The 72,089-nt window shown below is 32.1% G+C and overlaps 4 protein-coding genes and 1 long non-coding RNA gene across 6 annotated transcripts in view; 4 read left to right on the top strand and 1 right to left on the bottom strand.

Moving 5' to 3' along the window:
* The window catches only part of LOC136272113 (uncharacterized), an 8,673-nt gene extending 5,971 nt beyond the window's left edge, over positions 1 to 2,702 (top strand). For both annotated transcript variants that reach the window (XM_066073104.1, XM_066073105.1), the window contains exon 6: positions 1 to 2,702. This exon is cut by the window's left edge and continues 2,311 nt beyond it. The gene's annotated coding sequence lies outside the window, so the exon portion shown is untranslated.
* Positions 2,703 to 7,085: 4,383 nt separating this feature from the next.
* Positions 7,086 to 11,254, top strand: LOC105348625 (uncharacterized). Its single transcript, XM_066073613.1, has 6 exons — positions 7,086 to 7,109; positions 9,106 to 9,272; positions 9,478 to 9,510; positions 9,878 to 9,989; positions 10,520 to 10,789; positions 11,010 to 11,254. The coding sequence occupies exons 2-6, from the start codon at positions 9,138 to 9,140 to the stop codon at positions 11,252 to 11,254; spliced, it is 795 nt and encodes a 264-aa protein (XP_065929685.1). The 5' UTR covers positions 7,086 to 7,109; positions 9,106 to 9,137.
* An 8,079-nt stretch (positions 11,255 to 19,333) lies between these two features.
* On the top strand, positions 19,334 to 24,126 carry LOC117683961 (uncharacterized). Its single transcript, XM_066073238.1, has 6 exons — positions 19,334 to 19,455; positions 20,992 to 21,158; positions 21,368 to 21,400; positions 21,751 to 21,862; positions 22,396 to 22,530; positions 22,861 to 24,126. The coding sequence occupies exons 2-6, from the start codon at positions 21,024 to 21,026 to the stop codon at positions 23,142 to 23,144; spliced, it is 699 nt and encodes a 232-aa protein (XP_065929310.1). The 5' UTR covers positions 19,334 to 19,455; positions 20,992 to 21,023; the 3' UTR covers positions 23,145 to 24,126.
* Positions 24,127 to 34,903: 10,777 nt separating this feature from the next.
* On the top strand, positions 34,904 to 48,085 carry LOC136272383 (uncharacterized). Its single transcript, XR_010710377.1, has 5 exons — positions 34,904 to 35,025; positions 36,067 to 36,198; positions 46,716 to 46,827; positions 47,129 to 47,263; positions 47,644 to 48,085. It is a non-coding gene; the product is annotated as an uncharacterized lncRNA (long non-coding RNA).
* Positions 48,086 to 57,834: 9,749 nt separating this feature from the next.
* On the bottom strand, positions 57,835 to 58,641 carry LOC117683754 (protein IMPACT homolog). The gene has a single exon (XM_066073612.1). The coding sequence runs from the start codon at positions 58,639 to 58,641 to the stop codon at positions 57,835 to 57,837; it is 807 nt and encodes a 268-aa protein (XP_065929684.1).
* Between the last annotated feature and the right edge of the window lie 13,448 nt (positions 58,642 to 72,089).

Here is a 72,089-nt window from a genome sequence, read left to right as displayed (position 1 = left end):
ACATCAGGTAAACAATTATTCAATTAAGTTTTTTTACTGTAGCCTTAGCAACTTTTGCCACAGAGTTCAAACACTGCGTACTGCCTTCCAGACTAGCTGGCGATTCTCTGTCCGTCAATCTTTGTTAACTTTCACATATGAGATATCAGCTGTGAAAATGAAATGTATCTCATCTGCAGTATATATTCATAGAGCTTGGCATCTTAAATAAACACACTAAAAATATTCACTTAGATGTGGAAAAAGAAAATTACACTAATTTAAGTTCGATATTTTTTTTCATAAATACCAATATACCAAGCAAGAAATATTGCAGGTAAATGGTAACTACCTTTTCCAGTATTTTCATCAAATGAAACAAATATGCATTGCATGGCCTCGAAGACAACATTTTAATGAAATAAAATGTTGGCATCCTTTAATTGTGTAGATTCAAAATGTTCAAATTATGATTACACACAATAAGGTAGACCCACAATGGGTGCTGATTTTTTAACTGATATACGTCTTAGGAAATGTATGATTTTTTTTTTTATCTTAAATGAGCTAATACTGTTCACATATGTGCAAAAACTGTAGGAAATAATATACCGGTGTTATATATAATTAATATATCACAATATATTTTCACCCCTACCCCTTTATAAAATATTGAGTTTTAGGTAAAAAAAATTATCATGGTACTTAACTTTGCTATATTTAAGGACACACGAGACGTTCCTCAATTTTATATAATTTTCCTTGATAAAATTATTCCTTATTATGCCCCCCTTCGAAGAAGGGAGGGCATATTGCTTTGCTGCTTTTTGTCGGTCGGTCCGTCGGTCTGTCGGTCGGTCCACCAACAGTTTCCGTTCATTTTCTTCGCAGGGGATGAACATATTGAAATGAAATTTAATATACAGGTTTATCATGATAATATCTAGGTCAAGTTCGATATTGGGTACGATCGAGCAATTTTTTTACAGAGTTATGGCCCTTTGACGTAGAAAAATTCTAGTTTTTCTGAGTTTCCGCTCATTTTCTTCGCAGAGGATGAACATATTGAAATGAAATTTAATATACAGGTTTATCATGATAATATCTAGGTCAAGTTCGATATTGGGTACGATTGAGCAATTTTCGACAGAGTTATGGCCCTTGGACTTAGAAAAATTCTAGTTTTTCTGAGTTTCCGCTCATTTTCTTCGCAGAGGATGAACATATTGAAATGAAATTTAATATACAGGTTTATCATGATAATATCTAGGTCAAGTTCGATATTGGGTAAGATCGAGCAATTTTTGACAGTTATGGCCCTTGGACTTAGAAAAAATCCAGGTATTTAAGTTTACGTTCATTTTCATGTGGATGTTTCCAAGGGAGGGGGCATATGTGTTTCACAAACATCTCTTGTTTATTAACATTTAAACCTGTTAATTCCCAAAAATTCAAGGTTTATTACCAGGCTATTTTTAGAGCTATATATTTAGAATTTTTCTTAAAATAGCATGTAAAATGCATTTGAATGCTTATAAATAAAGTCATAGACATATATTTTCAAATGAACACGTTATATCTAAATAAAAAAAGTATCATAATGATATAACAGGAAAATATAATTATGGAATTACCTGGTGGAAATCTTCACATTTTGGAGATAGGAAAAAATAGAAAATAATGGAAGATAGGTTGCGTCTGATCGTAAAGTGTTACGTCAATGTAGTTCGCCATTGTTGCTCAGGTGAGCGATGTGGCCCATGGGCCTCTTGTTCTAGACGGTGGTCTATCTATAAATAGAATTAGGTCTACTTTTACTCTTTTTTTCTCTTTTCTCCAAGTGACACCTTTTGCTATTATAATACACGTATATACATGTAGGTGACCTTGTATCTTATAATCTAGAGTTCTCAACATGACATAGTGCCATTTATATCTAATCATTTTTATGCTCTTTTTTCCACAAACGGTTATGTACCCATCTAAAGAGCTATTAGGTCTGCTCTTTTTTCAAAACATGAAACGTTTGTATGTACATGTAATTATATGCATGATTTTAAGCAAAGGATTGCAAACTTTTAACAGATATTTGTACAAAAAATATCAAGCTTTCGACGATTATCTCACTTTTTAAGAGAAAACTTTTAACAGTGCATTTTCACAGGCATCCCCCTTCTTCGTATTTTGAAATTTATATTGTCTCCTTTCTTGTAAGTGAGTTAAGGAGTGCCATACAGGTGCCTAACCACCAAATGAAAGTAGAATTATTACGTGAAGTGTTTCACGTTGATCATGTTCCATCTTATATCATAATGCAATCATTCAGGTTCGTTTTCTTTTCAAAATTGTCCAAAATTGTACAAATTGTAAAAGTGTGAAGACATCAATAACGCAGTGATGAGTTCTCTTTACAAACACCCCTCCCTCGTATTTCGAAATGATTGAATATTGCCTCCTGTTTCGTAGGTGAGTTATAGGGGTGCCATACAAGTGCTTGATCACAATATGGATTAAGACGTTCACATTCGTCGACTTCAATCTAATTTCATAAATATTTTCAATCCTTTTAATTTTGTTTTTTGTTTGTTTGTATTTTGTTGTTTAATTTTAAAACTACAAACTGTCCAAATCGTACAGTAAAAGTGTCAAGACGTCAATTAATGATGAAAACAGTGCATTTAGTAATGAATTTACATTTAACAGAAAAACAACCTTTTTAAAAATCCCCAAATCAAATGTCTTCTATCCACAAGGCTCTTTTTATATTCATTCTCATTTTAACTCTGACATATGCAAATGCGTATTTTGAATTGTAATTCACCATATATTAATATATCGTCTAATTTTTGGAAAAAAAATGAGATAATTCATGGTGTTATTTTTGTAAATATTTTTGAATACATGTTATATATGATAACCTGAATATTCTTATGTTGTCAATCAAACAACATGATACTGACCTTGTTCATAGTTACAATGAACAGTGCATGAGACATTTAATTCTAAATCCTAAAAGGAAAACTCTTCAAATCAATGATGAAAAGTTTTAAAATATATGAAGATTGCGAGTTTCAATAATAATAAAAATCCAATCAGCTTGACACATGTAGATGCCGTCATTTGATCGTAAACATACACTAGTTTGATACACTTACGTATACAGGTGCAAGACTAGTACTTTCAACCGTATTTGTATTTGACAATGGCGACCCTCTTCCTTACCTAGGCCCAGAGTGACAACTCTACCTACGGCATTAGCATTCGTAATTGATTCAAATGGATATACTGGCGGAACATCAGGCATAGATCAACACTTTTTTATTTGTGAAATTTGATTTTCTAAACAATTAAGAGAAATTCAATGAATTGTTGCGTTGGTTTTGATGTAGGTTACTTTGTACAGTACACGTCCTCTACCTAAATTGTAAAATTCATGGCCCCTGGGTCATGGGTTCAGGCTGTGGGGGTGGGGGTATGGCCATATAGTGTTAATGCATATTATGTTTTAAAATCTTCTTCTCTTCTCACACACAACTGTAAGAAAGACTGGCTTCATAATTATGTTTAAAAAGGAAGTCCTGCATATATAGTGTTAATGCATATAATGTTTAAAAATTAACTTCAATACTCCCACACACCTGTAGGGAAAACTTAATTCATAAACTTGTAGACCAGGAAGTCCTCTACCACTTTTTTTTTTAATTTTAAGTCCCCCTCCCCCTCCCCCCCCCCCCCCCCCCCAAGGTAGGGGTTCTGAATCTAGGACGGGGCCAAAACACTCATATAGTGTATATGGTTGGGATTCTTAATGCAGGGTGTGGCTAAAAACATGGTCATTAACACGGAATAAAAGCTGACTGCATATTTAGAAAGAAAAACATTAAGCTGTCATCTTTTAAAATATTTCATGCCACATACATGTAAGGCAAGTGTCATGGCTGGGAGAGGGGGGAGGGTATACTTGTCTTGTGATTTTATTCTGCTTAGGTATTTCAATGAAAGAAATGAGATACCCTGGTAATTCACTTACATGCATATTTAGAAAAGAGATAGAATGAAGCTGTGTATCAAAGTTAAGATATTGTGAAAGCTAATTGAGTTATTTTCCCTTGCTTCTTCATAATGGAGTTAGTTTCCCTTGCTTCTTAATTCATAATGGAGTTATTAATCATTAAATATAATGTAATTTAGAAGTTGTATGATCAAACAAAATTATGCAAGTATTTTTTTTATTGAAACAAAAACAGTTTTTGAAGTCTTTATTTAAATAAATAGACTAATTGATTGGCTAATCAAAATCACTGAAAAACAGTACAAGTAAAATAATTCTGGTATAAATACCAGATGGTGGCCAAATACTCTGGATGAATATTCAGAAATCGAAACAGAAGTGAAGAGAAATTTTAAGCTGTTATACAGTTGTTCAATTTTATTTTTTCTCTTGAAATGCCCACAAGGAGAGTTTCTGTCTGCCCCTGGGGGTGGGGAATGGAAAGTTGTTTTGATAAAACATGTCTACTAGGCACCTTGGTTTAGTGTATCTATGAAAGCATATATACACATAAAGCCTATCTTGAAAGTTGACAGATATGGGAAAATTATTTTCATCTATTTTCTTGTACCTTTTCAATATCAGGCCATGCACTCTATCATTATATTTATAAGGTTTTTTTGGTAATATAACAGGTTTCATAGTCCTTTTTCAAAGATTTCTGGCAGGAAGGTGGTAGTCATTACAATATTATATTTTTTTTTACTCCAGAATGAAACTTATTTAATGGCATATATGAGACTCCTCGACAAGTTTTTTTGTATGGGCTATGGTACTCAGGTGACCGTTAAGGCCTATTGGCGTCTTGTTTTTATGGAAATCTGTTTGATTTTCATTTGACCTTGATTTAAACATGACAAACATATGAAGCACATATTCACTCTAAAAAAGAAAAGGTATGAAAATGATTTCAGATTTAAAAAATGCCACATACGCCAGTTTAAATCAGTATTTCAAAGTATTGAGCCTATGTAAGGTTTACAAAAAGGTTTACAAAAATATACATTGTTTTAAATATATTTTTTCTAAATGAACAGGTTTATTGATATTTAAATTTTCAGTGTCTTATCCGTCCCAATATATATATATACTTGGCATTCCACCAGCCTTATTTACCGTTTTTCTCTTTATGTTTAGATGGCAGTTAACTTGGTGTACATCTACCCTCCTAATATTTACTGTAAACAGAGAAAAATTCGCCCACGTTTTTACATCCACCCCCTTCTTCTCCCCTTAAATGTGATATATTCTATAAATCATATTGGAGATGGAAATGTTTAAGGCATGCGCAAATCTAAAATAAAAGGGTGAGGAGTAGGATCTTACCCATCCTCCTCAGTTTGTAGAGATACATGTATACTATATTTTATGGTGGCATATTTCTGCCATCCACATAATTTTTGGTCAACATAGCATATCACGTAAAGTCAAGATAACTATCTCATCAAGTCGAAACCGACTTTTTGTTGGGATAGCTATCTCGATAATTTTCCTTGTATCTTGACTAAAATTCCTGGACTTTGCAAATACTGCCATTCACAACACAAGATAAGTTATGAATAGATATTTGATATTTACATATTTGGAACTCATTACCAAGTACTCCTTAAATCAGCATCGAGGATTATTAATGAAAATAATAAGGCTGTCTTCAAAATATATAATTATGCTGATATGTACTTTCCCTATTATTACACATTGTACGTCATTTCATCATATTTATAAAGTTGAACTGTCTTTAATTCTTAAAGCTACATGAAATTGACAGAGCTGTGCTAAAAATTAAAAAAAAAACAAAAAAAAACCATGTTTTTACCTTCCGTATGGCTCTACATGTATTGTGGGAATTTTTACTTTATCTTAATATATTTGTTTTGTTTTCCTTACTAACTAAAACATACTAAATAGTTTTCTGGTAATGTTTTTTAAAGTATTATAATCTTAAATCGTATGAGTTAACTTAATTCACATGTAATTCAATATCAACCTTGCATCATCAGTCTTTTATTTAAGGTGCCTAACGCTCTATTAGTCAGCATATTTATATATTCATGTTAATGACAGATTCAGATATGAATTTTGAACTGAAGATCAACTAAAAGATAATTAACCAGACACTAATTGACGGGCAATGCGGTATATTTCATTTTGACTATGCACAAATGCCTTTCTATAAACGTAAGGGAATATTGAATAATGAGTTCCTAAGTACGTTTATACAATTGTTATACACGTATTATCTCGTATTGTGGATGGCAGCATTTGCAAATCTAAAAAAATTAGTCAAGATACAAGATAAATTATCTCATTTTGTGGAGATATTTTGTAACCTCTCACCCATAAGATGGGGTACTGACTTCTACAAGTTCATTCTGTATGCTAGACCGCCTCACGAATGCTACCATACAAACTGAAACAACCAAGCCGGAAACACTTTACACGATAGTTATCAGATTTTGGAGGTTTATCAGGTATTAGATCAATTGTAACACGTAAAATAATAAAAACAGGTTATTGCAAAACTGTATCATTTCATCTCTTGAAAACAAATAACAACAGGGGAATTCCACGTAGAAAAATCCCCGGACAGTCCCCAAACCTGGCAAATGTATGGTGGCAACATTCTGCTTAAATATCATTATTCCATACCAATTAAATTTTACTTGTAATTCTTTTTATCTGTGTAAATTAATAAACTTTTGTGAATAAGATTAACTTGTTAGAGAAATGAAAATAAAGAACTAGACCAGATGTTTGAAACTGATTTGATGTTATGGCATGTCGTATTGATTTGCCCCCAACCCTTCCCTAAAAGTTGCTAATTTGTGAACATGTACGGTTTTGTAAAACCCTTTTTTAAGTGGAGCAGGTCCAGGTGAGGACTTTATTTGTTTGGAGATATTCTACTACTTTTTTTTCGGTTACTTCTATTAATATATGAATTAATAAGTCTTTCAATAACATATATAAAATAAATTATACCATATAAAAATACATTTTCTAGGGAAGGGCTGTCTATGTGTACGTGTCTGAATCCTTGTCAGCAGACGTGTGTAGAGTTTCTAAAACAAAACTGCAGGTTTGTTGGTTTTATTCTGTATAACAGATATTTGATTTAAAAAACAAAACAAAACAAAATAATAAGATCGAAAGCGATAAAGGATCGGTACCATTACTGAACTACTTTCACCCTTTGGAACAAATGGCGAAATATGTTGAAAACGTGTCTCCGTAATACAAGCCGTTCTGATTTTGAGATAGTTGAATGAAGACAAGTTATGCACCTTGTATAATTATATTTTACACGGCACAAGACGCAATACTGTGGAATCATTAAAATTCGTGGGGGCCAATTTTCGTGGATTGCTTATATTTTACAGGTTCGTGGGGACATTATTTCGTGTATTTTCATATACCTACAAAAGGAAATATGACTATTACCCTAATTTATTAATTCGTGGGGGATGTTTATTCGTGGATGTGAGGTACCCACGAATTCCACGAAAATTGAGCCACCACGAAATCTAATGATTCCACAGTAGTTAAACTTTTGACTTTGAAAGGTATGCACATTTGTTTTTAATTATTAAATTCTGTTTTGTTTACTTATACAATTTAATACTCATGAAGGTACATATTAGTTATTAAACTGTATATATATACTTTTTCTAAATTGTGTAAAGTTACAATTATTTTCACAACTTTTTATTTTTGTATTTTGTTTAAAAAAAAAAGACCTGGTTATGTCGCCATATTTCGTTAAACATGAGAGTTCGTTGTTTCGATGAAATATTTTGTTTTATTCTTAATTCAATTGTGACACTTGTGATTGCAATGTTTGTATTTTAACCATTGTAATTGTTGATTTCATTGACAAGTAGAATACAGCTAAGTGGTCACATCCAATGTTTTCAAATCAACTTAAATGAAGTGGGTTTAATTTTTTAAAGTTTTTTTTTTACACGCGCTTGCATGTATTGATATTTAAAGGGCAAAAAAAACCCATTGTCAAACATTGTTATCGTTTACTACAATTAATAAATCCAATTTGACGTGTGTGTTACTGGAGTATATCGATTTTCTGGATTTACCAAGATAAAAAAAAAACCCAAGCAGACGACCTAAAAACTGAATTTCTCAAGTCATTATGTTTTGACAGTGCTTTTACATTTCTTGCGGAAGTACTGTATTCCCATCTTCGCTAGCCAAGGGTGTCGCCGCTCCTCAACTCTGTAGCGGATCGTCACCCTTGGCTAGCCTCTTTACATTCTTAAATGTTATCAAATGTTTGGCATTATTTGAATGTAAATTAAACATAGTTAACTGAGAAAGCCTACCCGAAAATATTTCACAAGACTTCGTGTTCGTCATATTGACATATGATAATGATTATACATAATTATGTGAATATGCCGTGGTCCTGAGTTACCAAAAAATGCATGTGATATGCTTATCAAAATGTTCATTTTAAAATGCAGCTTATGTGAAGCCAATCAAATTGGCGATGAATTTCATTATGTTTTAGAATGTAGTGCACTGTCTCATATAAGGAAAAAATTGTTTAGTAATAATTATCTTAAAAACTCAAACATCTTAAAATTTAGAACACTTAGGTCATCTTCAAATCATGTAATACTTATGAAAATGTGTACGTTAATTAGAAAAATATTTGATTTGGTCGGTCATCCTACCTAACAACTATAACAAATTCATTGTTTACTTTATTCTGTTTCTTTTTTGTAAATCCTGCTTTTCTTATACTTTTGTATATAATTCTTCTGCACCTCATGTAACATTATATGTTATGAGTGAAATAAATGAACTTGAACTTGAAAAAAATACAGCAGATGACAAGCTAGACTAAAAGGCATTTAAATGGTAAAAAAAGGCATTTAAATATTCTTATCTTCTTAGTAGCAGCATTGATTTTACGCGCGGATCAAGGTAAATTGGGGAAGGGGGGGGGGGTCCAAGAGATACCAGTGATTGTCTAATGCAAAAGCTCAATGAAATTGATAAAAAAACAAAAAATGAAATTCATCCTTTTTATCAGTAATAACTTTAAATTGCTGTAGAGTAAAGACACAGTTGTAGAAGGACAACGGCAATGGAGAAACAATTTGGATCAATCGTCACCTCCGTGTTACTGGCACTGACCTTCGGATGTTGGCTTACTGCCCTGGTCGCACCTGGATGGTTTTTGATAGAAATCAAGACATCGTCATCTTCATCTTCCCTGACCGTAAGTTCTATATCCCCCACCACTTTTCAGAAATTAAAAAAAAAAAACAAAAAAAAAAAAACAAGCTTTACAAAGCCAATCAAAAGATTATTATTTTATGAATGAAGTAAGTGAATTTAAATTGGGAGAGCGCTATTTTTTTTATACATGTACATGTACCTTGTTCAAAAGTAGATTTTAAGCTTTGGCCTAACTTTCTTTACAGAGTTCTCCTTTTGGAGAATCGCCTAAAAAGAAGGTAACTACATATACATGTACCTAATTATGTTTAGCATTTTTTAAAAACATATAGATAATTTAAGTTGCCGTTGACACAGTTTTCTTTATTTAAGCATTTATTCACCAATGTGAAAAGTATACACTTGTAAAACTAATAATACATCAGAAATGTCACATACTTCTATTTCTTTTTTTTGTCCTCTCTCTCTCTCTCTCTCTCTCTCTCTCTCTCTCTGGCAAAGACATTTGCATTGCAGAAAAATACCAGGTGTGTTATCATTGCAAAATTGTTTACGTGTTATTTATAACAACACAAGAACAGAACTACCATTCACAATTATGATATCTCAGAATCCCCTGATAAATCTTTGTTTTTATTTTGCAAGATTACAACGGAAGTTGACATGGGTCTATTTTTCATCAACGTTTGCGTCAATGAAAAATGCGAACAGATCGACTACGAGAAGATGAAAACAATGAAAAATTTCCACGCAATGCGTAATATATTTTAGCAAACAACCCCAAGATATAGTTATCGTTCCTAACGATAACCATGTAAATTAATGTGGTATGGGACATTTAAGTTATTGTTACGTAATGTTCACCGAAATAAACAATATAATCAAGTGTAATTCTGTAAACAGTTTCTTTATCGAAATAGAACACTAATATTTTTAGCGCAATGGATTTCTGTAATAGATGGTTTGTTTCGAATCTGAGTTTGAATCCCGCTTGTGTTTAAAACTTCTACCTTTTCAAAAATATTTAAAACTCTTTTTTTGGGTTAAATATTGTAACATTTGAAATTTGTGAAAGTATTTTAATTTATATTAATATCGATAGATGTCGATGTCCCATACCAATTTAAAACCAGAAGCAATTACCACTTTATTTAACAGTAAATTTATTATTTTTCTAGTTAAAATGTATTTCAAATTATGCATTTTTGATCATTTGGATATTCATCTCTTGTTACGAATAATTATGAAATTAAAGTAAAACGGCAATTACCGTTTTTTTCTGTATAGCGGAGTTGTTAGAACTTCAAGCGGAAGGTGTTCTCGCCATGGCTCTGTGTACAATAAGTGCTCTGTTGGTGATGATTCCAGCTCGGTCCAAGTCAACCAGATATCTTATTGCTTTGATTCTCATGTCTATTGCAGGTAATATAGGTTTATATGTATTTTACAGATTTAAGAAGTTGAAGAATACAAAAATCAGTATCATCTTTATGTTTAGAATTTTACAATTCTCTCTCTCTCTCTCTCTCTCTCTCTCTCTCTCTCATGACAGATATTGTTTTTTCTGTGATATATTAATCCTTTATAGTTTGCAATATACATGGCATATTTTGTTAAAAAAAAAATATCTCAGAAATAACACTTATCAATCCATGCATGTAGCTCTTGAAATGCACCTCTCTTTTAGAATTTGACTTAAACACAATTTTTAAATTACCAAATTACGTTATTTGTTGTAGTAATTTTGAATCCATTTTGATCTATCGAATGGCATCAGCGAATACGGAGATGGATAAAATCAAGAAAATAGAACGCACTCTGCTCACTGGCATTTCAATGGAGGTGAAGCTTCCATATTCCATACTGATAGCTGGGATTGGAGCTCTGTTCGGAATTCTGGGATGTATTTCAAGCGCAGGCATGTACAGGAAGTCACGTGATTGTGCGCAGCCAGGCCAAGTTCTGAATGTGTTCCACGCAGCTCCAGCCACTGGCTTCACAATTCTGCAAGAAACATATTAACTCTCTCGTAACTTGACGAAGATGAAGAAATCAAGACTTGTTTGCTCTAATAGAATATTGTACTCCTAACATAACATAAAAAGTGTCTTGTATGATAACCAATGCTTTTTTTTCTAGACGGTGGTCTATCTATAAATAGAACTAGGTCTACTTTTACTCTTTTTTTCTCTTTTCTCCAAGTGACACCTTTTGCTATTACAATACACGTATATACATGTAGGTGACCTTGTATCTTATAATCTAGAGTTCTCAACATGACATAGTGCCATTTATATGTAATCATTTTTATGCCTCTTTTTTCCACAAACGATTATGTACCCATCTAAAGAGCTATTAGGTCTCCTCTTCTTTCAAAACATAAAACGTTTGTATGTACATGTAGTTATATGCATGATTTTAAGCAAAAGATTTCAAACTTTTAACAGATATTTGTACAAAAAATATTAAGCTTTCGACAATTATCTCCCTTTTAAGAGAAAACTTTTAATAGTGCATTTTCACAGGCACCCCCCTTCTTCGTATTTTGAAATTTACATTGTCTCATATTTTGTAGGTGAGTTAAGAAGTACCATACAGGTTCCTAACCACCAAATGAAAGTAGAATTATTACGTGAAGTGTTTCACGTTGGTCATGTTTCAACCTTTATCATAATGCTATCATTCAGGTTCGTTTTCTTTACAAAATTACAATTGTCCAAAATTGTACAATTTGTAAAAGTATGAAGACGTCGATAACGCAGTGATGAGTTCTCTTTACAAACACCCCCTCCCTCGTATTTCGAAATGATTGAATATTGCCTCCTGTTTCGTAAGTGAGTTATAGGGGTGGCATACAAGTGCTTGATCTTCATATGGATTAAGACGTTCACATTCGTCGACTTCAATCTCATTTCATAAATATTTTCATTCCTGTTCAATTTTGTTTTTGTTTGTTTGTATTTTGTTGTTTAATTTTTAAAACTACAAACTGTCCAAATCGTTCAGTAAAAGTGTCAAGACGTCAATTAGTGATGAAAATAGTGCATTTAGTAATGAATTTACATTTAACAGAAAAACAACCTTTTTAAAAATCCCCAAATCAAATGTCTTCTATCCATAAGGCTGTTTTTATTTTCATTCTCATTTTAACTCAGACATATGCAAAATGTGCGTATTTTGAATTGTAAATCACCATATATTAATATATCGTCTAATTTAAAAAAATGAGATAATTCATGGTGTTATTTTTGTAAGTATTTTTGAATACATGTTATATATGATAACATGAATATTCTTATGTTGTCAATCAAACAACATGATACTGACCTTGTTCATAGTTACAATGAACAGTGCATGAGACATTTGATTCTAAATCCTAAAAGGAAAACTCTTCAAATCAATGATGAAAAGTTTTAAAATATATGAAGATTGCGAGTTTCAATAATAATAAAAATCCAATCAGCTTGACACATGTAGATGCTGTCATTTGATCGTAAACATACACTAGTTTGATACACCTACGTATACAGGTGCAAGACTAGTACTGTCAACCGTATTTGTATTTGACAATGGCGACCCTCTTCCTTACCTAGGCCCAGAGTGACAACTCTACCTACGGCATTAGCATTCGTAATTGATTCAAATGGATATACTGGCGGAACATCAGGCATAGATCAACACTTTTTTATTTGTGAAATTTGATTTTCTAAACAATAAAGAGAAATTTAATGAATCGTTGCGTTGGTTTTGATGATAGGATACTTTGTACAGTACACGTCCTCTACTTAAATTGTAAAATTCATGGCCCCTGGGTCAGGGGTTCAGGCTGTGGGGGTGAAGGTATGGCCATATAGTGTTAATGCATATTATGTTTTAAAATCTTCTTCTCTTCTCACACACAACTGTAAGAAAGACTGACTTCATAATTATGTTAACCAGGAAGTCCTGCATATATAGTGTTAATGCATATAATGTTTAAAAATCATCTTCAATACTCCCACACACCTGTAGGGAAAACTGAATTCATAAACTTGTAGACCAGGAAGTCTTCTACCAATTTTTTTTTAATTTCAAGTCCCCCCCCCTCCCCCCCCACCCCAAGGTAGGGGTTCCGAATCTAGGACGGAGCCAAAACACTCATATAGTGTATATGGTTGGGATTCTTAATGCAGGGTGTGGCTAAAAACATGGTCAAGTGTTATGGCTGGGAGAGGGGGGAGGGTATACTTGTCTTGTTATTTTATTCGGCTTAGGTCTTTCAATGAAAGAAAGGAGATACCCTGGTATTTCACTAACATGCATATTTAGAAAAAAGATAGAATGAAGCTGTGTATCAAAGTTAAGATATTGTGAAAGTTAATTGAGTTATTTTCCCTTGCTTCTTCATAATAGAGTTAGTTTCCCTTGCTTCTTAATTCATAATGGAGTTATTAATCATTAAATATAATGTAATTTAGAAGTTGTATGATCAAAAAATTATGCAAGTATTTTTTTTTTTTGAAGTTTTTGAAGTCTTTATTTAAATAAATGGACTCATTAATAGTAAAATATTAATTGGCTAATCAAAATCACTGATAAACAGTACAAGTAAAATAATTCTGGTATAAATACCAGATGGTGTCCAAATACTCTGGATGAATATTCAGAAATCGAAACAGAAGTGAAGAGAAATTTTAAGCTGTTATACAGTTGTTCACTTTTATGTTTTTTTCTTGAAATGCCAACAATGAGAGTTTCTGTCTGCCCCTGGGGGTGGGGAATGGGAGGTTGTTTTGATAAAACATGTCTACTAGGCACCTTGGTTTAGTGTATCTATGAAAGCATATACACATAAAGCCTATCTTGAAAGTTGACAGATATGGGAAAATTATTTTCATCTATTTTCTTGTACCTTTTCAATATCAGGCCATGCACTCTATTATTATATTTATAAGTTTTTTGGGGTAATATAACAGGCTTCATAGTCCTTTTTGAAAGATTTTTGGCAGGAAGGTGGTAGTCATTACAATATTATAATTTTTTTTACTCCAGAATGAAACTTATTTAAAATTAATGCATAAATGAGACTCCTCGACAAGTTTTTTGTATGGGCTATGGTACTCAGGTGACCGTTAAGGCCTATTGGCCTATTGTTTTTATGGAAATCTGTTTGATTTCCATTTGACCTTGATTTAGACATGACAAAAATATGAAGCACATATTCACTCTAAAAAAGAAAAGGTATGAAAATTATTTCAGATTTTAAAAAATGCCACATACGTTAGTTTAAATCAGTATTTCAAAGTATTGAGCCTTTGTAAGGTTTACAAAATGGTTTACAAAAATATATATTGTTTTAAGTATATTTTTTCTAAATGAACAGGTTTATTGATATTTTAATTTTCAGTGTCTTATCCGTCCTAATATATATATATATATATATATATATATATATATATATATATATATATATATATATATATATATATATATATATATATATATATATATATATATATATATATATACTTGGCATTTAACCAGCCTTATTTACCGATTTTCTCTTTATGTTTAGATGGCAGTTAACTTGGTGAACATCTACCCTCCTAATATTTACTGTACACAGGGAAAAATTCGCCCACGTTTATACATCCACCCCCTTCTTCTCCCCTTAAATGAGATATATTCCATATATCATATTGAAGATGGAAATGTTTAAGGCATGGGCAAATCTAAAATAAAAGGGTGAGGGGTAGGATCTTACCCATACTCCTCAGTTTGTAGAGTTACATGTATACTGTGGTTTATTCGTTGAACACCAATTTTCGAGGATTTCGTTTTTTGATTGATCAATGAATTCAAGTGTTCATCGAAGTTTCGTGCTTTTTTCTATATGAAAACCCATCTCCGGTAAACGTAATAAATCCGAATTACTGTAGCGTATATTGTTATAAAACACTTTTGATAATCGTCTCAATCAGTTATATAAACATAAAATAAATTGGAACAGTATAAATGTAAATTATTGATATTTATTTTCATTTGACATATTATATACATATAAATTGAACAGGTCCAAATAGTATATGCATAAGTCCCTCGGTAGTAAAGTGAATCATTACCATGAAGACGTGATAAACACACTAGTAGATAATAGTAAGCTACCGTTTAATCGTTTATCATACAAAGAGACAAAAAAGAAATTCAATTAATAGTAGTTAAACAAGTCCTGCTTTTTCGAATCACTTTCTAATTAGCACCTCTTTTTCTTCCATCGCTTCATGGGTGCTAATTACCCAACGCGCATGAATTGGTTTGACCACTGAAGTGCGGAGATCAACTATGGTAGACTCAGTATCGTCACAAACTTTCTCTGTGTACCAATCGTGAAAATGCCCCTTTAAAATTTCTTTGTACTCTTGATTAACGGCTAAGTCTAGTGGCTGAAGTTTATCAGTACAGCACGCTGGAACGAATAGTGGAATGATTTTATTTTGTTTTAGCAATTCTAACAGTTTTGGGCTTTGATGAGCTTTGTACACGTCGAAAATGGTCACGGCCTCTTGGTTACATTTTGACAACGGCAGGGACTCGCGGATTCCATTAACATATGGAATGATAATGTTTTCGACGAATCTAACCACAGATTCTTCGTTACTCCAATGAGATTCTGTGTATGTTATATCCCATGACGATGGAAAATCAACGCCCTTAGGCAAGCACCTATTAGACTTTCCCGCATAGATAAGTTGGGGAGATAATAATGAACCCGACTTGGTGATTGCCAAAAGGAGCGTTATTTGACGTTTGTCATCCAATCCAGTTATGCTCACTTGTTGCGCCACTCTCTGATCCATTGTCCAGTCTCCTCCGGGTATAAGCTGGCATCCTGTTTGGTCCCAATTAATGATTAATAAATCGGGTATTTGAAATTTCGTCACGACATTGGAAACCTTTTCGACATATTTTTTTTTAATTTCATCAAAGTTGGTTGGTAGCTGCTTCACACTTTTAGTCCCCTTTCTTTTCACAAAGCCCATGCGTCTAAGAAGAGACACGGCAAAGTATTTTGTTTTGTTGATGTGACCACCGTATTTTGCCAATTTGTACCGCGCGTTTTTTTTTGGACAATTGCCTCGGCACCTGCCATAACAATCCTTGCGTTGATAACACCCCCGTTAACCCTGATTTTCTTCACCCAGTGTTGTACCTCGTTGTCCAGTGTTTCTCCTAGGAGTAATGGATTACCCCTGGGCGATTTTGGTAAACGTGGAGAACTTGTGTCGACTTTACCTGAAAGAAGAACATAACAGTTTTACTTATACAGTTCTCGTCTTTTAGTTTGTAAAGTTTCGTGATCCGCCACACATTACATGAACAAAGGGGGAAAACTCTTATAAAATTTTATAAACGATAGTCAATAAATCAATGATAAAAAATAAATGGGTAAAGAAAACAGTCATATCAAATATACGAACCTTCTTTCTTTTGTTTAATGTAGATATCTCTCATGCTTCGGACCGTTGACTCGGCGACTTTATGTTCTAGATGTCCCGAAAATTTCCTGGCGGCTCTAGCGACTCCATTGTCGACGGCATATCTTGCGATTTTTGCTCTCGTTTCATCATCGTACGCAGAGTATTCCCCTCTTTTTCTTTTTTCGGTGTTTTTAATAAAATGGCATCGACATCATCATTGCAGCTTGACCAGAATTAGCTTCCACCTCAGATTTATCTTCATTAGGATCAGGGAGACCCGGGCCCGACGGAAACCTTTTCTTTATTTTACCAGTTTTCAGCCACGAAGTCAGGTCCATTGTTATGAAACTTCTTATAATAAACAAGATATCTCGATTTTAAGAACTGATGGTTTATGGGGCTTACTGTCGGTAGTTATATATATAAGTGATGAATTATACCCACGGCCCCAGGCAGATCTTTAGTACAAATCAAATAAAACTCAACTGAACGTTTGTTTGAAATATTAGAATAAACTACATTTAATGTCAAAACCACATTTTTCTTTTTAAAGCTTAATAAACAACTCCCTGCCATTATACTAATTAAAAAAAAAAAGAATTTTTGATTTCATGAGCGAAATACGTCTTTTATTCAATCGGACTCGATGTTCATATCTAAGAAATTGAACATTGACATTTAAGTACATGTATCTATATAATACGTTCCGAAAAAAACAACATGATTATTATTTTTTTAAGGATGGTTACCCACGAATTTACGTATCCTCGAAACAGTGGATTGTACAAAATCCTCCAAAATTGATGCCCTCGAAAATTAATGAAACCACAGTACTATATTTTATGGTGGCATATTTCTGCCATCCACATAATTTTTGGTCAACATAGCATCTCACGTAAAGTCAAGATAACTATCTCATCAAGTCGAAACCGACTTTTTGTTGGGATAGCTATCTCGATAATTTTGCTTGTATCTTGACTAAAATTCCTGGACTTTGCAAATACTGCCATTCACAACACAAGAAAAGTTATGAATAGATATTTGATATTTACATATTTGGAACTCATTACCAAGGACTCCTTAAATCAGCATCGAGGATTATTAATGAAAATAATAAGGCTGTCTTCAAAATATATAATTATGCTGATATGTACTTTCCCTATTATTACACATTGTACGTCATTTCATCATATTTATAAAGTTGAACTGCCTTTAATTCTTAAAACTACATGAAATTGAAAGAGCTGTGCTAAAAATTAAAATAAACATGTCTTTACCTTCGGTATGGTTCTACATGTATTGTGGGAATTTTTACTTTATCTGAATATATTTGTTTTGTTTTCCTTACTAATTTAAACATACTAAATAGTTTTCTGGTAATGTTTTTTAAAGTTGTATAAGCTTAAATCGTATGAGTTAACTTAATTAACATGTAATTCAATATCAACCTTGCATCATCAGTCTTTTATTTAAGGTGCCTTACGCTCTAATAGTCAGCATATTTATATATTCATGTTAATGACAGATTCAGATATGAATTTGCAACTGAAGATCAACTAAAAGATAATTAACCAGACACTTATTGACGGGCAATGCGGTAAATTTCATTTTGACTATGCACAAATGCCTTTCTATAAACGTAAGGGAATATTGAATAATGAGTTCCTAAATACGTTTATACAATTGTTATACACGTATTATCTCGTATTGTGGATGGAGCATTTGCAAATCTAACAAATTGTAGTCAAGATACAAGATAAATTATCTCATTTTGTCGAGATATTTTGTAACCTCTCACCCATAAGATGGGGTCCTGGCTTCTACAAGTTCATTCTGTATGCTAGACTGTCCCACGAATGCTACCATACAAACTGCAACAACCAAGCCGGAAACACTTTTCACGATAATTATCAGATTTTGGAGGTTTATCAGGTATAAGATAGATTGTAACACATAAAATGATAAAAACAGGTTATTGCAAAAGTGTATCATTTCATTTTTTGAAAACAAATAACAACAGGGGAATTCCACGTAGAAAAATGTATGGTGGCAACATTCTGCTAAAATATCATTATTCCATACCAATTAAAATTCATTTGTAATTTTTTTTATCTGTATATTAATTAATACATTTTGTTAATAAGATTAACTTGTTAGAAAATGAGAATAAAGAACTAGACCAGATGTTTGAAACTGATTTGATGTTAAGGCATGTTGTCTTGATTTGCCACCAACCCTTACCTTTTCTAAATAAAGGTAAAAGTTGCTAATGTGTGAACATGTACGGTTTTGTAAAACCTTTTTTTAAGAGGAGAGGGTCCAGGTGAGGACTTCATTTGTTTGGGGATATTCTACTACCTACTTCTCTTAATATATGAATTAATAAGTCTTTCAATAAGATATATAAAATAAATTATACAATATAAAAATACATTTTCTAGGGAAGGGCTGTCTATGTGTACGTGTCTGAATCCTTGTCAGCAGACGTGTGTACAGTTTTTAAAACATAACTGCAGGTTTGTTGGTTTTATTCTATATAACAGATATTTGATTTAAAAAAACAAAACAAAATAATAAGATCGAAAGCGATAAAGGATCGGTTACCATTACTGGACTACTTTCACCTTTTGGAATAAATGGCGAAATATGTTGAAAACGTGTCTCCGTATTGATTTTGAGATAGTTGAATGAAGACAAGTTATGCACCTTGTATAATTCTATTTTACACGGCACAAGACGCAATAGTTAAACTTTTGACTTTGAAAGGTATGCACATTTGTTTTTAATTATTAAATTCTGTTTTGTTCACCTATACATTTTGATAATCATGACGGTACATATTAGTTATTATACTGTATATATATACTTTTTCTAAATTGTGTAAAGTTACAATTATTTCCACAACTTTTTATTTTTGTATTTTGTTTAAAGAAAAAAAAAAAGATCTGGTTATGTAGCCATATTTTGTTATACTTGAGAGTTCGTTGTTTCGACGAAATATTTATTTTTTATTCTTAATTCAATAGTGACACTTGTGATAAAAATGTTTGTATTTTAACCATTGTAATTGTTGATTTCATTGCCAAATAGAATACAGCTAAGTGGTCACATCCAAAGTTTTCAAATCAACTTAAATGAAGTGGGTTTAATTTTTTAAAGTCTTTTTTTTTTACACCAGCTTGCATGTATTGATATATAAAGGACAAAAAACCATTGTCAAACATTGTTATCGTTTACTACAACTAATAAATCCAATTTGTCGTGTGGGTTACTGGAGTATATCGATTTTCTGGATTTACCAAGATAATAAAAAAAACCCAAGCAGACGACCTAAAAACTGAATTTCTCAAGTCATTATGTTTTGACAGTGCTTTTACATTTCTTGCGGAAGTATTGTATTCCCATCTTCGCTAGCCAAGGGTGTCGCCGCTCCTCAACTCTGTAGCGGATCGTCACCCTTGGCTAGCCTCTTTACATTCTTAAATGTTATCAAATGTTTGGCATTATGTGAATGTAAATTAAACATAGTTAACTGAGAAAGCCTACCCGAAAATATTTCACAAGACTTCGTGTTCGTCATATTGACATATGATAATGATTATACATAATTATGTGAATATGCCGTGGTTCTGAGTTACCAAAAAATGCATGTGATATGCTTATCAAAATGTTCATTTTAAAATGCAGCTTATGTGAAGCCAATCAAATTGGCGATGAATTTCATTATGTTTTAGAATGTAGTGCACTGTCTCATATAAGGAAAAAATTGTTTAGTAATTATTATCTTAAAAACTCAAACATCTTAACATTTAGAACACTTAGGTCATCTTCAAATCATGTAATACTTATGAAAATGTGTACTTTAATTAGAAAAATATTTGATTTGGTCGGTCATCCTACCTAACAACTATAACAAATTCATTGTTTACTTTATTCTGTTTCTTTTTTGTAAATCCTGCTTTTCTTATACTTTTCTATATAATTCTTCTGCACCTCATGTAACATTATATGTTATGAGTGAAATAAATGAACTTGAACTTGAAAAAAATACAGCAGATGACAAGCTAGACTAAAAGGCATTTAAAAGGTAAAAAAAGGCATTTAAATATTCTTATCTTCCTAGTCGCGGCAATGATTTTACTCGCGGATCAAGGTAAATTGGGGAAGGGGGGGGGGGTCCAAGAGATACCAGTGTTTGTCTAATGCGTTAGCAAAAAGCTCAATGAAATTGATTGAATTTCTTAAAAAAAACAAAAAATAAAATTCATCCTTTTTATCAGTAATAACTTTAACTTGCTGTAGAGTAAAGACCCAGTTGTAGAAGGACAACGGCAATGGAGAAACAATTTGGATCAATCGTCACCTCCGTGTTACTGGCACTGACCTTCGGATGTTGGCTTACTGCCCTGGTCGCACCTGGATGGTTTTTGATAGAAATCAAGACATCGTCATCTTCATCTTCCCTCACCGTAAGTTCTATATCCCCCACCACTTTTCAGAAATTAAAAAAAAAAAAAAACAAAAAAAAACAAAACAAGCTTTACAAAGCCAATCAAAAGATTATTATTTTCTGAATGAAGTAAGTGAATTTAAATTGGGATAGCGCTATTTTTTTTATACATGTACATGTACCTTGTTCAGAAGTAGATTTTCAGCTTTTGCCTAACTTTCTTTACAGAGTTCTCCTTTTGGAGAATCGCCTAAAAAGAAGGTAACTACATATACATGTACCTAATTCTGTTTAGCATTTTTTTAAAAACATATAGATAATTTAAGTTGCCGTTGACACAGTTTTATTCATTTAAGCATTTACTCACCAATGTGAAAAGTATACACTTGTAAAACTAATAATACATCAGAAATGTCACATACTTCTATATCTTTTTTTCGTCCTCTCTCTCTCTCTCTCTGGCAAAGACATTTGCATTGCAGAAAAATACCAGGTGTGTTATTATTGCAAAATTGTTTACGTGTTATTTATAACAACACAAGAACAGAACTACCATTCACAATTATGATATCTCAGAATCCCCTGATAAATCTTTGTTTTTATTTTGCAAGATTACAACGGAAGTTGACATGGGTCTATTCTTCATCAACGTTTGCGTCAATGAAAAATGCGAACAGATCGACTACGAGAAGATGAAAACAATGAAAAATTTCCACGCGATGCGTAATATATTTTAGCAAACAACCCCAAGATATAGTTATCGTTCCTAACGATAACCATGTAAATTAATGTGGTATGGGACATTTAAGTTATTGTTACGTAATGTTTACCGAAATAAACAATATAATCAAGTGTAATTCTGTAAACAGTTTCTTTATCGAAATAGAACACTAATATTTTTAGCGCAATGGATTTCTTTAATAGATGGTTTGTTTCGAATCTGAGTTTGAATCCCGCTTGTGTTTAAAACTTCTACCTTTTCAAAAATATTTATAACTCTTTTTTTTTGGGTTAAATATTGTAACATTTGAAATTTGTGAAAGTATTTTAATTTATATTAATATCGATAGATGTCGATGTCCCATACCAATTTAAAATCAGAAGCAATTACCACTTTATTTAACAGTAAATTTATTATTTTTCTAGTTAAAATGTATTTCAAATTATGCATTTTTGATCATTTGGATATTCATCTCTTGTTAAGAATAATTATGACATTAAAGTAAAACGGCAATTACCGTTTTTTTTCTGTATAGCGGAGTTGTTAGAACTTCAAGCGGAAGGTGTTCTCGCCATGGCTCTGTGTACAATAAGTGCTCTGTTGGTGATGATTCCAGCTCGGTCCAAGTCAACCAGATATCTTATTGCTTTGATTCTCATGTCTATTGCAGGTAATATAGGTTTATATGTATTTTACAGATTTAAGAAGTTGAAGAATACAAAAATCAGTATCATCTTTATGTTTAGAATTTTACTATTCTCTCTCTCTCTCTCTCTCTCTCTCTCTCTCTCTCTCTCTCTCTCTCATGACAGATATTGTTGTTTCTGTTATATATTAATCCTTTATAGTTTGCAATATACATGGCATATTTTGTTAAAAAATAAAATATCTCAGAAATAACACTTATCAATCCATGCATGTAGCTCTTGAAATGCACCTCTCTTTTAGAATTTGACTTTAACACAACTTTTAAATTATCAAATTACGTTATTTGTTGTAGTAATTTTTGAATCCATTTTGATCTATCGAATGGCATCAGCGAATACGGAGATGGATAAAATCAAGAAAATAGAACGCACTCTTCTCACTGGCATTTCAATGGAGATGAAGCTTCCATATTCCATACTGATAGCTGGGATTGGAGCTCTGTTCGGAATTCTGGGATGTATTTCAAGCGCAGGCATGTACAGGAAGTCACGTGATTGTGCGCAGCCAGGCCAAGTTCTGAATGTGTTCCACGCAGCTCCAGCCACTGGCTTCACAATTCTGCAAGAAACATATTAACTCTCTCGTAACTTGACGAAGATGAAGAACTTAAGACTTGTTTGCTCTAATAGAATATTGTACTCCTAACATAACATAACATAAAAAGTGTCTTGTATGATAACCAATGCTTTTTTTTCTAGACGGTGATCTATCTATAAATAGAACTAGGTCTACTTTTACTCTCTTTGTCTCTTTTCTCCAAGTGACACCTTTTGCTATTATAATACACGAATATACATGTAGGTGACTTTGCATCTTATAATCTAGAGTTCTCAACATGACATAGTGCCATTTATATCTAATCATTTTTATGCCTCTTTTTTCCACAAACGGTTGTGTACCCATCTAAAGAGCTATTAGGTCTCCTCTTCTTTCAAAACATGAAACGTTTGTATGTACATGTAATTATATGCATGATTTTAAGCAAAAGATTGCAAACTTTTAACAAGCAAACTTTTAAAATATTAAGCTTTCGAGGATTATCTCACTTTTTAAGAGAAAACTTTTAACAGTGCATTTTCACAGGCATCCCCCTTCTTCGTATTTTGAAATTTACATTGTCTCCTATTTTGTAGGCGAGTTAAGGAGTGCCATACAGGTGCCTAACCACCAAATGAAAGTAGAATTATTACGTGAAGTGTTTCACGTTGGTCATGTTCTATCTTTTATCATAATGCAATCATTCTCCTTAACCACCAAATGAAAGTAGAATTATTACGTGAAGTGTTTCACGTTGGTCATGTTCTATCTTGTATCATAATGCAATCATTCAGGTTCGTTTTCTTTTCAAAATTACAATTGTCCAAAATTGTACAAATTGTAAAAGTATGAAGACGTCGATAACACAGTGATGATTTCTCTTTACAAACACCCCCTATCTCGTATTTCGAAGTGATTGAATATTGCCTCCTGTTTCGTAGGTGAGTTATAGGGGTGCCATACAAGTGCTTGATCACCATATGTTCAATCTAATTTCATAAATATTTTCATTTTTGTTCAATTTTGTTTTTGTTTGTTTGTATTTTGTTGTTTAATTTTAAAACTACAAACTGTCCAAATCGTATAGCAAAAGTGTCAAGACGGCAATTAGTGATGAAAAAGTGCATTCGGTAATGAGTTTTACATTTAACAGAGAAACAACCTTTTTAAAAATCCCCAAATCAAATGTCTTCTATCCATAAGGCTGTTTTTATATTCATTCTCATTTTAACTCTGACATATACAAAATGTGCGTATTTTGAATTGTAAATCTCCATATATTAATATATCGTCTAATTTTAAAAAAAATGAGATAATTCATGGTGTTATTTGTGTAGATATTTTTGAATACATGTTATATATGATAACAGAAATATTCTAATGTTGTCAATCAAACAACATAATACTGATCTTGTTCATAGTTACCATGAACAGTGCATGAGACATTTGATTCTAAATCCTAAAACAAACTCTTCAAATCAATGATGAAAAGTTTTAAAATATATGAAGATTGCGAGTTTCAATAATAATAAAAATCCAATAAGCTTGACACATGTGGATGCTGTCATTTGATGGTAAACATACACTAGTTTGATACTCTTACGCATACAGGTGCAAGACTAGTACTGTCAACCGTATTTGTCCCCCTTCGCTCCCCCCCCCTTTATTCCCGGCTCCAAATTTGTAGTCGGTAGCTCCAATAATAAATTACAGATAAAATTATGATATTACTCAAAACTGATTATATAAAATATACAGAAATGCAAATTATGAACATCATTTGAAGTCAGTCAGAAAAATTTTAAGTGGATCGAGTGTTCTGTGATTCCATACTTTATCGTAAAACTTTGAATTCTTTAAAATTTGTGCAAGATAGTTTTATATATTTTATGTGAATAGAATCACATGGAAGTAACTAGAATCACTGTAAAGTTCAAGATATTTTCGCAGCTTGATTTTATCCTAAATTTCCAATTGTTTAATTCATTTTATCTATGCTTAGGAAAAATAACTGTTTTTCTGACTTTTCTCTTATTGTATGTCTAAATGCTATACCTTTTCTTATCTAAACAATTCATTATATAATGTGTTTGTAGTTTTACTTTTCTGTCACAGTTGGCAATAAAATTAAAAAAAAAGATAAACAAGTTTCTGCCTACAAATATTTTACTTTTAACAACAAAGTACAGTTTTCTGATGCTAAATTATGCTCTAGTTCATGTTTATCTGACATCTCAAAAAATGTTATAACATGTATATTTTTTCTTATAATTGATGGAATTTAAGTCAATTAAATTAAAATCAGTTCCGTTTTTCAACTTTCATCAGAGAGTTTTACGAGTATGTAGTGACCTTAAAGGACGGGAAAGGGGTTAAAAGTTTAAAAATAGAATCCATGATTTAGATGTATGCCTCCTTGTTACCGCCAGAGGGTTGCAGGTTACACTAAGTACAATATCAAATTCACAATATATGGTTTGTTAGTTCAAGTCCGGGCCTTAGCATCCGCCCACTTTTCAGGACTTCAGCATACATAATTCCTCGTATTATTACGACACATATCAATTAAATTTGCTGATGGTCTACAAACGATATTAAGGGAATGGTAAATAAGGTTCACGTTATACGAACTATTTCTATACTATAAAATAAATGCCAAAGGATATGGAATATAAAAGGGAGATGTTTGAGGGGAACATATCTCACAAAGTTTGAGTTTTGAGTTCGCGTTCGTCAAAATGTTACAAAAATTTAGATTTACATATTTGGTTATATATTGATGTTGATATTTCCTTGCTAAGACTGTTTTCGGACATAAGATATTACATGATTACATTCTAACAGGTAGTAAATCTCGTCCTTAATATGATTACTAACATATATACATTTTTTTCATGACGATGCTATCTGTTCCGTTGACCAAATCCTAACAAAAGACGGTGTTAGTCTTTTTAAAATTTCACTAGATTATACCTGGGTATTTTTTCTCTTCAGTTCATACATTTCAACATTCATCCCATTCTTCAAATGCAAAGTTTGTTCAAGTTTATAAATTTTGTAAGTATTACTACAATAGAGTTTTAAGAACTAGCTATGAATTAACCACTTAAAATTTCGTAAACTTAAAATTGTTAAAATTCAACCAACTTCTGTACTTTAATGAAGATATTTTATGTACATGTAATACAACTAATCAGAATATATCAGCCAACTAAAAGCGAGCTGAAAAAATTTGTATATCTTCGAGCATAAATCAAAATTTGGATGCCTTCTTTATATATATATATATATATATATATATATATATATATATATATATATATATATATATATATATATATATATATATATATATATAGAACAGAGCGAATTATTGCCTGTGAAAAAATCATACCTATATAACTTATTTTGATGTTTATACCAAGGACACAATAAAATTTGTAAAAAAATACCCTGGCGTGTTAGGAGTGCATTTTTGCGTGTTACATGTAATAAGAACACACGCCAATAATCATGCTTAATTATTATGATCTCAATATGTGCTAACTTATCTTCATTTTGCAAGATTACAACGGAAGTTGACATTGGTCCTTTCTCCATCCACCTTTGCATCAACGACTTCTGTGAACAGATCGACTATGAAAATTTGAAATTAATACAAAGTTACCAAGCAATACGTAATATGTTTATCAAGCAATTTGCGAACAGATTTTAAAGACAATGCATGTACAAAAGACCAAGTAATAGTTTCTAATGATGACAATGTTAATTCATTCCAAATGCATAGATTGATTCCCATTTTACTTAACAGATAATTATCATTTATGCAGAAACGTATTCCAAATTGTGCTTTTTTTTTTCAAAGCACTGAAATTGTGTTTCATCTCTTTCTTTGAATAAAAAATTAAAGTAAATAGGGATTGCCTTTTTTCTTCACAGCGGGGGTAACAGAACTTCAAGTGGAAGGCACAATAGCCTTGGCTCTGTGCACAATAAGCGGTCTGTTGGTGATAATTCCAGTTTAGTCCAAGTCAAGAAGATATCGTGTTGCTGTGAGTCTGATGTTCAGTGCAGGTAATACACTAAAATAACGTTTATTTATAATTTCTTACTTTGAAAAAAGTGAGAATCTTTACGTTTTTGACATACAGAAACATACTGAGCGTGTGCAATAGTTATGCAATCTTTCCTTTTTCTTACTTCTTTTACGGCAATACAGTTATGTATTGTATATTTATATGTCTGTCTCTTTGACAAATAAACCGATAAATTGGTTTTCATTTTCTTCTCATTTACTTTTATCCTGAAAAAAAGTTGCAGTTTTTTTTTTAATAGAGTGTCTCAGAAACGACATCAAACAATTTATGCATATGTGATTGAAAAACTTAAATTGCTCTTGAAAAGGTACTTTTTAAATTAGATTTGATAGTTACGCAGTTTTTAAATTATCAATTAACATCATTCGTTTTAGTGAGAATTGAGTCCTTGCTAATCTATCGAATGGCATCAGCAAATTTGAAACTTCCTGACGCCTTGGATAAAGTAGAAGAAATGAATCCAAATCTCCCAGAAATGTCCATGAAGGTTAAGTTTCCATACTCCATACTTATAGCTGGGTTCGGAGCTCTGTTTGGAATTTTGGGAAGTGTATCAAGCGGATTCATGTACAGTAAATCACGTGATTCTGGGCAACAAGGCCAAGATCTGAATGTGTTTCCCTCAGCTCCAGCCACTGGCTATACAATTCTGCAGGAAACATAGTAAATCCATTGTACATTAGCAAAGATGACGGAATTGTGACGTATTTGACGCAATTAATATATTTTTATACAAACTAACATACACTTTTACACGTAAGACGTTTCTTATACAATGTATACTAACCAATCCTTTCTTTTTATACCGTAGACTTCTAAATGTAAACTGTTTCTCGTATTTAAACCAATTTTTCTTATACAGTGTATACTAACCAATCCTTTCTTTTTATACCGTAGACTTCTAAATGTAAAATGTGTCTCGTATTTTAACCAATTTTTCTTAATAAACTACGATCAATATATAAATAGAAAAAGTTCATTTTTTTTTCGAAGTAAAACGTTTCGTTATCCAAAGAATTGAATAGATTTGTAGTTTATAGCTCTCAACATATAAAATTGTCCTACATAATAAGTAAATAAAACTTGTAGTTTTTATCATTGTTAGATTTTATTAAGACGAAATTTTTATACATACCAACCCACCCCCCCCTCTCTCTCTCTCTCTCTCTCTCTCTCTCTCTCAATTTCATTTTGATTTCTATACGTATCCGTTCTTGTTCACCTCGTTTACTTATCTGCTGGATAATGACTGCGATTCACGTAATGATACGTCTAGGATGGCAAAAACAAGGAACAATATGAGTCGCATTTTAATGAAATGAATTATAACTTATACATGTATCCGACAATTTTTAAAGAGATCTAATCGTCAAAAAAATATAAAAAATAAATAAATAAAAAACAAAGCAAAACCCTAAACTGACTGTTTTGCAAGAGTATTCATATTTGACGCTCTATGAAATGATCTAGTACTTTAAACTAGAACAGAAGATGAAAAGTTTTTAAAAAATTACATTTCAGGAGGGTGACTTTAGTTTTTTTGGCACATATTTATGTGCATTTTTGCAAAACAAATTAGTACATGGTATTATTATTATTATGTATTTATATTTTTTTGATATTTTTTCGATATCATTTATCAAATCGAACATCATTTCAATAAGTTTGGAAGTTCAAATGATGACGATATTTTGTATATTCGTCGTCATATTGTGAATTTTCCTGAATTTTGAAAGAGCCCCTAAAAAGAACCAAATGGTAGATTTTCTTAACACTTCACATAAACTAGGATTGGTTTAAATAACATATGGTTTAAAAATGTTTCTATAGTAAGTTGTTTTTTTGGGGGCAAAAACAATGCCCCGCTAAATCGGCCTTCCTAAATTCCACAATCATATATCTTTGATGCTTTTTATATTTTATATTCATTTTTACAATGGCATATTCATAAATAGCGTGTTTTTAATTGTGAAGCACTATACATGTATATTGAATACTAGTACATCCATATCATTTGCGTTTTTTGTTCAATAAATTTTTGAGAGTTATCAGGTGATATGAACGAAATGTGGTTATAACGATCAGCATTCAAAAACAAACTCCAAAGACAAAATACAAAACAGTGGCAAGCAAACATGAACGGTAGGATCAGGTGCCATGGAAGAGTTAGCAACGTCTGTCGACCGGCCACACCCGCCGTATGCTTGTTGTCGTAGTCGGGAAAACGGGAAAATCCGTAGAAAATTATGTGAGTAAAAATTGCATAAGGATAAGTATTACAGGGACTTGGTCACGATTTTAGATCAAAATTGTCTTTTCCATGTATACAATATTTCATTTGTTCATTTTGAATGATTGACCAAAATTTGAATTTTGAAAGTCAAATTAAAAGAGAGATAACGAGGTAAGAATTTATTGTTACGTAAACATGTCTCGAGTCTTATATTTGTTTACAAATAATGTAAAGTATGGAATTACCATTTCTTTTACCAAATGACTCATGGCAAACAAGGTAAACTGATCCAATGTGTTCATAGATAATATGATAAACAGAAAAAAAATCATTTGATTGAGATTTATACCAGTAAGACACATACGTATACCATAACAAAATTCGAGTTTTGTTTACAAACCAATATTTTCGAACTCTCTATCTGGCCTAAAACTCAATATTTGACTTTTAAAATTTGTAAAAGCATTAAAAGTATCCATATTAATCATTTTAAACATTAAAATTGTAAAAATTAAATTTTGAACGTTGAGCTTAAATCGTGTCCAATTCACTTTTAAAACGGCAATCAGCATTTGACCTGAGATGATGACTTCAATCAAGACGGTTGATAATCGTGTTTTATCCACTTGTTCATCAGTAGCCTGCTTCGTTTTAGAAATTAATCATACGTATATCATGCCCTAGCATACCAAATCAGCTGAGAGACAGTATAAACATAAATCTATGCATTAACTTGTTGGAGACAATCATATATACAAGTTCCATGTTAGTATTGCCCACCGAATTTGCAACCCCTCTCCTAACCGGCTTAACATTTGCAGTTGGTACATGTAGCTCCAATAATAGATTTATAATTATATAACTTAAAAACTACCTCATACAATGAAAAAGTAAATAATAGTCTAAGGTATTTATGTGATCTTAAAAAAAAAGAAACAGATGCTGTGGTCTATACGTTTAGAGGTATATCGTCCTTTTTTCTCTGTTCCCGAATTCAATACCATCAATTTCAATTAGTAGAAAATGTGATATTACGGGTGTAAAGCTGCATTTAATATTCCATGTCTTACGAGTTTGTTTACTATTTACAATGACAACTCTTCCATTTTTGTTGTAAAATATAAAATTGTATGCCTTGATTTTCTGAAAAATTGTGTTTACCACGTTGTGTGCTACATGTAATGCAAACTTTGTAAAATATGGACAGGTTTTTGTAGGACAGCTATACCTATATGCTATTTCATCTTATGGTAAAATTATTTCTTAGCTCTTCTAACATTCATGTAAAACGCCAATCTTCTAAGGCATACAACTAGTTGTTTTGGTTTGTTTTGGTTTGTTTGTTTGTTTGGGGTTTTTTTTCATTTGGTTTTTTCGATTTTTAGCTAACCTGAACCGAAGGTTCAAGTAAGCTTAAATTTCTGATCGCCTGTTGTTCGTCGTCCGTCCGTCCGTCTGTCTATTCGTCTGTAAACTTTTCACATTTTTGACATCTCTAGAACGACAAGGCCAACTTAAACAAACTTGGTACAAAGCATCTTTATGGAAAGGGAATTCTTAATTATTAAAATAAAGTGCACAACCTTTGCCGCGCGGAGGTTTAGGCAACTTTGCGTTTAATGATCTTCGATATTATGGTCATTTTAAATATTGTTTATTTTTTATGAAAACAGTGCTAAATATTAGTATCAAGTAAATGTGTTCACCGAGATGTCATATTTCTACTTCGGAATCGAGTTGATTTGTGCAGCTGTCGTGCCATGTTATCACGTGACAGATAAAAATAGGTCATTTTTTTTTACCTTAACAAAAAATAAAAAAGCGTAACACTATCCCAAAGTTCATTTTTATATATGATGCATTCATTCGAGTTTGTAAGTTTAACGTGAAATATGCTTGTGTATTGTTTTGTGCAGAAAGTTATGTATAAACGATAGGTATAAATGTGTAAACAAAAGTGTTTAACTGTGAAGTAACAGGTTTGTATGTTGGTAGGAATGATATATCTAAGAACGTGTATATAAATTTAAAGATACAAGACAGTATCATCGTAGCATGTTTTTATTGTATGATAATATCGGAGTTTAGGTTTCATTGTTTGCATGCGATGTTTTGTGCACTCTACCATAGGCATACATATATGGTCATTCATTTTGAATTGTACGATTTGCTAGGAATACGAGTTTCGTTATACAAAGATTTTTGAATTATTTAATAATTTTTTTTTTTTAAATCAATAAAGCATCAGTGAGAATATATGGCATATATTTACTAGAGTGATATTTGTCATATGCCGAGTGTGATTTGTTTGTTTATTCATAGCATCAAATCATATGTATTTCTGTTGTTTTGGTGTTTTTTTTTGTATTTTCAGTTAATCACATCACGTGTCGTCACATCAAGTCACGTCATCATGTCATAAATCATCATACTAGCTTGTCAATGATTGAATAAAGATGTGCATTAGGAACAAGTTGACTCTTCATTGATGGTAGTCAGTACATGCTATATAACATAAAATACATACCAGTAAGATATAGACTTGAATGCTATGAAGTGATGGCTACAGTGGTTATCATAATATTACAATACACCATATATACGATGTACAACAGTGGGACTGCCGAATAACTGGTTTGTCCCCAAACTACAACTTCTTCGTGCTGTCCCTGAGGGGCAAATAGCATGCTGGGTAAAACCGTAATTATGAACATAATCCACAGGAAGAATCAAACTCATTATCTGCGGTCACAAGACCGATACCTTAACCACTGAGTTATGATATTCAAACCAATCATTTGATATAAACAATTTCACAGAACATTTTTGTCGCCATTTTGTGACGAAGTATCATATACATTTTGATTTTGATGCAATAAAGTCTTGAAAATTGTGTTGAAAAGCAAGTCTAAGGACAGAAAAACGTATTCTTTTTCAATGCCTTCTTCTCATTCTTGCGTTATCAAAATACAATTTAATCTAGATCTCAAAATCAGGACAGTTATTCACGCTTTTTTTCATTGGGTTTAAGTGTTTAAAAGTCATTTAGTTTTTTGGTGAGAATTTTATAATACATGTAAAAGACATTTTAAAAAATAGTTAATACAATTTAATAACCACTATATATACATGTACAGGGTCTAATCGAATTATGTTTATTCACATTGTAATAAATAATATGAATAAATTTCCATCTTATGATTTTATAATAATTTTTTTTTTATTTTGTTTTTTGGTCCTTTTAAATAAAAAGATGTATTGAAACATGTATCAATCATTCAAGATTGTGTGCAAATTTCCAGTGATAAACACATTTGTAAAGGAAATCACCCGTTTTATCATTTTTTTTTTTCAATTCTGTCAAAATACTTTATACAAATATGATTAGTTATATTTTTAAAAAAAGGTAAAAAAAAAAAAAAAGGAAGAACTACTAATGTATTTTTTCTTTGAATTCAGGTTAATCGAGGTTTTATATACTTTAAAAATATCACAAAAATATAAATACACATTCGTATATGTACCTATATAACATTTTAACATCTACGATTTTCCTTGCTAGTGAATCGAGCGTTTATTATTAAAAACTAGTTAAATATTACATATTCCAATGTTGCATACATTAATGATTTACAGATATATGACAATGATATAATAACTAAATTATGCCTGCAATGTTCTTCCTTTTTTGAGATTTTATCAAGACAAAACTATTATACAGATCCATCCTCTCTCTCTCTCCTTCTTTCTAAATTATTATAACTGATTTTAGACAAGATAAAAACTATGTCAATTGAGGAAATGTCCATTTTTAACAGATCTTATCGTCAAATGATTTAAGCAATAAAAAGGAGAAATATTTAAACAAAACCACAGATGTTTTCTGCGATTACGTTTTGTAATAGTTACTTTTAAATAAATCTACATTAAAAGAGAATAAGCACGAGTAATTTTACCAAAAATATTCAATCCAATACGTCTGGATTTGTGCTACAATTCTATTTGGTAAGTTGATTATAAAGTCATTATATTGTGTGTGGTAATTTCTTTCTTCTTTTTTTTTTTGTATATTTTATTGTGCAGCTAAGGATATTGAACATCTTTTTAAGAAGGCTAGTTGGTAAACAAATTAACCATCAAATTTGTCTTAATTTTTTAGATATGATTTGGTTAGCTTTGAATTATTATATAGTAAAGAAAAACCCTTATATTTTATTTTTTCAATTCTGGTATTTTCCTATATCCATGCAGAGCTCTTATTTTAAAGGAGATCAATACAGTCTTAAAAGACCCACGACCATCGCACCCTCTTAAAGTTATCATAACATTTGAAAATCAAGTTTATTCCATCAAGTCATTTTAAACAAAACGTTTTATTTCAGATAACGAAATGTGTCGCATTCCTTATTGCACCCTATTATTACTAACGATGATTAGTTAGATGTTATTGGTTAGATAATGTTCAGAATATTGTTTTTGCAATGCATTTGTTGATGTCATCAACGGTCTCGATTGTATGTCTATGTCTATATATAGAAATAAGTATCCAGCAGATTCTCACAACAAGGTAACCACGATAATCATTATGACAGAGAGTGTAGGGCATTTTAATTTAATCATGCATCGTACATATACATTAAAGCTGAAAACCGCTCGTAAATAGGCAATGTCCGCCATATTTCTCTTCCATTAATTACTGCTGTCCCTACAACACACATATAAGGCACAGACCTCTAAACAGTTTAAAGTGCTTTGCTGTAGAGGTCTCACCTGTGTGGACGTCCATCTCGCCTCGCTGTGTTATCGGTCGCGATGAAATTGTCAAATCTTATGCACTCTTTTCGAGCCAGGAGAATACTTACATCAAATAAATTGGTCAATGCATTATTTACAAACAGATTATGCACATATAATAAGAAATAAATGCACAAAATCCACAGACCACGAAAGGAATACTACATGTCGGCCACAAGTGTCAGGTGTGCAATCGGGTATAACGAAATCGAAGGGTTTATATACAAGGTACCTGTGTGACGATGCCTATTTACGAGCGGTGTTCAGCTTTAAGTTTGTTCAGGCTTTGGTTATCAGTATACTAATAAAGAAAACATTCACTCGATTAAATTGTAAATCAATGCCAAGTGCAATATGGTTCAGTGAACCACAAACATAATTTGTTTACAAAGTAATGAATTTGCTCTTCTTTCGCGTATTTTAGACGGCCATTAACTTTTTTATTGAGAATTAATTACAGTTGCACCAAAAGACTCTCTAAATATATTTCTTGCAATTTCCCCTGTTTTTTTTTTATAGAAATTTAAAATTCTACTGATTATACCTAATTATCGAAATGGTAGATATTCTGCCTTTTTTTTTCAAACAATCCTTGTTTATGGAAAAATATTCAAAAGTGCGTTTTAAGAATTCAAAAAGAAGTGTAGTTGACCTAAATATTATTTTGCAATTCATTTTACAGAACTCAAGTTATTTAAAAAGATATATGCATGAGATGATTGGAATGCATTGAACAAATATTGAACAAATACATTTAAACCAGTCCTTCAGTATTTGCGCAGCACTTTTTCATCAGGTAAGTTGAATAAAAGGTATTTGGGATTTTTTACTCTGTTAAATATACAATGGTGAATTTTTCTTACAGGGACAACACATTTTGAAAATCCTGTAATAATTTTTATGTAGATTGTATTGAATAGTCCGTTTACTCATAGCTTCCGGCTTTTACAGAAGTATCGAACAAAACAGTCCGATTTGATTTTTATTCTTTTTAGCTTGTACTTTAAGACCTGCTGTTTCTCGGTTTGTTTTCAAAGAATTCCGTATTTGATAACTTACGAAAAATGCCAAGAACAGTTGTTTTTTGTTATTTTCACCAGTTTTTTTTCTTGAAAGTAAACATTGCATTCAGTTCACAATAACTTTAATGGCGCCCGCTTTCATTTATGTTCCTTTTAAACATTGGTTAAAAAGCAGATATTCAAAACATTCACCAGATAAACTATGATGAACTATGTGAGTAACCTTCTTCATTCTATTCAGTAAAAAGAGAAAAACATACCGATTTCAATATTAATGTTTCAGTGACTATGCATTTAGATATTTTTTTATAAAATGAATTCTAATATTTTTAAGGTAGGGGAGAACAGCAGTGAAAAAAAAGCTCACCGCATTGCTCATCGTACTAAATTATCGGACAAGGTCGTTTATTTGTATCGTTCTTTTTCACCCGAAAACACGCCGCTTTTTTTTTTTTACCAAAAACTTTTTGTATGTGTATATAGTACTTCTGAAGCAGATACTATTGTAATGCCCATTTGTCTTCTTGTTCTGACTCCAGCTTTTATCGATTTGATGACAATTTTCATTAAAATATTTTTATACACAATATCGTATTTCGTCTAGTATGTTTTAGTAACTGCTCCCCTTTTGTTCGCCATTCGCTGTAGGCTTATATGTCCTTATATCAAAATTATGCTTTATATATTTTCATTCGCTTTAAATATGCACAGAGAATATCTTCAGTTTATGGTCAGCAAGGAAAGAATATTCAGAATTGAATAAAGCGCCCGATTTTTTTTATGTTTTTCTTTTTGCTATTATAATGTGTTTGTAGATTACCATTATGTCGAAGAACCCTGGAACGATACTGGTTTTTATTTGTTTGGTGTTAACCTTTGTGTTTTGGCTTACATCTATGGCTACACCGGGATGGTCACATATAACAACGCATAGCTCTTATACAAATGTGAGTGTTTTTGCCATTAAACAATATTATACAAATATTGACTGGGTTTGAGGGCAACATTGATTATATTAGCCCCCGAGGGACGAAATATTGCCCGACGCGAAGCGGAGGGCAATATTTTCGTCCCAAGGGGGCTAATATAATCAATGTTGCCCGAAAACACAGTCAACATTTGTTTTGTTATATGAAGAAACAAACCAAAATTTAAGAAAGTAATTGAAAACAGATCGCCGTAATTTTCTCAGCTCAACAAAGAATTCACGAATTCAATTTTGTGCAAAGTTCATTTTCAAAATATCCTCAGCATCAAACGGTCACTGGTAATATTCCGCCGACCGTAAGAATTAACATACAGACGATCTACCTGATTTCATTTCACAGTAATTCGCAAATCCTTATTCGTTATGATAGCAAACCGTCGCATTGCGCGTCCGTTGTTTACTTGCCTTGACTGACTTCTATTATGACGTCACCTTGTTTTGGAGTCGCGAAGAGTTATTTACGTCATCGTTTACGAATCAACAAATCAGAGGCGATTATTTGAAGTAGAGGGGATGTTTTCTAGATATTATTCCTAGCCGGTCAATATCAAAAATATATTGACCGGTCAATATTTTTCGGACGAGCTAATATAACAGGTATTGACTATTTGTCTCTATAGAGTTATATAGTAGAATAAACTACTGAATTTAACAAATCTTATTATAGTCTGTCCCAAGATATTTATGCTGCATATTTGAACGATTTTTAATAAAAATGCACATACCTGTGACTGAAATGCAATTAAAATCGATGAAAGGGAAAATTCCCAAGATAACTTCATTCACACATTATCATTTTTTCCTCGTAAAAATTCACAGGAACGAAAACAGATTTCCTACGGAGATTTATAATGGGGAATGTTGACATCTTTTCTCCATTCGGAAGTACTCGGGACCCCTCGCGCAATTTTTCAACGTTATCATCCGGGCGTCTTCATCTCCTTGGCAATGGAAAAACCTCGTAGACTTTTTATTTTTAGCCGTGTACTGATACCCGACAAGCTAGAGGGGGCGTTTCAAAGGGGAAATCTTGGGATTTTTCCATACTATTGAATGAACATCGTCTGAACCAAGAGGTATTTATAAATATTGAATAATTTAAGAAAATATGCGGCAAAGATATCTTGGGACAGACTATAGTTACTTTTATAGTGAAATGGTATTCTTATAAAGGATTAGCTTAATTTCTTCTTACAGAAAAAATAAAAAAGGTTTTCTTTTATAATCCATTAATAATTAGCTGGAAGTTGTTTTCAGAGAGATGCAATGGTTTATTCGAGTTTTCTGTATTTATAGTTGAATATACCTTTCATTTCATATAAATTATTAGTAACCATATTTTTCCTGTAATTCGTCTGCCAAAAAATATAAACATATATTTTTGACGTTATCCTTGGTGAAGATCCGCGGTCCCCTTAAAAAAGTTAACTAGACACGATCTCGTTGCGAGCAACGAGGAGGTCTTCCGTCCCATTTTAGAACTTGAGATATATGTATGACCTTGACTTTGGTTTTTAACAGCTATACATGATTTGAAAATAAAAGAAAGGAGTCTTCATTCTTAGGGCAGAGTCTATTTTATTTCCGTTGTAAGCGCTCTGGTTGAAAACATTTAAGTCCCTCTTTGTTTCTAATTTGAGGGACCATCCCCGGTTTCTTAATATTAAAGAAAGAACATTAATCTAAACACACTTCTTTCAACAAGATTTTAAAAATTTGATATCTTTCTAAAGATATTTGGAATAGATTTGGACCCATCTTGGTTCCTAATTTTAAGAGCCAGCTCCTTTTCTTGATATTAAATAAAAGGGAATTTAAATCTAAACAGATTTTGTTCATCAAACATTTAGATATTCGTTACTGATCTTTGGATATCTGAGATAGAATGTTTTAAGGGCCAATCCATGACCGTCTTCTATTTGACCGTTTAACGAAATTTTGATGCTTGAACATTGTTCAGTAAATCATCTTTTCTTCTATACTGCTTGTCAAAATAGTTTTCCTTTACGAGATATAGGTGATCAAATTTTTGATATTCTGACCCCTAAAAACCATTAATTACGTTACACACGTTCAACAAGTGTTTAGATATTATATACCTGGAAAAGAAATATTTTAGTAGCCGATCCTAAAACTCACTAATTTCTCAGTAAAGTGCTATGAATGAAAGACTTCATGGTCCCTATGGCCCCTAATTGAGGGGACAGTCCCGTTTTCTTGATGTCAAATGAAAGGTCATTTGATATTAAACATATTTTGTTCAATTTGTTACCGTTCTTGATCTATTTGAGAAATAAAGTTTTAGGGACTGACCCCTTGTATTCTTATCGGGGCAACAAAACGAAATTAGTATGGTTGAATATTGTTTAGAACATCATTTTAAGCATCTATTATTCTATTTTGCTTTTCAAAATATTTGTCCTTTTTGTAATATAATTAATCGAAATGTTCGACTTCTGGCCCCTTAAAACCCCTAATTACGTAACGCATGGATGTTTTTTTTATAATGTATAGTAAATGTAAGATGAGCATGTTTGCTTCTAAAACATACTACAGTACAACATATTTCTCAATAAAGTGCTATGAATGTAAGACTTCAGAACCCTTTAGCCCCTAAATTGAGGGGCTAGCCCCATTTCTTGATGTCAAATGAAAGGTCTTTCAATATTAAACATGTTATGCTAAATAAGTATTTTGAAAGTTGTTACCCACATGATGAATCTCTGCCATTCAGTCAACTGAATGGAAGCTGAATGGTCTGGAAAGGAGACTGAATGGCATAGTTATGCCACACAGTCACCTTTCAGTTACCATTCAGTCATATTTTAATCAACTACATGGCAGAGATTCATTTTGTGATAGTTCTTGAGCTATTTGGGAAAGAAAGTTTTAGGGGCTGGCCACTTATATCCTTAAAAGGGCCACAAAGTAGAAATTATAATGGTTAAATGTTGTTTAGAACACCATTTTAAACATCTTTTATTCTATATTGCTTTTCAAAATATTTGTAATTTTTTGGTGATATAAGTAATCGAAATTTTGGACTTCTGGCCTTTAAAACCCCTAATTACGTAACGCATGAATTTTTTTAATAATGTTTAGTTAAATAAATGTAAGATGAACATGTTTGCTTCTTAAACATATTACAAAATATTTCCCAGTGAAGAGTTATAGAGAAAAACTTCAGAGACGTTTTGGCCCCTAGATTGAGGGACCAGGTCCTTTTTCTTGATGTCAAATGAAAGATCTTGTAAAATAAATTTGCTTGTTCTACATGTCTTGTCAAAATATTTTCGATAAAAAAGATACATAAAGAAAACCAAGAACAACCACCTAATTTTTTATATCTAAATGTTCGGGTCCAGGCGAGGTTCGGCGCCTTTTGCGCCAGAGATAAATGATTCACTTTAGCCAAACCTCAATTCTACATCTACAATTCCTGAAAATTTGAATTTGATATGTTTTGTCCTTTAGGAGGAGTTTGACGGACAAGCTGACCCTCTAAAAATCACTAAAACGTCAACATCTCTGAAACGGAACTGACGTCATTGAAATAAAAAATTCCAATAATCAATATCAATATCTATCAGATCTGAAAGTTTCATGAAAATCGACAAAGCCCACAATTTGTACGAAAAAAAAAAATAATACTAATAATAGGGAAGAAGAAACCGAACAAAAACAATAAGATCTTGACTTATCATGACTTAGCACAGATTGTGAATGTTTTCGTTTTTTTGTCTTTGGGGAACCTACGGATTTACCCCCTTTTTTGTAAATCACTTTTTTATAAGTAAAAATGTGCATTATTTTGATGATTTTGTGGAGTGTTTCAACACTATATTCCATAGACGAAATATCTTTTTCAAGCACGAGCAAGAACTTCAAAGTACATTACATAACAAAGGATTTTTTCTAAAAAATATTTATAATTTAATGTCATTAATCACCTGCGCCGATGCGATTTAAATAGATCATTTGCATTATTAGGATTCGCCCGTCACGTGAATAAAAAGTACATATGACGTCACAAAAATGCATCAAATATAAAGTTTTACATCGTTGTCAATAAATGTAACATAGATTTTAAGAATACTCCCAGTCAACGCTTTTTTCGATGATTCAAATAATATCATTTTCAGCTGTATTTTAGCACTGGGACGCCTTAACATTGCTGCATTGTAGAATCTTACAGTACTAAATGTCCCTTTTATCGATTAGTTAAAGCCGTCAGCAACCCTAAAAAAACTCACTGGCAGTACAAAATATTCACACTGATGTCAGACTCCAGTAAATGACAATTTGGCTGTTTCATTTATCTAATGGATTGATGTACATGTACATAAACAATAATTTAGTTCTTTTTTCTTACTTTTTACGATCACATTTTTAGCTCACCTGAGCTGAAAGCTCAAGTCAGCTTTTCTGATCACCCGTTGTCCGTAGTCCGTCTGTCTGTAGTCCGTCTGTCCGTTCGTCCGTCCGTCTGTCCGTCCGTCTGTCTGTCCGTCTGTAAACTTTTTACATTTTGATCTTCTTCTCTAAAACCACTCGGCCAAATTTAACCAAATTTAGCACAAATCATCCTTATAAGAAGGTGAATATACATTGCAAAAATAAAAGGCCAGATTGTATTCAAACCGGAGAAAACCTCGAAAAGGGGGGTGCATTTTAAATAATCTTCTTCTCAAGAACTACTGAGTTAATCTTAACGCAATTTAGCATAAATCATCCTTAGGGAAAAGAAAATATCAATTGCAAATATTATAGGCGAATTTAGTTCCAAATTTGAGATAATTGCGATAATACTAATAAAGAATGGCTCGTTATTCCATATATCGTAGACTGGCATTTCATTGCCATAGACTGGTCTTATGACATGCATCGCCAGTCTACCGCATCTCGAAAACGAGGTTTTTTGTTTGAAGCTGACGGTTTGTTGTGCAACAGTTCACGTGCGAATATAATCTATGAAACATGGAAATAACATTGGTAAATTGAGGTTAAATATTTCAACCCGTTGTCATTTTCACTTGTGAGGGTGGTTTTAGCTTGTTTTGATTTTTTCGTTTCATTTTGCTTTTTAACTTAGGAAACAATCGCCTTGTATTTGAAACGTAGACTTCGGTAAATAGGCAGTTGATTGTTTACCTGCGAAAATGATAAAATCTGATGCATTAACAACGTACTAAAGTGCATTTCCCTCTGTTTTTATTGTTTATTAATTTCTAATTGTGTCAACAAGGATCAAACAAGGGAGCGACTTTGGTTGAAATAATCGATTTTTGATCGGTAACTTCGCCGGAATTTCTTCCGAAAGAGAATTTAAAGTAGCCATGTATTCCGAGTTCATAATCGTGTACATTAAATCCAAAGACAATAAAAAGATGTTTATGAATTTGAAAAGACGTTTTCACAGTCTCAGTTAAACCCTGTTGTGATTAATCACCCGCGACTGTCTTATCTTTAGAAGTTATAAATACGGGTGATGCAAACACATATACCGTGCATTGAAAATTACAATCGATAATCATTACATTTCTTGTTGATACTACAATTTGAAGGTAACTAGTAATTATTTAATAACTCTGCCAAATTAATACAAAACCGTTTGTTTACAGTTATCTTCAACACTAAAAACTGTTGTAATTGAGTCATAGGCTAGGACTAATTTCTCCAAAATACACAGTGCATAAACTGATTTTGTGTCACCTGGCTAACTCAATTACAAAACATTTTATCTATATAATGTATGAATGCATTAAAAAAATGAAATTAAACAAATTGGATAAGTTTTTAAAAGTTGCCTATCATTCTACCACAGACGCTGAAATGAAATCTGCAACAATTTTGTTATTTTTCAAACGAGTAAATGAAAGCTTCTTTTAAACAGTTCTGACACATTATAATTATGAGGATATCCGTGCATTATCATTATTTTAAAGAAAATATTGCAGCAGAAAATCTTCTTGGTTTGTAGCCGTTTGTTGTTTTTGAGGGAATATGAAATAATTAATGGGCCAGTCCCTAGTACAGAACTGATACCTGTATGCCTGACAATACATTAAATTATATAGCTTTTTAACACATCATGTGACAACATTTTCCAGTCAAATGTTTTCATCGATCAAGTGAGTAAGGATATAAAACGTCACACAAGTTTACATCAGGTAAACAATTCTTTAAGGGAAGACCAATTAAGTTTTTTACTGTAGCCTTAGCAACCTTTGCCACAGAGTTCTAACACTGCGTACTGCCTTCCAGACTAGCTGGAGATTCTCTGTCCGTCAATCTTTGTTAACTTTCACATATGAGATAACAGCTGTGAAAATGAAATGTATCTCATCTGCATGGTATATTTATAGAGCTTGACATCTTAAATAAACACACTAAAAATATTCACTTAGATGTGGAAAATGAAAATTACACTAATTTAAGTTCGATATTTTTTTTCTTAAGTAGCATTATACCAAACAAGAAATATTGCAGGTAAATGGTAACTACCTTTTCCAGTATTTTCATCATATAAAATAAATATGCATTGCATGGCCTCTAAGACATCATATTAATGAAATAAAATGTTGGCATCCTTTAATTGTGTAGATTCAAAATGTTCAGTCTGACTAAAGCCAGCCCCTACTAATTCACTTCGTTGTAGAAGTGAATTAGTAGGGGCTGGCTTTAGTCAGACTGCAAAATGTTCAAATTATGTTTACACACAATAAGCTAGGCCCACAATGGGTGCTGATTTTTTAACGGATATACGTCTTAGGAAATGTATGATTTTTTTTTATCTTAAATGTGCTAAAACTGTTCACATATGTGCAAAAACTGTAGGAAATAATATACCGGTGTAATATATAATTAATATATCACAATATATTTTCACCCCTACCCCTTTATAAAATATTGAGTTTTAGGTCAGAAAATTATCATGGTACTTAACTTTGCTAAATATTAAATTTTACTGTTTTTAATTATTCAAGGACACACAAGACGTTCCTCAATTTTATATAATTTTCCTTGATAAAATATTCCTTATTTATTAACATTTAAACCTGTTAATTTCCAAAAATTCAAGGTTTATTACCAGGCTATTTTTAGAGCTATAATATTTAGAATTTTCCTTAAAATATCATGCAAAATGCATTTGAATGCTTATAAATAAAGTCATAGTATATATTTTCAATTGAACATATCTAAATAAAAAAGGTATCATATAACAGGAAAATATAATTATGGAATTACTTGGTGGAAATCTTCACATTGATGATATAGGAAAAAAATGGAAAATAATGGAAGACAGGTCGCGTCTCACCGTAAAGTGTGTTAAGTCAATGTAGTTCGCCATTGTTGCTCAGGTGAGCGATGTGGCCCATGGGCCTCTTGTTTAATTTGTCACAAGAAAGATGTATATTTCACCAAATATTCACATCTACCGATAATAGTATTCTCTATTTCTAACGGAAACTGATAAATAAAGCTGACATCCAGTCATATAAGCATTTAGTCGCCATATAAGTTTCGATCGCTCCTCAACTGCCACTGGGGTATACAAACATGAGTACCAGCCGAGAAAGTTACGGTTTGTTTCTTCCAAATCGATGCAATTATGTTGCACATGCTTTTAAATGAAAGTACACAATTGTTTTAAGCTTGTAAAAATTAATAAAGGAAATCACATTCAATAAAACATCAAATATGGTTTATTCTTAGACAAATAGTCAAATGTATCTGCAACATTTTGCTGTTCTAGATATAAACAATAACATGAGTTCTTTGATGATTCATGCGGGTTATGAAGATAGCGATCATTGCAGAAAAAAACGCAGGCTATGTAAGACAAATTTAAATTTTCAGGGGAGTCCCACAGGTGCTTTAGGACAGGATTCTCCCCTCTCCCGGAATAGGTGATCTTTTGATGGAAATTCCTTTCAAGTCATGTACACAACATGTTCCATTTTAAGATCAATTCTATGTAAGAATCAATGATTTATAAAAGGGTCTGGCCACGCATAGTCACCAATTTTCCTTATATTTCATACATGGACACACCTAGGTGTAAAACGCAAAAAAACACTAAAAGTTGGTTGCTAGGGGTAACCGTTGCCATGGTAATCGAGGCTAAAGATGGGAAAATAGCAAAACTTACCTACTTTGAAGCCATATTAGAAGGTTTTGCCCACTAATGTAAACTATCAAAGACATAAAACAGCCTTTTTCCTATTTTCAATTATTTAATTATATAAGAAAATTGATGGAGAAACCAATACTTTTAAAATGTTACCATGGAAACCGTTACAAATTTTTGAAATCAGTTTTCTGCGGTTTTTTAATAAGCCCAAATGGGAAACTGTTAAATTTTTACATCCATATAAATGTCAATGCAATATATATTTTATCATGAAAATTGACATCCGTTGCTATGGCAACAGGGCCAAATATTAAGAAAAACTGAGAAATTTAAGATTATTTTGATATGCTTTCATTCCTGATTTTGCAATTGTTTTAGTTGGAACAGGTAAAAATATATCTAAATTTTCATTTTACACCACAAAAACCTTTGTTATGCAACAGAGAAGTGTTGTTGCTATGGAAAATTAAGTTGCGTAAAAAATCACACAGAAATTCTTACTTTTTGAAAAGTCCATAGCAACGGCAGTTATTTTTAGAAAATTTCAGAATTTTTTCAAGTGTCATTAAAGTTAAGGACATACTTTATTTTTTCACACCATTTGACTTTATATATTTATTCATTATATCTGAATAATATCCATTTAAAAACGCCTAAAAATATTATAATTTCCTTATTCTTAAGCTTGTTACCATAGCAACGGTTCTCAATTTTCAAATTCAAATCATAATAGTGTTTACCAAAAAATCCAAGATTTGCACTTTTTATTCAAACTAGATGAAGAAAACATATTTTAAAATTTCTGTTTTGTAACCATGGAAACGGTCTAAAAATATGCGTTTCTCCATGAATTTTTTTGTTTCATTTGAAAAATGACAACTATTTTTAATAATACATTCTATCCTCGAAACCCCAAGTTCTGCACATTACTCACAATATGTTCTCAAACAAGCATTAAAATGCCATATTTACATCTTTACCCTCGGTTACCATGGCAACGGGACCACATAGCAACAAACACATGGTGTTAGGCTTTTTTACTCACCAAAGTCTATCAAATTGTCAAGTATGAAGAAAATCCTTGACTATGCGTGGCCACCGAATTTTGATTCTTACATAGAATTGATCTTAACAATCTAAAAATGAACCGAAAATAAAAGATTAATGTAAAACAACCTCTCTCCTTGCATACAAGAAGAGGAACGGCTTGTTTACACAACACCTATAAGGGAAATTACTATAAAAAAAAAAGCGCCAACAACCCCGGGGTTTTTAAATGTGGGGGGGGGGGGGTGTTGGTGTTGTCCTCAATCACCTGTGGGTGGTCCGTCTGTACTCTTAAAAAATCCGTCCATGATAGGCAGTGTGCTGATTACATTACATACTGATATTTCATCAAATGAATGCTAATACAAATGACTATTGTGTTATTGGTTCAATGCATATGTATGAATACAAAATGTCTATAAAAGGAATATGAAATCATTCTCGAAGTATTAGGTGAAAAAATGCTTTTAAGCATTCATATATTTCTACTCTTAAGTGTGAAATTTTCAATGGTTCCTAATGGCAATAATAAATCGAAAACTCGAATGATTATAAATGTGTTTTAATAAAGATTGAGATAAATTAATATTATCCACCATTTATATGGTTTGCTACAGGAAATAAAAAAGAGCGTTATACCGTCCCTTTATGAAAACCATTGTACTTTATAAAATTGTAGTTTCTTCTATTAATTAAACGAATGTAGAAGAGCAGCAGCAACTTACATCTACCCAACAGTATAGTCATAGATTGAGTGTTAGATTTTTTCTGAATAGACAGGCAACGAGTGGTAAAAGGATTGTTTTTGGTCACATCCGGTCACGTTTAAAATCAATGTTTATATTGATTTTGAGTTATTTCTTTATAGTAGATAATTTTGATGTCAAAACAAAATTTGAGTTGTTTAAATTATATAAATAAACGTTATTTGTGCGGTGTTTTTCTTTACCCCAAATGATGCCCAAAAATCCCACAATGGACCCTATTGATACCCTTAAAAATCCAAATGTGATCTAATTATACACCAATGACCACTTCTGATGCCAAGTATCTTTGTGCATATTGATTAAAACACGATAGATATAAGTGTGTTCATTTTACTGTTGTGATGATATAAAAAAGCGATGATTTTTAACTTTTTATGAAAATTCAAATCATTTTAAAGACGTTTTTACACCCCAAGTTTGGATAAATCATTTAGTTCTAATTGCAATTATTTGTGAAAATGAAACTAAAATAAACTGGACATACTACTTTTCTTGAATTTGTATTTCTGTTCAAACATTTGGTTTCAGGTTACAAGAGACATGAAAATGAGCATTTTTTACATCATAACGTGCATTGAAAACAATTGTGACCATCTCACTTATGAAGAGTATTACAAGGAACTAGTTGGACGTTACAGTCGTAATACAGTTTTAAAATATTCATATCTAGAATAATAGTTAAACGATATAAAAGTCGTGAGAATAGTAAATATTACACACACACAATTACACACACACACACATACACACACACACACACACACACACACACACACACACACACACACACACACACACACACACACACACAATTATGTATAATAAATTTCTATATGGTTTTAAAAAGTAGACTGTTTCTTTAAACTTTGTTTTTAAACTTTCATCTAGTTACCACGAAAAAATGCAATTCTTTTAATCCATGTTGTTATTTTATGTTTCAGTGGAATTGCTGGCATTGCAAGTGACAAGCACTATACCTCTTATCTTGTGTGCAATCTCGGGCATCCTGACAATTATTCCTCTTAAATCTACAACAACCAAATTGTTTATTGCTATTATCACCACTACTGTAGCAGGTGAATTATACTTTTCTACATTATGTTTGCAGAAAACTGCCTTATGGTTTTTTTTTCTACATTTTAAATGCTTACATATATGCAAGTTAATTTGTAGTCGTTAAATTTGAAAACAAGTTAAATTGAAAAAAAGTCTAACAGTCATATGATGTTTAATTTCAGTGGTGTTGATTAGATAGTGCAATTAAAAAACAAAAATCTTGCTACAGAGAGCAATAAACAAGTATATATTATTTTTTTTATCGCGAATGTTATCATTGGGTGTCACTATTGTTGTAGATTATATTTTTCTCAACTTTCAAAACCTTCCTATTGGCCAATCAGTTTAAAAAGCAGTTTGATTTATTTATCACCTTCAACTGCTTATTTTTATTTTGCAGTAACTGTTGAATGTACCCTGATTCTTCAATCAACTATTGAAAATGTGAGGACGTATTACAACCAAGAGAAAGGTTATGAGATACATTTTCCGTACTCAGTTCTACTAAGTGCAATTGGCACAGTGTTTGCCATCCTAGGCTGTATCACAAGCGTTGTTGTGTATCACAAGTCACAGAATGAAGACGTCCAAAGAAAAATGTCAACAAGGAGCCATGAAATATCACTCTATGTTGAAGAGCAGGAATTATGAACGAGGAATGAATAGTACAAGCTTAACAAATAAATCAAACTGTGATTATAATCTTTTTTATGTTAATATTTTTTTACAAAAAGGCATGCCAACCATTGTTTATTCAGCATATTATAAGTATGCCTTTATATTTTTCAAAAATGATTGGCAAACAAAATTCCTCATTTATTTTTTCCATGTAATAAAACGTTATGTACATGATTAATATATATATATATATATATATATATATATATATATATATATATATATATATATATATATATATATATATATATATATATATATATATATATATATATATATATATATATATATATTCATAAATATATATTTATATAAAATAACTATTCTAAAATTCTTTTGTTATGCTAGTTGAAAGTAAAGTGTTTGTCCGTTTATAGTTATGCTATTTCAATACAGAAAAAAATAACGGCATATTTCATATATGTGCTACTTTAATTGTTTTTCAAATTAAAAGGGATGAAGGATGAGTGCAGATTAGCATTTAAAAAAAAAAACGTGAAATACAGCACATTGGTATCATTATCTTATCAAACTGTTTCAAACATGTATATAGCACAGGTGCTATACCGCCCCGACCCCCCTCCCCCCCACCGACCCCCAAGTAAATGGACCCCCGGGACTTTCTTCTTCTTCTTTTTTTTTATTAAAATAACCTTTTAGAACATATTTCTAATCTAATTTATATATTCATTGCATAAAATTACCTAAGACAAACATTTTTTTAAAAAAAGATCAGACCCTGTAAATGTATATATATAATACAAGAAGGTTGCTAACTTCGATTGCCTGCCGAGAGGCACTGCTGATGAATAATTGTTGAAATGTACTAGATATTAAACTACATCTACCAGTAAAAACGGTGACTTTATGTTCTAGCCCGATAGTTCCCTTCACTGAATATCTGCATGCCATGCACGTGAAAATACATTTATTGTGTGAAGTAGGACAATTTTTACCGACAAGTTGCTAGTTTTGAACCATCCATCTAGAACCAACGGAAGTAAAAGTTTATCGCAAGGAAGATAACTCCGCTCTTTAACAGAGCAATTGCACTCAAACTCGAAAAAAATACAATTCATTAGAAGTATGAATTCTAATCAAGCAGCGAAGACATGAACACTTTTTTTATCGTCCTGGGTACTGGAAAATCTAAACTCATACTGATTATATTATAATGGAAGACATAAAAGAGAAAATTAAAAAAAATAATTTCACGAGTTATCTTTCTTGCGATAAACGCTTACTTCCGTTGATTCTAGATGTACAAAGTTAGCAACCTTCTTGTATTATATACACAGAGGGTCTGATTCTTAAAAAAACTGTTTGTTTAAGGTACATGTAATTTTGGGCAATAAATGAATGAATTAGATTAGAAATATGTCATAAAAGGATAATTTAATTTAAAAAAAAAGACTTAAGTCCCGGGGGTCTATGAACTTGGGGGGGGGGGGGTGGGGGGTCGATCCTGTCCTCAAGCACCTGTGGTATATAGTTATATGAATGCTTGTGTCACAAAACTAGTAAGTGACCTAGGGATACTGAAAAAAAAATCAAAATAAAAAATACTAAATTTACATTAATGATTTAAATTTTCTTTCTGCATCGAGTTATAAGATACATTAAAACAATGATTTGTCCATGAATCCGATATTGGAGAAGAGCACAGCTTATTAAGTTGATGATCCGTGTATAGCAGTTTTAGCGAGACTGTCCTACAGATATGGTTCTGCTGGTACTGGTCTTGTAGGAGGCTGACGCTCCGTTCAATGACGAAGATGTCTACGACGTAGATATGTGGAAAAACACCAATGATAGACAGTTTACTTACTCGTAACTTATATTACGCATTACATACATGAAATACATGCATGACTTTACACATGGATACACTAACACTTATTCACACTTTACACTTACTAAAATTAGACCAACAGAACAAATCTCATTCATATACATAAGAACAAAAATGAACCACCATAATAAGAATGCTAAATATAGGTAAACAGCTGGTAAATATATTAAGTGATAAACGTGAACAGCTTTAAGTTGAATTTACCGAGAGACTTCGTAACTGGATGTTTTAAGACATTTATTGCATTCATGAAACAATAACATTAAAAGCACAAGTATAATGACAAAAAAACAAAGCTTACCTCAGAGAAGCTGGACCATAGGCATTATAAATAACTAATGCTTAAAGGAAAGTAAAAATGTGCCAGGACTTGTACAAGAAAACCAGGAGAAGTCGTTGTTGTGTCCTTCCCCTCGGACTGCCGTGTCCAAACTGTGCACGGACTGATTATAATTTTAAAGTTCCAGTGAGTTGAGGCTCGTTACAGGTGAATTGTACAGGTAATATTTCGAAAGAGGGGGCTCACCACAGGATAATTACATTTTTACATAAAATCAACTGAACTAATGTGTAACATTTATGTGACAGCTTGTATCTATGATATTCATTTGTATTGTAAACAAAGGTCTGCAGTTGTTTATTTTTTATCATGAATTAAACAAAAAGGTTTCTATTTAAAACGTAGTTGTCTGCCAGTAAAAAGAGATAATTCAAATTATATGGAAGGTGTTTAGATTCGGTTTATTTTGAAATATCAACGAATAACAAGTTAATGGAGTATTCAATGTAAACACATTTGGTTGATTTTTAATAAAAGTTGTCTACAACATATAAACAATCAATAGCTAAAATATATTAGTATTTTTTGTTCGTAAACTACATTATTCTTTATATAACAATTATCACGACGATGAAATATCGGTTATTTTAAATCTTGAACTTTGAATAATAAAATTCAGAAGTAACTCACGTTACAACTTTGTTAAATCATGATCCATTGCACAACTTTTCGATACAGTTATAGAAGCAGTACTGAACAATACCTTTAAAGTTTAATTAAAGAATATTATCAGAGGTAACTAAACTAACTTAACTAACATAACCTGTGCACTCAGAGAAAAACAAAATGAAGGATAATTGTTGACGTTATTTGACGTAACGTCAACTATCGATAAAGATAAAGATGTTGAATTAGGTATATCTGAGGTATTTGCCTCTTTTCATTGACTCCCTGTTGATTTTTATTCTTAGAGCATCATGGAAAAATGAAATGAAATCACGGGACGGATCTAACAACTTTGTGAGATATTGATATATTCGGATAAATTTACATAAACAAATTTTACACATTATTATAATAAATGTATTATTTAACACAACTATGAAAAATAAGAAATAATATCACTGTTATAGAGTTGTAAAAATATATATACTAATCTGCACGGCCGTGTAGATAACAGGAGTATATATAGAGAGACGACACTCAATTTATCATACTTAATATGCCTCCAAAAGGGATGTATTCCCGGAAAAAGGGTTTTCTTTTGGGGCAAACATCAAAAAATGGGGTATAGAATCTTTTGGGGGAACATTTTAAAGTGAAATAAGAGACATCTGAAAAAGGCTCAAACTTATCTGCACCGATAACAGATAACAGGAGTATATATAGAGAGAGGACACTCAATTTATCATACTAAATATGAAATATGTCTCCGAAAGAGACGTATTCCATAGAGAGAGAGAGATCGAGAGAAAGAGAGAGAGAGAGATTAATATAAAAGAGCTCCTTCACAAAACAGGTTAATTCCGTATTTTCAAGGACATAGTGTGTACGCTTTGTCAGAGAGAGAGAGAGAGAGAGAGAGAGAGAGAGAGAGAGAGAGAGAGAGAGAGAGAGAGAAAGAGAGAGAGAGAAAGAGAGAGAGAATATTTAGAAAACTGAGAAAGCGATTTTTTTCTTTACAAAACAAGTTCAGATTGTGTTCGGTTTATTTCGTTTGGATTTGTGAAGGAATAAAATAAATTGTTGAAATAAAAAGTAAATTAAACGTTTTAATTACATAATAATAGATTTTGATTTAGAAATATTTTATTTTGCCTCACATAAACGGATGGGACAGCAGGCATTAATGAATATGCAAGTGTCCATAGCATATATGCAAATTTCAAAATATTTAATGGTTATCATTTAGATTTAGTTTGTTTTACATTTCAGGGAATTAAATATTTAAAAAAAAATGGGGATAGTGAAAAGCCGTTTATTCCGTTCTGTTTTAAGTAAAAAGCAGTTTATTCCGTTATTATGATCATACACGTAATAAGCAGAGCTCTGTGTTATGTAAATGGCCTTTCATTCCATCACATCCAACATCCACAGAATAAGCTGCTTTTTTACTTATATAACCGGGTTTTTTCTTTTTCCTGTAATAACACAATCAAAGTATTGAAGTACTGTCAGGAGATTATTGATTCAATTTTAATATCGACGATAGGTTATTTTGCCTGGCAAGTAGTTTCTAATCTGTATTTGAATAACGCACATATTTAATATATAAATTAACTTTTCCGACAATAATTTCGAGAAAACCCGGCCCATATGAATCATGTTGTGTAACATTTAAAGATAGAATTAATTTCATCAAACTGTGTATCTGTAATCGAAATGTTTCTTTTTACACGTCTGTATCCAAGCAAAATTGAACTCTGGTCTCGTTCAACCAGATGATCGGCTGTCTCCGTTAATCTCCGACTACCAAGAGAGACTCTTTGCTTGTCGAGGATTTACGGATACAGCCGAGCGTCTCTGGTTGAACGAGACTATATTCAACTCTGGCGTAGGAATATATACAACTACAAAAAACAATTAAATTGTTCGTACTATATAAAATCTGACTCTTCTTTTTTTCTTTTTTTTTTATTCAAACTTTCATGTACAAGTTATTTACATCTTCTTATATGTTTAGTTTACAGTGCATACACATCACATATTCACTTCATTTGAGATTTACAATATAAGTATAATATAAACACAGTCACATAAAAAAGCACATGTACAGACAGGTGTATACACTGGCAGACAGACATATATATGCACAAACAATCTTGAAAACTTGCTTTTATCACCCATGAAAGTTGGAGTATTTTTAGCTATGAGGTGGGGGGGGGGGGATGAAAGAGGGTGGAGAAAGAGAAGGGAACACTATCTATCAAAAACTCATACGTATGCAAGAGGATACATAAAAGAAGACTTATATTTTTTTGTCATTATTTGCTTACAATTTCCTTGCAGCTATTATAAACACATTTTATAACATTTCGCAAATAGTTTGCCAATACTTTTCATACTCAGCAAATTTACAATTCTTCAATAACAGTAGTTTCTCAATATGTATTCTATCAGTGACTGTTTGTTTTAACATGAGCGTCGAGAGGTTTGGGACATTATTATACTTACTGGCAAAAATAAATTGTTTTACTGTAAGAATCAATATGTTTTGAAGTCTATACATATTTCTGTTTTTAAATTTACCAAAAGGTATAGTTTTTTTTATCAAATGTCATTATAAAATTAAACTTGCTTCTTAACCATTCTTCAAAGTAGAGCCATAGTTCTTTGACATGAAAACAGTCCACAAATAAATGTTCTAATGTTTCTTTATCTTGATTACAGAAAGAGCAGGCTGGCGAATCAATTATATTGAGTTTGAAAAGGTACTCATTTGTTGGCAAAATTCTATGTAAAATCTGGAATTGCAACCATTGAAATTTGGATTCTTTCGAGGTTTTAAATGGGAGTTCAAAAATATTATTCCATTCTATTTCTGTATAAGCAAATCCACTTTCTGTCCACTTCTTTACTGAACGAATTGATTCTTTTTTGCTATCGATGAGTACATAATACATATCCTTACATCCTTTGCTGTGTTTGTAAAAAATACTGAGAGAATTTGGAATAAATGGTCCATATTCTACATTATTATTATTTAAGGCTTTTAATCTTTCAAAAACTGCTCCTTTCAAACTCCTATATTCTAGAAAATTGGTCTTAACATTTGAGTTTTCAAGAGTTTCAAGGCTTACAAAATTGCCTTCTTCTGTCATCAAATCTTTAATAAATTTATAACCACAGTTGAAATAATTCTTAATAAAAATTGATGAGTTATTAATTTTAATATTAGGATTAAACCATATATGTTCATTAAGTACTTTTATGTCATTTTGGCTATAGGACATAACAATTTTAACCCAATCTAATAAAACTTCTTTCCATAACTTGTTACTTATCTTATTGCTAATATTGGTAATAAAGTCTGAACCTTTTTCCCATAGGGTTTCTATTTTTAATCCTAATTCTGATTCAAAAAGTGTTACCCACTTTGTATTAGAGTGGATAAGTCTTCTTATCCATGTAGATTTCAATGCACAAACAAATTCCATATAGTCTATCATTTTTAATCCCCCATATCTGTAATCTTGAATTATAATGTTTTTCTTTACCTTATGGACCTTGCCTCCCCATAAAAAATGTAAATTTCTTTCTCAAACTGTTGAAGGTATTCTACACTAGGTTTTGGTATAGTTAGGATTAAGTGGTTAAGTTTTGGTATTATCAGAGTTTTAATCACAGTCAATCTTCCAACTGTTGTAAGATTTCTTAATTTTCATTGCTTTATCAAACGGGTTACTTCCAACAATTTTGATGGGTAATTTAGTTCTACCATTTCATTCAAATTAACAGAAAATTTAACACCGAGTAGATCAAAAGTGGGGTTGTTCCAGTCAACCTTCCATCGCGAGTGGTGAAAAACTTCTTTTGAAATTTTTTTACTTCCGTTCCATACCATTTTAGTTTTGGAGAAATTAATTTTTAGACCAGATATGCATGCAAAATAATCAAGTTCTCTTAAAATACCATCCATGGACTGAGGTGATCCATCAACTATTATTGAGGTGTCGTCAGCATATTGCGAAAGTTTGTATTCTACACCATTAATTTCAATTCCACGAATTTCTTTATTATTTCGAATCAAAATCCCTAGAACCTCAGCACATAGCAGAAAAAGATATGGGGAAATTGGATCACCCTGTCTACATCCTCTTTGAGGAAAAAAATAATCAGAGGCAATTTCCATTTTGTATAACACAAGATTTAATATCACTATAAAAAGTTTGGATCCAGTTTTTGATTGAAATCCCAAAATTAAAGAAGTCCATTGTTTGGTATATAAATTTCCAAGAGATAGTATCAAAAGCTTTTTCAAAATCGATTAACATTGGAAGGCCGGGGATCTGATTTTGTTCAGTATATTGCATTATATCATATATCATTCTAACATTTTCTCCAATAAATCTACCTTTTAAAAACCCAGTTTGGTCTTCATTAATTAATTTATATAATACAGTTTTTATTCTATTAGCAATGCAACCTGAAGCAATTTTATATAATACATTAAGAAGGCTAATTGGGCGCCAGTTTTTTAAGAACTGTTTTGGGTTTCCTGCCTTTGGTAAACATGTTATTACACCTAGTTTATTTGATTCTGTAAAGTGTCCTAACTCGTAAGTATTGTGTATGGCTCTTGTTATAAAGCTGCCTAAGTCGTTCCAAAAGAATTTAAAAAATTCGTTTGTAAACCCATCAGACCCTCGGCTTTTATCGTTTTTCATATTCTTCAAAAAGTTATAGACTTCCAGTTTATTTAATGGGCCTTCAAGAAGATCAGATTCTTGTTTATTCAATTTGGGAATGTCATACAACTTTAATATTTCGTAAATGTTTTCAGAATCTATAGTTTCCCTCTTCTGATAAAGGTTATCGTAGAACATTCTTAATTCATTTAGTATTTCAAATTGATTAAAAACAGTGGAGCCATCTTCTTTTTCAACTTTTGGTATAATTTTGCTCGAAAAATTTCTAGATTCAAGATTAATGAAATATTTTGATGGCTTTTCACCTTCCTCTATCCACTTTACTTTTGATCTAATACATTGACCTTGTAATCTATTTTTTCTAATAAGTTCTAATTCTGTTTGTTTATTTGATAATTCATCTTTTGTTTCTACTGTAAAATTCTGTTCAAGAAGTAAAATCTCTTGCTCTAATTGCTTTTCTCGTTCTGTTGATTTCTTTTTCTTATATGTTGAATAAGATATTGATTTTCCTCTAATTTCCATTAGTAATGTGTCTAGGAATGATTGGTCACTTATAATAAATTGTATATTATCATCTATTGTTTCAATATTTTCTAAATTGTAAACTGGGCAGGCATACTGCTCTTTTACATTTTTTATTTTTTCTTTGATTATATATACATATTCTTTGTCTTTAAGAGGAGAGTTGTTAAATTTCCAAAAACCTTTTCCTTTAAGAAATTCATTTGTTCTTACATACAAGACAACTGGGCAATGGTCAGAGCGGTAACTGTTTTCGTATTTTACATAGAGAGATAAGTTAAGTAAAGATTCTGATATAAAAAAGAAATCAAGTCTAGCTTGTTTAAATGGGTTTTTTTTTCCTCCAAGTGAAATTTTTTAGAGTTGGATTATGCTCGCGATATACATCTTTCAGAGTAAGTGTTTCCATAATTTTTAAGACGTCGAGTCTTGCTTTGGGATTATTTAAGTTCTTATAGTTCATGGAGTCTAAGTCCTTATTGAAAACTAAATTAAAATCCCCACCAATAACTATACGCTGGTTAGAGTAAATATCTTGAATCTTATTAAGGACGTTTATGTAAAAGGCTGGTGAGTCCGAATTTGGTCCATATATATTTATTAATAAAAATGGAAGACTTTTCTATGGTAACATCTAATAAAAGAAAATTACCATCACTATCTTTATGTTCATTGAGTATTGTTATATCACAGTTATTATTGATTAGTATAGCTACTCCTCTAGAATTTGATTTATATGAGTTAACGTAGGCTTTATAACCCCATAGTCCCTTTATCAAGCTTTCTTCCTTTTCAACAAAGTGAGTGTCTTGAAGAAAGTATATATTATAATTTTTTGATTTTAAGACTTTAAAAATGTCCCACCTTTTATTGATATCACCTAAGCCTTGGCAATTTAATGTCAATATGCTTAGATAGCTTTGCTGCACTTTATCATCCATGTCTATAAAAATGCTTTATAAGGTTTACGGTTCCCGAAAAGAATAGAAAGGGGGCAAATAAAAGGGAAAATAAACAGTTAAAAGGCAAAGGTTTGGAATTGCGAAAGAACATCACGCTTGCTAATTTTACCAACACTAAAAAATAGTTGACTGCATGAAGTTGACCAAAAACAGCCTTTTTTTGTCAACTTAAAAAAAAAATCGTACAATAGTATAAATAATTAGAATCAGTCGTGAGGAGTTTTATATGTATAACTTATTGTCTGTTTTTTAAAAACCTTAAACCCTATGCTGCGCATACTATGTGTTTAAAAAAAAAAAAGGTACCTTGATTTTCTGATGATTTGAGCTTGTTAATATGACAGCATATTATAAAAATCATACCAAGATTATGTGAGATATATTAATGTTCATGAAATACAATTATACATATGCACTCCCCCTTGCGTTGCGTTAACTATAGAATAAGAATATAAACAACACTTACAATTACTGGTTCACATGTTTGTAAAGTAAAAAAACAAACCGGATATGATAACTATAAACAAAAATCCAAATAATTATGACCAGTCAGGACAAATCCGGAAAAACTCGTCCTAAGTAAGTTATGTAGCAAAAGTTAAACAAACTATAAATACAGTCTAAATGAAATGAAAAACGTGTAAAATATTTACAATAACAATAAATCGGTGAGTTAAGGCTTATGAAATATAGATGTACTATTTAAACTATCTTACAGTACAGCTTTTCAGTAAAAATATTAATTAACAGTAATCGCGCATATCGTGAACATATTAGTAATTATAATTGGATGCTACAGCGACTTAGGCCTGTACATGTATGTAAAATTTAAATAAACACAGTGATCCGATAGTTTGGATAACAAGAACAACACATATATTTGTTTTAAACTTTGACTATGTTGTCCGTCTCAATTTGCTGGGGTTCAGGTAGAACCCGGCATGTTTCTTACGGCACTTAACCCGACTTCTTTAATATGTTTGAAGCGTCTAGGTCCGATTTTGTTGCCGTGCCATCGCGAAACGACCACTAATGTATTCTTTACGTCATTGTCGATGAGCGCTTTCAGCAACAGTCTCCCGGCCCCGTGTTCCCCGTTATCATCGGATCCGTCGTGCGTTGTTCCGTCGTTACCCGTGAACCGGAACGCAAAGATATTATGACTAGCACTGTCGATACTGTCTGAACGCATAACTTCAACAAGAGACCGTCTCACCTGTTTATAGGAGTCTACTGGTACCGCGTGGGCCGCAAACCGGTTCCCATTGTCCTCTGTTGTCTTACCCGCAGTGATCGCGATCTTGACCTCGTCTCCGTTAATGATCTCTTCAGCCATTGGACGGGATCCAATTTTGTCTTTGTATACTGATTTACTCTTAGTAAAGATGAGTTTGGTACCTTTTAGCGTGGTTTCAATATTACACTGTGCGTATTGTTTTTGGACTTCATATACATGTTTTCTCCTTTCTCTAAGTTCCTCGGGCTGATGTTGAGAAACTCTGATTGGGGACTTTTTGTCCTTGAGGGCTTTGATATGTCTCATAACGATTTCTTTATGTGCTCTATTCGCAAACTGAACACAGATGGGTCTTGGGAATTTTCTTTGCCTGTCATACTCCCCCATTCTGAACAGTTTATAGATCTGAAGGTTGTCAACTGTTTCTGCAGCTATATTCATCTCCGAGCTGAACACGTGACTTATCATCTTGGCAAGATTTTCTGGTTTGCCCATCTCTGTTCTCGATTCCTCGACTCCGCTTATTATAATATTGTCTTCCATTGATCTGACTTTAAGTTCGGTAATTTGGTCATTTTGAGTTTTAATACAGTACTCTAGTCGAACAACGTAGTCTTTCATTTAACTAAGCTCTCTTTCCGTTTTTTTCTGTTTTTCCTGCAGATCATTGATGATGTACATTGTATCATTAGCTTGATGTTGAACATTTTCCAGCCTCTCTTCGATACCATGTTTTCCACTTATCTCATTTGTAACTGCGTCAAGCTGTCGTCCCTGTCCATCTATTCGCAATAATAGATTGGCCAGCGTAATCTGTATGTTAGATATCCCCTGCATCACATCTCTCATTTGGAAGTTTTCCATTTTATTTTCACCAGTTTTTTCTTCATTGCGGGATTGCCTGTCCACCGGGTCTATTTCTCCAAGGCCCCGCTTTTTTGAGTGGTTTGATGGGTTCGACATTCTTAACGGTACTTAACGGTACCACGGTTAAAGACACAATACACAAGACTCTAGTGTGATTATTATTCACCCGAAACTCACGCTCCTTGAAAACAAAAACTTTGTTTACCTTGTTCTATTTGTTTATCCAGTCTTTTATGAAATTCTCTGAACGATAACACAAATTATAACACATAATATTCACTTTCCAGCATATTTCAGTTCACAGAAAATATTAATTTCCAAGTTTTTGGTCAAAACTTTGCAGTCGAAATAGACTAGCGTCTTACATGTTGCGCATGCGCTCTCCCTTCTAAAATCTTACTCTTTTCAAGGTATTTATAAATACGTTTTTGAAAAACAATGGTACAGCATGCAGTACACCGAATTTATCTATTATTATCAAGATCCAAGTCTTGTCAGCGGTGATGATTCGTGCTTACGTCCAAACACTGTTTCACTTTCGGTTTGCTAGAGTAACTGCGTAGGAAGGTTGATTAAAATCAACTCCCAAAAATCAGCACAAACGGAATAAGCTGCAATTATACTATTTACTTTTATTCGCATATTCGAAACATCTTCGCTAGCCAAGGGTTTCCGACCCTTGGCTAGCGAAGATGTTTCGTTTGGTCACAACACAGAATCTGAAATATTGTCATACACGAAACCACATCAAATCTAAAGCATACGTCTGTACTTCCGGTTAATTAAACGGAATTATTTTGTTTCTAAAAGACGAGATTTATATACCTTTCAAGCAACTAACACTCAACGTCAACAACGTCAAATAACGTCATAAATTATCTGCACCGCGCTGCAGATAACGGTATTATGCCGCTGTCTGTTGGTGATATTTCCAGCTCGGTCCAAGTCAAGAAGATATCGTGTTGCTATGAGTCTGATGTTCCCTGCAGGTTGTACACTTAATTACATTTATTTAAATTTTCTAATTTTGAAAAAGAAAATGAGGACATTTACGTTTTCAATTGCCATACAAAAACATACTGAGAGTATGCAATAAATATGCCATATTTTCCTTTTCTTAGTTCTCTTTCTACGGAAAGCAGCATTGTACTGTATATTCATTTGACTTTCTCTTTGACAAATTAACCGATACATTTTAGTTTTCATATATTGCCACTTCTGATTTAATTTAATCCTTATAAAAAATTGCAGTTTTTCCAGAAATAAAGTGTCTCAAAACGACACTAATCAATTAATGCATATATGTATGAGACACTGCAGGTGCTTTTAAAACTAGAGTTGATACTAGCCTAGTTTTTAAGTTATCAATTAACTTCATTCCTTTTAGTGACAGGTGAATCCATTCTGATCCATAGAGTTGCAGCAGCGAATTTGAAGGTTCCTGACGCCTTGGATGAAGTAAGAGAAATGAAACCTGGTGTCATTGACACTTCCGTGGAGGTAAAATGTCCATGTTCAAACTGATATCTGGATTTGGTGCTCTGCCTGGAGTTATGGGATGTGTATCAAGCGTAGCCATGTACTGGAAGTCACGTGATTCTGCGCAGTTCTGAATGTGTTCCCCGCAGCTCCACCCACTGGCTATACAATTCTGCAGAAAACATTGTAAATTTATTGTAAATAAGCGACGATATTATGACGTATTTGTTCAAATATATAATCATACCACCTAACATAGACTTTTAAGCGGAAAAAATATCTAGTACAATTAATACTAACCAATGCTTTTTTGTAACTTCGACCTCTAAATGGAAGATGTGTTTCGTATATAACCACTTTTTTCATTAGCTATTATTTATCTATAAATTGAACTAGGTCATGTTTTACAAATATTTTTTCAAGTAAAACGTTTCGCTGTTCATGGAGTGGAATTGTATTCTAATGTACAGAGCACTAAATTTTAACAAAAGTGCCCTGCATAACCAATGCTACCAGTTTTGTTATAAACGATGATTTGCCCCCTGTTTGCTATATAAGATAAAGGGATATCATTGAGGCCTATGACCACTAAGGGGTACTAGAAACATTAAATGGTTCAAATTGGTCATGTCCAATCTAATTGTTTAACTAATTGTTTGATTTTTTTTTCAAAACATATATATAAAAAAATTAAATGTATTTTAATTGTCAAAATCGTAAGATAGACGTTAACAGTAGTGAAAAATCTTTACAAACACCCCCCCCCCCCACCCCCCAAAAAAAAACAACCAAAAAAAAGGAGAGTAAAAAAATCCCCCATAAAAGCCCTATAAAATACCTTGCCCACTTGTATAGTTTCAATAGTCTTTTGATGACTGTTTTGAAATAGTAATTCATATAAGATGTTGTATAGAGAAGAAAATTCCAAAAATTTCCCTTTAAGGAGGGAAGCTTTAGCTATTTTGGGCATGTTTTTGCGCATTCTAGTAAAATACAATGTAGTTTTATCTTTTCTTTCATTGTTTTAAAAATCATTTATTAAAGAACAATTTTTTTTAAATAGACATCAATGTGCGGAAAAAAAACGATTTTTTTTAGTATAGTAGTGATCGAATTTACCTGTAATTTGATGTGGCTTCTGAAAAGAACCAGATGGTAGATTTTATTGAAACTTCCCATAGACTATAGATGGTGTAAACTATATATGGTTTAAACATTAAGAAAATTAGTGTTGTAGTTTTTTTGGCATCCCCCTCTCCCCTCATCGCCAAATCGGCGTTTTTTTTTAAATCCCAAAATCATATATCTTGTATCATCAATGCTTTTTTGTTATTCATTCAAAATTGTCTACAATTACATATGCTAAATGTGCGTATTTTGAATTGTAAGTTACTATATATTGAATACTAATTTATCATTTGAGTGTTTTGTTTAATAAATGCCTGAGTTGTTACGAGTGTTATGAACAAAATGTGGTAATAACGAACAGTATTCAAAATAAAATGTCTGCTTAATAAATACAAAGAGGAACAGAGCAACCACGGACCTCTACAAAAATTACAGGTAGGATCAGGTGCATCCTCCGCTGACCGGTCACACGCGCTATGTGCTCATTGTCGTACTTGGAACAATCCATAGACGATTCCTTGAATAAACATGGCCTAACCATAAGTATGAAAAAACCTAGTCAGCATAATTACCTGAGATAATTACCTCAATCAAAACCGTTGATAATCTTCTTTTATCAACTTGTTTGGCAGTAACTTGCCTCGTTGTAGAAATCAATCATACCTTACGCGTGTTCTGGCTTATCGGATAAGCTGAGAGACATACATCTATACATGAACTAGTTTGACACAATCACATATACAAGTTCAACGCCTCAACATTAAATTTGCAGTTGGTAGCTCCATAAATTGCTTATTTACACATGTAATTTAAAAACTACTTAATACAATGAAAAAATAATAAGCAATGCAATATAGGGACTTTCTTTGTAGTCTAAGATTTATGTGCGATCTTAAGAAAAGAAACGAATGCTGTGGTATATGCGTTCAGAGGTAGATTTTCCTTTTTTTCTCTGTTCTCGAGTTCTAAAACATAGAGGAATTTATTTAAGTAATATATCAATTTAAATTAGTAGTCAATATGAAATTTCGGAAGTAGAGCTGCATTTATATTATATATTTTACGAGTTTTTCACTATTTACATTGAACTGTTTCTATTAAGAAAGAGGATTTTCTATTCGTATCCTCTTTTTTTCAGTGCAAAATGAAAAATGAACACAATGCAAAAACAGAAATGAACATGAATTTTATTCATTTTTGTTGTTGAACACAACATAAATTGGTGAACCCACCATCGTTTTCACACAAAAGCACATTTTACAGTACCTTAAAACCTTCATATTCCTCAATTAAAGTCACAATATTGGTGAATCAACCAAGTTATTTCATTGAATATCTCACTTACGAATAAACTTGGTGGGTCCACCAATAATAAACTTTGGCGTTTGTATTTTTTTTAGACAGCATCAAATATGCAATACTCGTTTTGTCTTATACTTTACCGTTAAATTTGGTGAACTCACCAAAAAATGAAAAATGCAGACAGAATTCCTGGATCCACCAAAATGAAATTTTACAAACAAATATAGAGTACAAAGTTGGTGCAATCATCAAAAGTTTCTAAACATTTATCGATGGCACTAAATAAACAGAAACACCGCAAAACATGTCAGTTTATATACAAAACAAGAAAGTTGGTGAAGCCACCGAAAAGATTGACAAAATTCAAAATACCCCTACTTGGTGGATCCACCAGATATCAAGTTATACGAATTATAAAAAAAAATTACAAAATTGGTGGATTCACCAAAGAAACTCCAGGCCGGTAACAATTAGTTTATCGCTGCAATTGAATACATAATTGGTGGGCCCACCAACATGAATGCTATGTTCAGTTTACATAAAAGATCAGAAAGTTGGTGAATCCACCAGAAAGATCAACAGATCATAATAACTCGTAATTGCCTTTGGATTTACAATGCCATTAAAAAAAAGAAATGCGTGTAGAAAGAAATTTTAAAAAATATTAAAATATCATGAAGTGTTTTTGGATTAAGGTAGTGAAACATTTTATAACTTGCTTTATACAAAGGGTTTACATATAACTTTCTCATCATCCATGATTACGTTTTGTATTGTGTCTGCACGTATAGTCTCTTTTTCATAACGAGTTGACTATTTAGAAAACATTTGACATATTCCCTACGAATGTGCGAAAAAAATGTCTCCATCTATTTACAACATTGTTTCTTACTGTTCTTATATAGCTTAGTTTTTTTTATCACAGATGATTTGTACTTATCAATATGATAATTTATTGACCATTTCCAATCAGTGAAGTGGATAGAAATTCTTTCTTTAAAAAGTGCATTAAAGATGAACGGGAAAAGTTTTGGTATTCCTCTCAAGCTACGAATTTTGCGACGCTTAAACCATGCTTGTTTACCTCCTTCGGATTTCTTGTTACATGTAGGAGAGTCACCCATCCTTATGTAGAACGTTTTCACTATCGAATCGTTGTTTGTAATCTTGTAGTGAAGTGGACGAGTAAATTTTCTCAAATCACACATACTATTTTAAGGTGTGAATGTCATTATTAAATTACGTTAATAATCATGTTGACTTTAAGAAGTAGTTCAATGGGATCATCATTTCCTCCTCAGTTTTCAGCCTCGTTGCTGAATCATGGATTGACATCCTCATGTGCATAAGAAAAGGTGCTCCTGAAAATACATATTTTTTTTTTCAATCTTTCTAATTAGATCTTTGATACAGGCAACAAATATATGTTTCCTACATGTATATCAAAAGTAATAATGCATTTCTATCCTTCTAAATAAATACATTTTGCCAATAAACTAATAAAGTAACTGATTACACCTTCTGTATTTTAGTCTTGTGAGAAAATGTCCTTAAGCTATAATTTCATTTTTGCTTTATAAATAAAATTATTTTTAAAAAAAAACCCTACTATCATTTTTGAAATAGTATAAATAAAAGTGAGGTAGTGGACAGGCTTTGGCGGATCCAAGTCAGTGGGAGTTAGCATAAAAAAATATATACTTAAAATGAAATAATATTGAATAAATACGTTAAGAGTAAGAATATTAATCGAGAACTTTTTAATATGTGGATTAATTAACAAAAAATCTTTGAAGATAGTGTAGGGCGAGTTCATCAAGTTTCGGGCAGATACATTGGATCGGACAACTTAGGTTCAAAATCTATCCCCAGGGGCCCGTTCCACAAACCATGCTTTTGACTAAGTTATATTTTGTGAAAAAACTTTTTCTTAAGTCCATTACTTATCCGTTTCACTATTCAAGTCTTATCTTAGGAAATTCCTTAGTTATGTCTTTACTTTAAAAATACAGATAAATCGATGTCATAACAAACTTAACATGACGACTGTTTATGTTCTACTGAAAAGAATTATACGGAGATTAAAGCACATTAAAGTGGAACAAAAATAATGAATTACACGTATCATCAAAACCAGTTTCAATTTACTTCTAAACTAAAACATTAGAAGTAAAAATATACATAATATATATCGTCAATAAATTCCTTTGGTTTAGACTTTAGATTTTTACATTTTTTAGATTATCTGGTCACATCAGCATTTTTAATTTTGGAGTAAGCATATTTGTATATGTTAACACGGGCTATTTATAATGAACCAACTATAGACAAAAAATACACTTGATCGTAAAAATTTCAGCAGTGACCAATTTCAGTTGATTTATGCAGTCATATTCATATAATATCTAAAACAAAGAAATATATGTACATGTAACAAAAAACAAGAAAGATACTTTGATCAATGCATTAAATTAAAGAGAAATACCGTTTACAAAGAACATTACGTAATTTTTATCTGTTCGCTTATGCATGTAAATGGAAAATTTTATACAAAATATCAGTATATGTATTTAGACATTACTCTTTTTACACTCTACGTACGCATTTTTCTCTAGGTGAATAAGAGAATGAATTTTTATATTCACTTATAAAGTTTACATTCTTGTTATATTGAAAAGAATTTATACATAATCGGTATTAATTTAGCGTTAACAATCTGATATGAAAGTGATTTACAATGCATCTTAATTAAGATAAGTCAACTGTGCTACGCTAAGAAAGTTTTGTGAAACAGCTATGGTAAACCTCGGGAAATTCCTAAGTTATAAATTAGGCATTTCTTAAGTGCTATCTAATGAATCATCTTTGGAAATCTTTGTGAAACGGGCACCAGGATTGGGGGGGGGGGGTCTTCTTCTCCAAAACAGTCTTTTATCTGATACATTTCATTTGGGACGGTGATAAAACTTAATAGTGGCATTTAACCTAACGAACAAAATCTAGAAGATATACGTCCCACTAATCATCCCCTTCCCCTTCTGTAATTAATGTCCTAATGCATGTACAGCTGTATTTATGCGATTGCGGGTTCATATTTATTATAATAGATATTGCAAGAATAGAAATATTTCAAGCTGCATCATTAAACCGCATATTAAACAGTGGAAAGCAGGAAATGTTTGTATTTTTTCCAGTCAGATGCAATAAAAAAATCTTAGCAACATACATCAACTGTATACATTTATATATGATCAATTTTAATTAAATTTTTTTCGCATTGTCACCTCCTCTGAATATCACGCCAGTTGCTGTTTGATTTCATTTTTTAAACCATAAGTCAAGAAAAACAAATAAGGAAAAATTCGGACACAAACGAACAAAACAGTCTTTTTGAACACACAAAGCCCTTTAATGTTTATCCTCCAGTGTATCAAAAACGCATCATTTGTTAAACATGGATTTTATTTTACTACTTCCATCCCATAATTTATATGTTAAGTGCCCGTGAATTAATTTGACTATCTATAAAAGAAGTTGTTGTTAATTGAATAATTAAGATATTTTGGTTAAATTAATAAAATCTGAATTTCAGTTCCACTGCGGTCAATTTGGATACATATGACTTTAATAATCAGATTACATAGAGACTGTCAAGAATATGCTTTCCTTAACTAACGCAAATCAGCATATACCTAATAAATATAGAACAAAGAGATTCTTTATCAGTTGTTATCAATTTCTCGATGAAAATCAAATCTTGAATAGGACATAATTTTACAATGTAAAAATTTTTATAAACAGCTGATTCATTAATTATAATTTAGCGTTTAACTTTATGCATCAAAATGTCGCAAAGTTTGATTCATAAAAAACAATTTGAAATGAAATTTCATTGTTTTGTGTACACGTCATTCATATTTATTTTCTGTTATAAAATAACTCAGCTGGAAAAACAACGTTTTTATTTACATGAGGCCACACGACCAAAACGTTTATATGTGTAACTTTAGCCATGCTGTTGGAGATTTTTTCAAAGCTATTTATATACTTTATATCCCAACCTTTTTCGTATATCACAAAATTTGCAAAAATGTGAAAATTTTGTAACTTAATGTATTAGCGTCAGCCATTTTCAGCGATAAAAAAAAATAGGCATAAGTAATAAAATTTGAATATAATTGTTGCGAAAAGGCGAGTATTTAATCATCGCAAAAAATGACCAGATATATATACGTTATTGTCATGATTATTCCCCCAACACAAAGTTCAACAATTAAGAAACAGTTGGTCGTCTGCATACAAGTTTGTGACTTAAAATAATATTAGGAAGTATATGGCTTAATTAGAACTTTGAACTTTCAAAACAAATAATACAAACATTTCGAAAATTTATCTACTTACCGAAATAGTTGTATTGCAACTTTTATATAAATGAACATATTTTTCTTCATTTTATTTGATTTTCAACAGGCATTGACCTTGAATTTTTGGTATTTTTACAGACAAATAAATGAATATCACTGCATACAAAACTTGCTCTGTATGATGCATATAAAATCAGTATTCTGTTTTGCATCAGAGCTCTGGGAGATTGTAAATTAATGTAGTTCAATTCTAAATTTCATTAATACTTCACGTGATCTTAACATGTGATCATTATCTGGCATACATTATTGCAGACTATGGGATTCTCAGTGACGTTGAGTTTTATACATAAAAGCAGAATTTTGTATATAAACTTTACATAACATTTTTCTGTATGGCAAAATTATTTTAATGATAGAGAACAGTGGTCATTCGAAAATAGAAAGAGCTATGTTCACTTAATCCATACAATATGTTTGTCTGTATCCCAACTATAGGTACATGATTTTGTTATATAAACAAGACACCTAATCTGTGGGGTGGGGTGGGGGGGGGGTCATTTAAAAGTTTCATTGGAGATCCTTGTTTTATGAATCAGAATATGAAAAATAAATTTTGCAAATAACATTTGCAATTCATTTCTTTCATAAATATAGACAAGGCAATCGACCTTAAATGACACCAACATCAAAGCATGTGTTATAATCTTAGAGGCAAATATATCATTGTAAATACTTGTATGCATTAAACTAAATGTGTGCGCTTTTTGAATTAGCGAAAATGTTCTGAATTTTCATGTAGCCTGTACTAAACGTTTTTCTTAGTTTATGAAAATCAAACCGTTCTACATGTACTTGTGTTTTCTTGGACAGACCTTTGAAGACTACGACGAATTTATCTAGCTCGAAGTTATGTAGCTTCATGTCCCAATATTGATTCAATATTGTGATTTTTTAAAGGAAGACTATAAACATAATCATTACTATATAAAAGGGTCTAGATCGAAGCATATATTTTATAAACGTTTAGTGGATGACAACCTACCTTCGGGTAATGCTTTTGAATGGATTTTTTCAGCCAGTAGATTCATTAACAGGCGCTTGAATATTAGTATTTTGACATCTGATTCAAAAGTAGGATGATGATCACAGCAACTTCCGAGTCCGAGCGTGTGGCCTTTTACGTGGTTTTCGAGAAAATCACGGCACATAATGGAGGAGGCTTTGTAACAGTCTTCTAAACGGAAAAGAAGGAACATTAGAATAATTTGGCAAGTGATGTTGATCCATCTCTTAACATGGTCAATGCAGACGTATTTGACAAATCGCCGAGTGAAATGCCGAGATTATCACCAAATTGAATGCTATTGAGATATCTTTCCTAAAAATGCACTGCATGAAATAGAAATTCGAAATTTAACTGTCGAGTTATTTGCCAATTGGCATGATAGGCAATTAAATTGTTCTCGACATGACCCGTTATTCAAAAGAGAAACATCGAGAGTAATCTTCACAATAGTCTGTACCTTGACCCATTTTCTCAGCGTCCACATCGTTAGAATAAATGAACGGAATTCTTTAGATTATGTTTTGAAAGGAAAATATTCGTAACATACAATTTGTACTCAAAGTAGTCTATTTTCTCTTTATATTTTGACTTCAACAATTTAAGAACGTACCTTTGACTTAGGATTTTTTTTCCTCTTCATCCATGATTTACATGCAGTAATCGAATAGGTTGTTTGTATCCTCGAAATGCAAAGCTTGTAAACATCTGAAACAATTCTATAGCGCAGACCGACCTGTTTATGCTAATACAAAAACGACACAGCATGGCTCCACGGCAAGAGTTCTACACTAATTAGGCCGCACCTTAGACCACTCACTCAGTCTAGATTTATTTCCCAATGAACAACAGACGTGTCTTCTTTCGATATGTAACATACTCTACGATCTATCCAAGTCTCTCTCTCTCTCTCTTTCTCTCTCTCTCTCATTTTATTCAAGTGTTTTAGTAAACGGAAGAGATGTTACTTTTATGTCACACACTTTTAAGTCAGAGAGAGAGAGAGAGAGAGAGAGAGAGAGAGAGAGAGAGAAGGGGGACATACGGACAGGTACATGTACATGTAGGCAACCAAACGGTCAAATAGACACTGTTTGTAATTTGTAAGCATACAGCCATAAGATAAGTCAAGAAATTTGACTCAGGGGTTTGTAAAACTTTGCAAGGCTATAGGGTTGTTCACATAGTAATTCTTTCATATCAAAAACTAACTCACAATGTTATACGAGGATTGTCCAAAAATTGCGTAGATAAGTAGCGTTACGCACTTGATAATGAAAATAAAAAATGAAAAGTTGAAATCAGCATAAAGAAATGAATATCATCGTGACGAAAAGTACTTTTCGAATTAAATAATAAAGAAACTTAAAAAGGGATAAAATTTGTTCAGGCTCATTTTTTTAACCAATTGTTTCATTTCGTAGTAAAATGGCGACGTCAGCGTTTGAGGCGACGCAAAGACAACCTTTAAACAGATCTTAAGACGATATAAAAATCAACATAATAGCTTAGAAATGAATTTTGTTATCAAATAGTCAAGCAACAAAGAAAGTCGTCATACGAGTAAAATGACATCAAGTGGGAAAAAAACCCTTAATCAATAGACAAACGTTATACAATAATTGATGCAGGCATGTTTGTAAACGAGACATCGTAAATATGCATGTTGGGAACATGAAAATGTTTTCTCTGATGTTGTTAAGAAATAAAACGATTAATCTGATTTTCCCCATGTAATTTGGGAATATGTATCATATTAAAAGCTTCCGTAAATAATATGACTTAATACGTTTATAATTGTAATGGTGTAATCTCTCTCTCTCTCTCTCTCTCTCTCTCTCTCTCTCTCTCTCTCTCTCTCTCTCTCTCAAAACAATAAATAAGAAAAATTATGTGCAGTATCATCGATCCTTGCGGTGATTTAGAGGAACAACGATTAAAATATTCTTCTTCTATATATGGAAGGTCTGTCGGCATTGCTGTGTCAGATGGTACCGACGATGACAGGCAGAGGTTTTACGAATTAAACATGGTTTACGGTTGAAAGTCTGTCATTTGTTCATAGAGTCAACACAGTCCGTGATTTTATTGAAGAAAACATTTATATTGATTCCGGAAATATTCACACATCTCCGTCTTATTTATTTTACATACACACAATTGATTTAAGGTTATATGAACATATGAACGATGTAAAATCATCAATCATATGTAAGTATAAATATTTGCAAATGTATTTTATTTCCCTTAAATCAAGCTACAAAATAGCAAAAACATAGGCTAAGAAATAAGTCTCAGTGGTTATCGCGTGAGCCTAAACCATTTTCTACATTGTAACAATTTTGTTTATTTCTTAATTGAACAGCAATAATTATTGCAATCACCTAAATGATGAATGATTCAAAACAGAAACAATTTCTGTACCAAAAGGATGTCAAGATACTTGAATTTGAAGACGCCCCTTATTGGCCACCCTTTCTGAATTATAAAGCTGTACTTACTCGACAAATATCTACCTCTTTCTTTTTTCATTCTTTATCTCTCCCAAAACTTACAGATTTTGATATGTCTATGTGAGGATCTTACGACATGTAGATGCCTCATTTGAATTCTCTCTCTCTCTCTCTCTCTCTCTCTCTCTCTCTCTCTCTCTCTCTCTCTCTCTCTCTCTCTCTCTGGGTGATGGTTAACCCTAATCCTGATCGACCATGCAGACACAGGGAAATCGCTTCTGTCATCTGCTTGGTCCCCCTGATTTTGACGAGTGCCGATTTTGTAGTGGAGAATTTCATCAGGGAAAGTGCGATTTCTCCAATTCACAGGCGGGCTCCGAATTTTGACATCGAGTGCAGATATTGAGGTAAGAGCAGAATTTCAACGTGTAAAATGCGATTTATCCACTTCACGCGGAAGGCCCCTGCTTGATTCATGTTCATGTATCTTCCCACCGAGCGCCGGGTATTGTCATTTCGTCCGATGGGTCTGTGGATCCGTGCTGCGAGTAAGTCATTGCTTCGAGAACCGGAGCAGACTTGCCGGACCATAACCGCAAAGCCTCTGCGGACAGGCCCTTCTTCCTCCGTCGTATCCGTAGCGCCGGCTCGGACAAGACGAGAATCACCACAGAGCCCATGCGGAGTCGGGCGTCAACGGGTACGTTCTGTGTTCGCTTCGGAGGAGGGTAACGCACCCGGAGCCGGGCCCAAAACAGCACTGTCTTTGTGTTCCCGGTCCGTCCAGACTGAAGCAAACTTCCACAGAGTCAGGATTAGGGTTAGGGTTAAATTGATTTGCTAAATCTGAATAACTTTTTTTCAAGGTCAGTTTAAAAAAAAAAATTACATGAAGTTATTCGCGTTCGCTAAATTCTTTTCATTCAATTTCAATTTTTTGTACACGGGATCACAACAACCAATATTTTCATCATAGTAAAATACATATACATGTATATACACTGGTGTATCCACACATGTAACACCTTAGCGCGGGTGCAAGGGATGGGGTATCTGGCTAAGGTGTGAATAAATGAAACAAGGGTTTGTAATTTACCCATTTACATAAGGTCATGAAGTCAGATGAAATATCCCAAGATTTTTTTTGTGTTTTATTACTTACCTATTAGTAACTTAATTTATCATGTTTAATTATATTTGAGAGAGAGAGAGGGAGAGAGAGATAGAAACAGAGAGAGAGAGAGAGAGAGAGAGAGAGAGAGAGAGAGAGAGAGAGAGAGAGAG

The sequence above is a fragment of the Magallana gigas genome, chromosome 10 (assembly GCF_963853765.1).
Source record: "Magallana gigas chromosome 10, xbMagGiga1.1, whole genome shotgun sequence".
In the NCBI taxonomy this organism is placed as follows: domain Eukaryota; kingdom Metazoa; phylum Mollusca; class Bivalvia; order Ostreida; family Ostreidae; genus Magallana; species Magallana gigas.
Note: the sequence above shows the minus strand (reverse complement) of the source record. Positions and strands in the feature narration are given on the sequence as shown.

What these genes read in the sequence shown, in the direction of transcription:
- LOC105348625 (XM_066073613.1), top strand. Translation starts at nt 9,138, where the DNA reads ATGGAGAAACAATTTGGATCAATCGTCACCTCCGTGTTACTGGCACTG. An exon ending in CATCTTCATCTTCCCTGACC is followed by an intron (nt 9,273 to 9,477) that starts GTAAGTTCTATA and finishes CTTTCTTTACAG; the next exon opens with AGTTCTCCTTTTGGAGAATC. An exon ending in GAGAATCGCCTAAAAAGAAG is followed by an intron (nt 9,511 to 9,877) that starts GTAACTACATAT and finishes TTATTTTGCAAG; the next exon opens with ATTACAACGGAAGTTGACAT.
- LOC117683961 (XM_066073238.1), top strand. Translation starts at nt 21,024, where the DNA reads ATGGAGAAACAATTTGGATCAATCGTCACCTCCGTGTTACTGGCACTG. An exon ending in CATCTTCATCTTCCCTCACC is followed by an intron (nt 21,159 to 21,367) that starts GTAAGTTCTATA and finishes CTTTCTTTACAG; the next exon opens with AGTTCTCCTTTTGGAGAATC. An exon ending in GAAAAATTTCCACGCGATGC is followed by an intron (nt 21,863 to 22,395) that starts GTAATATATTTT and finishes TTTTCTGTATAG; the next exon opens with CGGAGTTGTTAGAACTTCAA.
- LOC117683754 (XM_066073612.1), bottom strand. Translation starts at nt 58,641, where the DNA reads ATGGGCAAACCAGAAAATCTTGCCAAGATGATAAGTCACGTGTTCAGC.